Below are 63,488 nucleotides of genomic sequence, written 5' to 3'. Positions count from 1 at the left end.
CCACGTGCTGCGGCTGCTGCCAGGCGGCCGATCCTGTGCCCGCTGACGGCGTGAACGTCTTGGGTCCTGTCGCTGTTGGTTCTTTCCTGGGTAACGCCTGAGGACAGGATTTCTCTTCTTTCTGGTCTCAAGTAAGGAGTAAAGTTGGGAACCCCTACGTCCCCTATGTAACATTATATGTAATCTGGAATATATATATATAAAAACATCTGTATAGAAACCATATAGCTGATGAGAAACAAATGCTCACTGTTGCGCATTGCACTGTGAAATATCTCTGCAACGAGGCTTGGGTAGGGCTCCTCTTACTCGGGAATTCAGTTCAAAGCAGCTTATTAATCCCTCCAGGCCTCGCAGGCAGAAGAGAGAATTATTGACTCTGGGGCACCAGCAGAGTATCCAGAATCTATATTTTGTTTAAAGCAGAAGCAGTTATTCTTCAACAGCGCCTTGCTGTGTCGGAAGGATTGCGTGACCTCTGCTGCGTTGTTTTCGGCCGGAGTGGGAGCAGCAGCGATGACCGTGCAAGAGCAGGAGATGCCTGTGGGAGAGCTGCCAGGTGAGAGGCTGGTTTGGAATGGTTGCCGTTAGCATTTGTGCCATCCTTCCTGGGATCCCCACTCCTGTCCATCGGTTCTTGACCTATCTGCATCGCAGTGGCAGACCTTGGTGCTGCAGCAGAGCCGGCTCTTGGCTCTGTCAGGTTAATGTGACAGGACTGGAGGCGTCCTCAGCCTCTCCTTCCCTGCGGCCCCCACTCCTGTCCCACGGGTGCTGCTGGGGCGCGGGAGCCCAAGGAGGGAGCAACGCCACCAGCACCCGACCGAAACCTTCTACCCTGGCAAAACGGGACCTCGAAGCCCTTTTCAGTGACATCGTGACTGGTGTGGTGCATTCCCGGAAGGGGAGAGCTGATGGCAGCACGGCTGTGAGCATCCAGGGGATGATGTGTGGTGACATGGCTGCGAGGTGCTGAAGTCCTGATGGGTACCATAGTTTGCTCTGGCAGCACCGGTGCCTCGCCACAGAGGCAGAGGGAGGTGGAGACGTGCTGGAGCCCAGTGGCAGGGAGATTGCAGGAACAAGCAAATCCTGGAAAGAGAACTGGCATAAAGTAAAGCAAAATGGTAGCACTGATCCCGTAAGTCTTCCTTCCTCCTTCGCAAGGTCACTCCAAACATGTAGTGTGTGTGTAATTAAAAATAGACAAGACCTTTTAACTTTGTGTGTTCTTGTTCCTTTTTCCAGTGCATAGCAAAGCACCAGGGGAGCCTGTGACGAGCCAGCCAGTGCTGCTGCTACTGTCACTGCCACCAGCGGGGGCCAGATCGCCGGCCTTGTCGATGTCGGCCACAACAAGGCAACTTGTACGAGTTTGTGGGGCTGCTTCTTACCCCTCAAGTGCCTCAGCAAAGAAACACCCAGTTAACAGCCACTGGAGCCTGTCGCCTTTGCCTGTCCCTGCTAAGGTGCCCCGGCACCAGCTGCTGCGCTGGCAGTGTCCACTGCAGCTGGGGGGCTCGTGGCCCCGGGGTGGTTTGGGGCCCCAGGTGGTTTGGGGCTCGGGGGCCCCCCGCCGTGGGCAGGGCTCTGCAAGGGGGCACAGCTAAAAGCTGCACAGGGTAAATCTGCGTTTTATCTGTGGCATAAAGGGGATTCGGTTGTTGCTCCTCTGATCTTTAAGCAGTGGCTGTTAGAGTAATTGCTGATCCATTAAGCAGAGATAGATGTCTAATAGTAAGAATTTTTATTTCTTTTGATGTTTTATTTCTTTAGTAGCAGATTGGGTTTTCGCGTCCTTTTTTCTCTTTATTTGGGCGGGGGTCACATTACTTTCCTCCAGGCTTCTTTTATGTCTTTCATAATGTGTAAGGAGGAGAAAATCATCACCGCTAATCTGCATTAAGGACGTGAGTTAGATGCAAAGGCACGGAGCGCTTCAGCAGTGCTTTCTGAAAATACTTCTTTGGGTTTCATGCCGACACCGCTCTAAGAGCTGGGCTGCTCATTTGATGGAGGGAGGTTTATGAAGCTCCTGGGCTGATTCCGTGGGAGATGGGGTTTGCAGGTGTCTGATGGAGCCGAAGCCACTGAGGGGCCGAAGCGGCTGGGGCTGGACCCTGCTCGGGGCAGCAGCTCCTGCCTTGTACCTTTCCCTGTGCCAGGACCTCACCTAGAGAAGGCAAACCCAGGCTTTTCATCAGGTTTTCCCAGTTGATGCTTTCCTGGTTTCTCTCTGGAGAGACTGGGTCATGAAAACGTGGTGTTGGTGCTGATAACGTGAAACTGGGGGCCCAGCTTGGAGCGCCAGCCCTCTGCCCTGCACGGCCTCAGGGGCTTTGATTCTTCTGGCGTGGCTGTCGTGCAAATCCTCATCACAGAGATGGGAGGGCTGAAGGCCTCTTATTTCCCAGTTTGGCCTTTTTAAAGAGCTCACTTAAAGACTGCAGGGGTTTCATAAACAGGGACTTACCGGTGAGTTTAATGGAACAGGAAGCATTATATTGTTGTAATAATACATTGTTTAAAGTACTGTTACTGTTGGTATAAAGCAGATTTAAACAACGTGATTCCATGGCAAAGCTCCGAGGGCTTTGGCTCCGCTGGGGATGGTGCGTTGCGCTGGATGTATTTACGCCTGAACTGCAGCCAAAGGCCGGGCAGATGAATCGCACTGGGCTGCGATAGCGAAGCGTTGGATTTACTTCAGGCAATAGCAGGGAGAGAGCGAGCGAAATACCCGCATGGGAGTCAGCGCTGATCCCCTGGGTGCTCCCAGGGTGCTGCAGTTCCTACTCGATTCTCCTTAATTTCTGCTGGAGCAGCGTCCCACAGGCTTTGAAGTCTGTCCCCGCCACTGTTGGGGATGCTGCGAAGGGGGTTCACTCTGCCAGTTGATAGCTGCGGTTTGGCTGGCAGAGGAGATGGCACCTGGGCCCTACACGCTGGTTGCACCGGCACGTGCAGGATCCTGCAGCCAAATTCCTTTTTGATCTGAAAATCTGTTCTGGTACCTTGATGCATTTTTAAAGCAGAACTAATGCATTAAGTCTAAGGAATTGCCCTGTCTCCTGCACGGAGGCAAAAAAAGCATTTGTTTTATAATGGAATGGCAACTCCGAGCAGCTCCTCATGTTTTTAAAGTAGTTTCTAAGGGCAGGGTTGTGTGTGTCTGCAGCTGCTGCGGGATCGCGCAGCTGGAGCGGAGGCTGTACAGCGTACATCGCTGTGTGACCGGGCGGCAGGGAGCAAGGAGCCCTTTCAAGCCATGGCAGAGTCTCAGCTGAGGGCTTGTGCCCTCCAGGCAGCCTCACCTCCTGCTTTTAGTGAGACTGGTGGGTGTCCAGCACCCCTCAAAACCTGTCTTCCCTGTGCCGAAGGTGAACCGGGCAGAGGATTCCGGGTGATGGGCTGAAATGAGCCACCCGAGCACAGGGTGATCCACTGGGCCGGGGCTGGGTCTGACCGTGAGTTCACTGCTGCTGTGACCCGGGTAGGACATGCAGGACGAGGTGGGGAAGCCGGTCCTCGGTCGTGGTGTTTGTGTAAATCCTGCTCGCTCCTCCCAGGGGACCCTTGGTGGCCACTGGGCAGCACTCGGACCTGCTGGCCACCTGCTGCAGGTCAAGTGGCCCAAGGGCTGCCACCAGCCCTGTGGGAACGCGGATGCTGAGCTGAGGGTGTCCTAGTTAAAAACCCTCCCAGCGAGGGAGTCTGAGTCGTGATTCTCTCTATCCACCCGGTCGTCCTCCCTCACCACCCACCATGTGAAATGCCTTGTTTTTAAAAATAAAATGCACGAGTATTTTACAGCAGCTTCTCTCTCTCTCTGCTGCTTCTTGTCCCCTTCAGTACGTTAAACCTGGGTATAATGCCCAGTAACCCCAGTGAATTAAACCTGGGTATAATGCCCAGTAACCCGCAGCTCACGCCAGGTCGTGGTGTCGCAGCCGTTTCCTGATCCAGCAGCGGCTTTGAGAGTGTGAACCTAAATTGCCGTCTTCAGCTGGGACTTGTGATGTGAAAATTCAGTGCAGGTTTATTTGCCATTCTTGGGAGAGCAGTGGTGACGCGCTGGTCCTGCAGCTGAGCAGTTCGTAGCGCAGGGGTAGTGCCACCGCGCCTCGGCGAGGGCTGAGGTGGGGAACGGCACCAGGGTCCCGGGACCTGCTCCAACCAGGTAAAATGGAGTAAAGCGCTCTGCTCGCCTCTTGGCCAGAGACTTCAAAGCACTTTAGAAAGGAGAGAAAGAAAAAAAAAAAAAAGGCAAGCAACGCTTAAATATCGTTGTATTTGCTTGTAGGTTCCTGCTGGGAGCAAAGAGCATCAAAACCAGAAAGCAGGAGCTGGAGCTCTGGCCGGCTGAACCGGAGCCCGGCTGGTGCGGGGGAGAGTGAAGCCCCTGTCCCAGCCCCAGGAATCCCCTTCCCTCTTCTCCCATTCCATCCCGACTGCGAAACTGCAACGTGAAATAAGACAGTGAAAATAAACATTCCTGTTTTTTTTCATGCAAAAAGTTTTAATGGTAACACAGTAGCTTCCACAGGGTGGGTGCCGCGCAGGGCGGATAAACGGCCCGCGTTGGGCGCTGACAGCTTTCCCAAGCCCTGTGTCCCCCCGGGTGACCCCCCACCAGCTCCCTTGGGAGCACCCGTGGGATGCAGCTCCGTCCTGCCCCTCACTGACAGTCTGTAAGATGCCATAATCCATTCGGCTCCAATTAATTTAATTAATCTACAGGCTACAGATCTAAACATTAGTGCTATAAACTTAGATGAATAAACTTCTGAAAACTTAAAATATTTTTAAACCATTGTTTTTCAGTTACAGAAATACAAAATAAATATCTTGAGGATTAATACAAAATGGCAAATTAATATCTTTTTGTTTATTGACCTCTCTTCTCCCTAATAGTATGTTAAATTGAAAAACCTTTTTAAAAAAAATGAACTTCACATCGTGGAAAAAATATTAAGCATCACTGGATTTGTACAAGTGTCTCTGAACAATAAACTAAATGTAGGTATTTTATTTATTTCTCCTACCCATCACCAAATAAGAGAAGATTATATATCTTACTGTTTCTAAGCATATACATGTAAAAATAGTCATTTCTGTTTTCTCATTTATAGTAAAGTGGCTGTAGCATTTTATGATAATGTTTCCTGGGCTCAGTGCAGAAAGAAGACAACAAAATTCCCTGGTCTGTTGTGCAGGGGATCAAGGTAAACTACCTTTAGTTGATCCCTACTGCCTTTAAATTTTCTTTCGGTTGCAACTTTGGTATAAATAGATCTTTTTTCCACTTTTATTACCCGTATTGTCTTCACCTGCCTGACCGTGGCTCCATATCCTGTGTGCCAGCCCTCAGAGCGGTTCCTGATCCGGTCACAACTTCCCATTGGAAACAGGGACAAAGTGACCAGCACTGACCTCCCTGGTGAGTCCCCATCGCTTCACCTGGACGGTTTTGGGTTCTAAACACTGATTTTATGAATGTTTTTGAAATGTTACTTTTCCAATGGGGGAGATACTGAGACAAGGCAAAAAAACTGAAAAACTTAAAGTCTGTAGCTATTATTACACTAAAAGATGTAGTTGCACAAATGAACGGCAATAACTATTGGGCAAGGAATAAACCTCCTAAAATAATGATAAATGTACACATGAATTGACATGTTCCTGGGTTGCTCCGGTGTTTCCCACATTGCTTTGCAGCCAGCGTTAGCGTTGCCCTTTCCTGGAGCCAGGGAAGACGGGGCTCGGTGCTGAGGGCTGCCTCTTCCTGCAGAGATCTTTTTTCTCAAGCTGATTTCTTGGGTTTTCCGAATCTAGAGGAGATCTGTGGTGTTTTAACAGTTCTTGTTTTGCTTTGGTGGCTTAGGAAAAATTGAAGAGGATGAAGTCAGGAAATAAAATGCTTGGAAATAAGTGTTCGTTAAAACACCTGGTGACTAAGACTATAGTGTGGATTAGAAGCCTGGATGCACTACAACTTTAAAGGTGTTTTTCTAATGCTAGTTTTGGAAAATGGGCCTTTACCAAGGGCAGAGCAGGGTGGTTGGGAGAGTGGAAGAAGCAAATATCTGGTGTCCCGCACACTGTGGTCTTTCACTAGCTTATCAGGATTGGGATATTTTCTTTGTCTAAAGCCCCAGGTTCTTGGAATCATGTGGTCATGTTTAAAAAAAAAAAAAATCTCCTTGACTTTCATGTAAAAAGAGGTGCCCTCGTGGCTGTAGGAGAAACTCTTGAGAACGACTGTCAAAGACGCAGTGACTGGAAGCTGAAAGCAGTCGGAGCCGAGCCAGGTCTCTTGGGGGCTGAGCCTCCCCCAGCACCACTGCGCTCTGGGGATCCGGAGCTGCCCGTGCCCGAATCCCGCCTGGCCGGCCCTGCTGTGGCGATGCAGTTGTTGGTGGCACCCGACCACGCGTGATGATAAATGCTTTGTGTGGCCGCAGCATCCTCTGGTGTATGACTTATGTTTTCTGCCCAAGGGATCATTAGATCCCTCTATTGGAGGGTAGGGATGGACCCCGGGGGCCTTCTATGGACCCCAGCCTGGCTACGGCTCTCCGGCTCCGAGGAAAGCACCCTGCCAGCGAGGCCGGCTGCCATCTGAGCCAGCCTTGCAGAATTCCCTCCTGAGGCTGGACATCCTCACTTCAACCTTCCTTGTGGGAGGGTCCCCCGTGGGCCCGGCTCTGGGGTCGGGGGCTCTGAGACGAGCTGCTTCTGGCTGGGGCAGGGCAGCACCCTCCGCGTGAAGGACGTGGAGAGACTTAGTTAATGTTATGTTTTCTTACCTCTGCTGCCCCTGTCGTAATCTATCAGGAAGCATGACTGCAGTTCAGGCTCGGGGGGCAGGTTACTTACTGAAGCACTCCAAGGTTTCTGCCAGGCTGGGCAGGCAATTAGAGCTGAGCTGATGAATGATCTGATTTGGGCTCCAATTCATTAACTAATCATAAGAAATGAGCAGATAGAAAATAAGGCCAATTCAAGAACTTGTGAGAGGTTCATTAACGGTCCCTCTGTCCCCGTGTGCCGCTTTGTGCGCTGTTCCAGAGCTCCTCTCCTGCGCTCCGCTGACAGACGCGACGCTCGGGTGCTGGGAGCCCGCCTGCCCCTGAACCGGGTAGGCAGAGAACAATATATTTTCATTATAGAAATGCATTACGCTGCAGTACACCTGCAATTGTATTTTGCCTTTCCTAATGTTGTTTTCTTTGCACTCTGTGCTTCCCGTGCTGGTTTGTGGTAAAACAGGAGACTGCAGGCTTGGGCCAGGGCTCAGGCCAGGCTCTCCGTACCACTGAGAGTGCAGAACGGAGACATCCTTGGGGGAAAAGGGGTGGCCTTCCCCCGTGAACCCTCCTGGCCAACTCAGGAATGACAGAACAGGGTCCCAGTACTGATGTCTAACCTCTGTTCCCTGAGGAAATGGGGCTGAAGAGAGTCTGGAGGATGGGAAGAGAGGAGGAAAGTTAAATATATTTATAAAAAGAACAGAAACCCTTGAAGAGCTCGCCCACCTCCATGTAGAGCTACCACCCTCCTACCAACATGTGATGCCTCTGTTTTCATTGCTACCAATTAAAAGAAAAAAAAAAAAAGAAGTAAAAATGGGATGACAGCAGCCAGAGATGGACACGGTTTGGAGCAGATCTTCACGGAAGGTGCAGTGTCCTTCAGGTCAGCAGCCCAGAGCTCAAACAAAAAATGCTGTTTGCTCATGCTCCAAGAACCCGGTGGGTGGTTCTGCTTGCAGAGTCAAGGCATTGGAGTCACTGTTCCAGAACAGCGGTTTTTAGTCTGGGGCACTTAGAATCACTCCCCAGCAGACCCGGTCGATGTCTCCCCCAGAATGATTGGCTTCTCTGTGTAGACAAGGGCCACTTGTTGGGCACTGCCTTGCTCGGGGCTCGTGACAAAGCTCCCTGTTGGCTCCTACAGGAGCTTCTGCTTTAGCCTGGGCTTTTGGAAGAGAAAGGTCTGAGTTCCAGTGAGTTCTAGTCCCTCTTCCTTGGGATGCTCCTTGGTGAGATAGTGCAGTCCAGATGCTTCCTCCTAGGTGTAGCCAGGGGAGGAGCGGAGAAGATGAGGAGCACTGAGGGATTTTGCTCGGTGGGCTGCAGCGTGGAACCAGTGGGCAGGTATGGCTATGGGAACAAGATGCTTATTAGAGCTGTTGCTTTAAAATGTCTCCTGTTTTCAGTTCCCTCTCCCTACATATTTTGAATATATTTAGGGCACTTATCACCATAGCATCAAAACACTGAAATATCCTATGCAAGAAACTCTGAGAGATCTATCCCAAAATAGCTGCCTGCTCTTTTACCAAAGCACCAGTGTCACTGTTGGCGCTTCCTTTCCCCGCCACAGCCCGTGACTGTGCGTATGCAGGAGTCTCAGAGCCTTCCCTGTCCCCACCAGCCCAATGCTGTCACTTGTTGTAACACAGTGGGTTAAGGGCCAAGTCCGGGAGAGATTTGTGGTGCTTTTTTGCGTTTTGGTATGTTTGTCTTAAGTCTTCAGTGTCATTTAATGGGGCTGAACAGTTTTGCAGGCTTCCCTGTGTGCATGGGTGCTATGAAACCTTATTGCTGTTTATCTTGATATGAGGATAAAAGGGTGGATTTGTTCCATGAAAGGCAATATTCTGAACTGATCATATGAGAGGTATCTGGTGGTTGTGAGCCCAGATGTGCAGAAAAACTTTATGGCTTATTAATTCTTAAGGTGTGCTGAGCACCTCTGGCATCTCCTGATGCTCCTGGTGTCCCCTGAAGATTAGCGCATCTGATAAGTGAGGCCAGAGGAGGTGCCGTCTTTGCTCTTGTCTGGGCTTTGGTGGCAGGACCGAGGGGTGAGAAACAGAGCTGCGGTCGCTCCTCTCTGTTGCTCTCTGAGCTTTACATTTTGCAGCCCCAAGCTGAACTTTAATTTCTTCCTTGCTGCCTGGCCTCGCATGCCTGCCTCTCGTGGGAAAACCTGCCCCACTTGTAGATTAAATTTACAAGGTGACTTACTTCAGTGTACGTCTGCCTGAAGCCCCCGGTGAGTTATGGTTTGTTGTTTTCTTTTTGCTCCTCATCTTCAAATGCCTCTTTGCATGCAGATTGCGCTGAGCTCCCTCCTGAGTGTTGGCAGTTATTGCTGTGCTCCCTGGTCTGGAGCAACGCTCCTCCTGAGCCCTGATGAAACAGGCAACAGGGTCTGCAGGGCAGGGTTAATTGCTGATAACAAGGGAAGATCTTTGATTGGAGCTGCTGCAGAGTCCCTGGCCCATCATCTCATTCCTGCTCTCCAGGGACACCGAGCTGTGCTGGAGCCGGGGGTCACGGCTGCCTCTCGCTGGGGTGTGTAAGAGCTCGGGATTGGCATCAGCTGTGGTGAGTGCAGGGATCGGCCTGTCCCCTCCCTGGCACAGCCCACCCTGCTCCGGCCGCGTCCGTCCCCCTGCTCAGCAAACGGTGCGACCACAGCGGTCCCGTTAGACCTTGGCTCTGTTATATTGGCAGGAGATGAGGACAGGCGTGTCTGGGGCAGTAAAACACAGAAGTTCCTCTTCCTTCCTTCCCTACGCATCCCGACCCCACCAAGTATTCAACTGGGCTTCATGCTTCCTACTGCTCCTTCTTTGACGGCAATTACATCTCCATAATTAATTCTCGTGTAGCTCCAGCCACCCATGCCACCATCTTCTGTGCGTCTCACAGGAGGTCAGCTGTTGAAATGCATTAGATGCTTCGTCAGCGGATTGCAGATTAGGTCATACCAAGCCGTCTGTCCTTTCATTAACACACAGAGCGATCATCTGGAGCCAGGTGTGAGCAGGCAGCGCCTCTTTCCCCTCCAAACCAGCACGATAAACCACCCAAGCTGGTCCTGGACATACCTAATGCAATTCTATTTATTTCCGAATGTGCTTGGGAGAAGTGGAGGTCGTCTTGGTTATAGAGACATCTTATGAAGTTTTCTGGTTTAGTTTCAAAGGGATAAGAGGAGCCTTCAGCAAGCACCGGCATGTCTTCTGTGAGATGTTCAACTGCCTCTGAGGTGGCATTGCTGAGAGTCATGTTCACCCTCTTATTTGCAGCATGCACCCCTTTTATACCTGGGCAAAATGCACACTTTCAGTTTGCCGGGATTTTTCTGCAGGACCTTAGATAGTGACAGAGCGCACAAGGTGAAGAACTTATCTGTGCCATTGGTGGTTTCTGTGCTACTGAAAGTCCTGCAGGCAGATGCCAGCTTCCTGCTCCACAAACAGAGAAAGTCTGAAAGAGTAAAAGAACAGGGGCTGTAGACTAGTAAATGATTTTATGCATTCCATTTTCTTAGTTCCAGAAGAAAACGTCCTCTGAGGCTGTGCCAGTGCCTCGGAGAGTTTCTGTTGACCAGTGGAGATAATTTCATGGTTTTGCGTGTGATTAACCAAGGATGTGATTTTACAGCAGTTCTGGAAGAAGCACAGCTACCGCTGTTAGGAGATCTGGCGGTCAGTGGTTGTGGCTGGGATGGGAATTGCTGGTCTATAAACTGGCAATAAAAACAAAGTATGAAAACCAAAAGCTGTTGTGCCTGGGTCTGCTGGAGACTGGTCCCAGCTGGTAAGCTGGGCACAGCTCTGACCCTGCCAGCTTTCCCCCGGGATCACAGGAGGAAACGGGGTCTGCTGAAAATCAGCTGGTGCTGCCGCGGCGCAGGGGTGGTCTGCGGCACGGTGAACGCTGAATTCTGCTTTCTGTTACATAGACAATGTTTCATGCATCTTAATGTAGACTTAAACCCATGAATTCCGCTTAGGATATTTACAAAAGCAGTATCTGAAAGGGTGGGCGGTGGGAAGGAGCTGGAGTGAGCTCCTGGACTGCTAGGAGGTACCTGACAGGTAATTAGAGGAAACCAAGCAATGAGGAGAACCAAGATTCAATCCCGCTGTCTGCAGAGTCTAAGTGACTGCGGTAATGGCAGGTCCCTTTCCATTGGCCCTTTCCTCTCCAAATCACCTTTTAAACTGTAGTCTGTGTTAAAACTCCTGGACTAATACCAAACAGAAAAGCAAGCAGCCAACCAACCTAACAAAAAAATCTGAGTGAACCCCCCTCAAAAGGCAACAGGAACCGTCAGCGAGGAACTGACTGATTTTGATTTATGGTTTCTTTATCCTGCAGAAGCAGGAAAGTAATGAACCAGTGTTTTGATCTCTGTGGGCTTTCCTGCAGCAGTGAGGAGATCAAAACAAGCTTAACTATTTCTTATACCTCACGCTCTCTTCCCCCTCCCGCTCCTTTTCCAGTACCACACAGCCAGCCTTACGCGGCACCAGAGAACATCGGTTTTGTGGATGCCACAAACACCGTTCGTGTCTCTGGCAGCCGCCCTGGGGGCAGTGGGGCTCCTCCAGCCGCGCTTGGCACAGCAGGGCCGGGACAGGGCTCCGTGCAGGGATAGGTGCTGCCCTGTCCCGTCCCGCTCCCTTGGGAGCTCCCCCAGTTCTCTGCAAGCCTCAGACTTGCAGGTCCCGAGGGCGCCGGTGGCATGGAGATGTGGGGAATACCTGTCCCTCGCCGCGGGAGGGGAGCGGTGGAGGTGGCAGGCTGGCGGGGGTGCGGGGTGCTCGCCCCTCGCAGGAGGGAGGAGAGGAGCTCGCGTGAAGGGAAGCGAGCGGAGGAGTTACCCTGTCAGTTTGCGGAAATGCTGCTGTAGTTCTTCTTGACGGGGAAGGTGAGCTGCCCGGAGAGGTCCAGCGACAGCGCCTTGGGGTGCAGCGCCCGTCGCTGGTGCAGGGGGCTGGAGCTGGGCCTGGGCGAGTAGAGCAGGGCCAGCTCGGGGCCCGGCAGGATAGCTTCTGGCAGGAGAGCCTCCGCCGCGGCCGCCGGCTCCGTCCTGCTGCGCAGCAGGCTTGGGGAGGGCTGCAGGCTGTGCCGCTTGGGCGGCGGCGGGCTGTGGTTCTGGAACCTCACCGTCTTCACTTGCTGCAACGAGAAGGGGACCAGGATCACGGTGGGAAAAGCAGCCATCCCCCCTCCCTGCTGGATCTGCCCTGGAACACTGAGGGATGAGCTGAGGGGGCAACTGGCTCCCTCCCGGGGGCAGAGGATGCCTGCGGGGAAGCCCAGTGTGATGGGCAGCGGGTAGTGGGTGAGGAGAGCACCAGGGAACGGTACGGCGCAGTGCAGCACTGCCATCGGCTCTCATAGACCCCGGAGAGTCGGCCCAGAGCCATCACCGAGGGAGTGGGGAGAGCGAGGGGAAGAGTGGGTGGCAGCCCGACAGAGGAGGGAGGGTGGCCCGTCCTGCCGTGCCCCTCCCGGAGAGCCTGCCATTTCTCTCCACCTGATGATGTTCCTCCCGGGAGCTCTGAGGTCACCTGGGCTTGTGGAGCCATTTACTTTTTGGGTGCCACGGGAAGGGAAGGTCATCACTAGGGCAATTTGCAGAACCATTTTATCTTTATGAAATTTCCCTCTGGCTGCCAGAGGGGAAAGAAATTTCCATTCCAAATGGCTCAGCCAAAGCGCCGGGAGGGAGATGGGGGGAGCTCTGTAGAGACCAGCCTGATGTACAGTCTAACACCCAGGTCTGTGGCATTTGCTCCCAAACTCTCAGGGACCTCGGTGGGATTCTTGCCTGATTTAAGAACTCGGAAAAGTCTCAATATTTGATTGTGACTGAACATTGGTTTACACTGAAAGAATCCCTGCAGCATCTTGCCTTTCTGAAGGGCTTAATCTGAACAGCAGAGTCTGCAACACAAATATCTGATTTCTTAATGCAGCTACCAATCCCAGTAACTTCTATCAGAAGAAAACCTGGTGAGAATGGAGGGAGGCTCTCACAGGCTTTGGCCCCGGGCGATATTAGGTTGAGTGCCAGGCCCAGGAGGATGGGGACCCTCTGGAGCCCAGGTACCCCGGGCCGTACCTTCTCGGCGTTGTTGCGGGAGGTGTCTGGCTTCACCAGGATGGATGGCGGGGCTGATGCCGGTGGCTTTGGAGCTGCCTCGCTCTTTGCTGGAGGGTCTTTGGCATCCAGGATCACTGAGCTGCACACAGAGGGAGTTCTGCTTTCCCCTCCTCGGACCACAAGTGCCGGTGAAGCGTCGTGGGAGAAGTTTGGTCTCGTTGCTGCCTCGGCCATGCCGGCACCAGGAGGGATGCTGTGCGGCTGGGGGCTGGCGTGCTGATAAAGCTGAAACTGCGGAGGTCGTCCCGCGGCCGTGGGAGGACGCCTGAGGGAGCCTGCAACCTGCACGGGGGTCCCTGCCTGCCCCGGCCGCTGCAGGGATCCGTCTGGGGAGCAAGAACAGTCAGAAGGAGGTAAGTCAGCAGGAATCCAGTGTGGCCCTTGTGGGGCCCGGGCGCTCCCTGCCCTCCTCCCGCGCAGTTCCATTGCTGAACGCAGGAGCCGCCAGCAGGAGCCCCGTTCCTGAGCCCTCCCGCCGTCCCGTGCTCCCGTGCTGGCTGCGGGTCCTACTTGGCTGCTCCATCCCATAGCTGAACTTTTTGTTCTACAGTTTCTTGCTGTTCACGAGATTGAATTTTTTTATTTTTTTTTTTTAAACAGAGACACCACAGGGGAATGAGTCCTTTACAGTAAACAAACTCTTAAGATAAATCCCATTTTGAATCTAGAAACACTGACCATGGCCCTCGCAACTGCGCCTGGCCCCTTCCAGGGGCACTGCCTGCCTCCAGCAGCAGCTCCGCCAGCGAGCGCTGCAGAACGTGCCACTTGATTGCCCAAACACACTTGGAAACGTGTTCTAAAGCAGCACATATGGGCTGAAGATGAACCTTGCCAGCCTCGGTGGAAAGAACATAACCAACTGAGCTCTGCGTAAGCCTTCGCAAAGAGTTTTTCTTTGCTGAGTTAAAAAACCTAAAATTAACCAAAACAAGCATGGCTGGGGAAGCCAGTGGCGTGGGACCCCGGCTCCCTGCCTCGGGGGGGGTCCCCTGAGGCTCCCTGTCCCTCCTCTCCACCCTCGGGGAGGGTGTTTCCTACAGCCTCGGGCACATGCAAGTGAGAAGCACGAATTGGATCTTTGTGGAGGAGGAGGAGAAAAACAGAGCTGATATGGAGGAATTTTCCCTCTAGTGCAGTGCTACATCAAGGCTTTTGACTTCACAATTTCACTGGGTAACTCCTGCTGCTTTTTTTTCCATGAAGTATCCTTTCTCACCTTCAGGCTACTCATGATTTTATGCATCTCAGATATTTCCAAGCTGAATTTTTTTTTTTTCTCCTGAAGTAGAAGTTGTTCTGTTCTCTTGATCATCCTCCTGCATACTTGTCCTGATTTTACTATATGCTTTTTGAGTTACCAGAAATACGTGAAGTGTTCAGGGTATGAGTTTGCCAGAACTCCCCCAATGGCACAGATGAGTTTTACTCTCTTGTTCTGAGTTCCTTTCTTAATAATTCCTAATAATACTCTAAAGTAACCTTTTCAAAAATTGCTTCTGAGCATGCAGTTGGAGCTTTCAAAGAGCCGTCTGTGACAATTCCAAAACTTTTCTCCAGACCAACAAAAGCTAATTTAGGGACCAAGGTTTTGTGTGTGTAATTAGGGATTATTTCTCCCCATATCTGTTTTCGTGCCCTGTTGCTGGTTGTTGTGGATTTCAAAGGCGGGATTTGCTGATTTTCCAAAATCACAGAAGTCCCTTTTAGAGACTGATAATATTGTCTTGGTACAGTTCATGTTTACTTTGCTGGAGTTTGTATTTCATTTTCTTTCTTTGCTGCATAAGGATACTTTTATGTCTAACAGCCTCCCTTATGCCATTGTTTAAATGTTTTTGGTCACCCAATGCAAGTTGAGCCCCATTTGAGTGGTGGGTTGGGGTGAGCCAGCCGCCATCGCCCCCCTTCCCACCTTTGCAGGGGATTAACCCCCCAGGCACTTCACCCCCGTCCCTGCCAGCCTGGGGGGTTAATCCCCAGAGGTCGGGGAGGCTTTGCTGCACTCAGCCTAGGAAATCGCATTTTCCTTCGTGTGCAGCCCCTTGCCCAGCAGCAGGACGATGCTGCCTGTCCCCAGCACTGCAGCCCGGCTGTAACGAGACCCCTTGGAAAGGCCCTTCCCAAGAGCTGGTTTCACAAGAGGGATGCAGCTGGGTGACAGCGTGGTCACTCTGTGTCTGCAAACCCGGCGTGGCAGCCAGGGACGCCTGCCCCCCAGCTCATACTGTGGGGAGATGCCGAGTGCCGTGGGGAACGGCCCGTCTCTGCTCATGGGCTCAGCCCTGGCAAGGACCACTCGGGAGAGCTGCCACTTTTCCAGACACGTTCACTTCTTTTTTTTTATGGCTCCGGTGCTAATTGCAGGCAGCCAGCATGGTCTGGGAGGGGGGACGCGTCTGGCTTCTCCCTCCCAGAGACCCCCTGAAGCACTTACTCTTCCTCGTGCTGCCCCGTCCGCGCCGCAGCGATGCCTGTCCCGAGGCGGCCGCGCTCCTGCCGGGCGAGGGGATGGGCACGGGCAGCAGCGCCGGCTTCAGCGGTCTGCTTTGTCTGGGGCCGTTTTCTGAGATGCTCCCCTGGGAGGAGAGTGAGGAGGTCGATAGCGTCCATGAGGCGTACAGAGAAGGCATCTTCGAGTCAGAGAGATTGGATTTCCTGTTTGAAATGGAAGAGGAAATAAACTGGGACTAGGCTTGAGGTTTTGTAAGGAAAGCAGGGGTTTGCCCAACAGGGTGCTCAATGGTTTCAATGCGCCTGCACTGGTCCCAGGTCAGGGCTTTGGTGGGAAGTGCTAGGCATGACACAGTTAGTTCAGGTTTCTGATTCCATTTTAACAAGGGCTTTCATCTTTCTGTACCTGATTTGTATGAAATTATGCCCAAATAGGGTTAGGATTTGTTACAGGTAATGCCATGGCATTGCAGAAGGGACCCCTAGACACCAGCCCTCCCTCTGTGATTTCCCGCATGGCAGCTGCCGGAGGGACCTTCAGCTGGGGCTCTCGGGGCCGGCAGGGCTGTACGGAGCGGGCAGAGCCAGGGCTTGGGCTCCTGCTGGCTGGCTCTCGCTTCCCCTCCGCCTTTGGGCAGCTCTCGGGTGCTCAGCAGCTACTGCGGACTGTCCTCTCCCTCTGCCTTCCCTAGGGATGTCACCTTCAGCCTTTCACCCGAGGCCACTGAATTGCCCAAAAACTTGTCAGCCTTCCTCACCAGCACACTGGCCAAATACCGCTCCAAATTCCTTGATGAAGTCCTTTTGTTAACTCCTTAAAGGAAGGAAAAACCATCCCTCTGATTCTTTTTTATCTTTTTGGGGGGGGTGGAGGAATGAGTTATGGTTTAATAACCGAGCAGTGATTCATCAAATAACTCGGGTATCAATTTATTATGAAGAAATTTCCTAAGGAGGATAGAAAAGCAGCTCCAAACCCGGTGCTTATGGTTGAAGCGCTTTGTGAGGCTATGTAGGGTGTCTGGGCTGTGCTCTCCGTTATTTGTTTGCTGTTTATCGGTGAGGGGGGAGTCACGGTGTTATCGGAGGCTGATGGTGAAGAAATGAGCTGGAGGGATGAAGATGGATCGCCAGTGGTCCTGGATGTGGGGAGGGTGCAGGGGGGGCAACGCTGGGGTTAAACAGTGCTGGGAGCCCTGGCCTGACCCCAGTGATCCGGCAGGATAAGATACAAGCAGGGAAAGGGAAGCGAGGGAGGGACAAGGAGGCAGCAGGAGGAGCGTAAGGTGGATTTTTGCCATGTCGCCAGCAGGCTCTGAGGGAGGCAGGGGCTGAGAGGCCTCATCCCTCACTGCCGCCCTTGGCCCTGCCAGACACACGGGCGGCTGCGCTGCTGTCCCTGCGGGACACTGCTGCCCCTCCGGCAGAGCTCCCTGTGCCCCTCCATCCCGTCCCTGCTCCTGCAGTCGGGGCTGGACCGTCACAGCGAGTTTCCAGGCACGGAAACTGCTCCAAATAATGAAATCACAGTCCTGGGAGAGGCGTCCTGACTTATCCCTGCTTTCTATTTGCAGAAGCAGAGCACTACATTTCTCAGCTGCTCTTCATTTCTCTGCCCAACCTGAGCATATCTCAGGGGAACTAAGGGCACAGGCAATTTTTTTTCCTCTCCTAAATTGTATATTTTAATTATTGCTCTTTTTAATGCATGTTTGTTTAGCTAGATCAATGGCGTCCAGTGATTAAATGCCTGCTCTAAAGACAGTATTTTGACTCTAGAAGAGCCTTCAGCTTGTGGTTTCCCTTCTGGCAGGAAAAAAAAAGAAAGACCAGAGTCATCCAAAAGGAATAAAGGCGAGTCCGAGCACAGACACGCTGCCATTCATCCTGGCTCCCAGACTGAACTCATCAGAATGTGCTGGCTGTCTCACCTTTGGTCTTTGTCAAAGCTCCTGGACTGAATTAAATAGTCATGGGAGAAGCTGCTGATGTCTCTGTCGACATTCCAGGTTTAAACGAAGAGGGTGAAGGCTGATGTTGAGCTGTTCCCCTCCGAGGGGAACGCTGTCGGTCCCCTCCGCTCCCTGACCTCTCCCTGCCGCGGCACCTGGCTGTTGGAGGGAGATGCGGTTCCCAGGTGGAGTGTGCAGCCGAGTCGGCACACAGAGAAATAAAGGGAGTGAGAGCTGCCACGTGTCATCCCGCCCAGGCGAGGAATCCCTGGCCCTTGGAAGTGCTGCAGGAATCCCTTGGCAGTGATTCCTCCGCAGGAACGAGATGACCCCAAATCCTACGTGTTACCCACTCCCCTCTCCGCATGCTTTTGTTTCATGTAAGAAGAACCAGACCTGAAGAGGGGAGCGACGTAGTTGCTGGGGAAGATCCCCACTCTCCCCGTGACAAGGGACATGCCCCGCAGCCAGCCGTCGTGGTCTTTGCCAAAGACGCGGACTCCTTCTCCCTTCTGCAGCTCCAGCTCGTCTGGTCCATGAGCCACGTAGGAATGGAGAGCCACGCACCTGGGGAGACAGGGGTGAGGATGGCAGGAGCAGGACGGCTGGAGCCATCCTGAACCTCCTGGGTGTAACTGTGCTGGAGAGCTGACGCTGCTAGCTTTGGGTGAGCGGCGGCTGTTTGCCTGAAGCCTCGTCAACCACCACTCGCATCAAATATTTGGGTGCTGCCGTTATTGTGGAGAGAACTGTGCAGGGAAGAAACTGCCTGTAACTTCAGGCCAAAGAGGTTATGAATAAAAGAAGAGCCAACAGGAACGGAAAACAAAGCAGATCCCATCAATGGTTTCTGTCCCAGCAGTGTCAGCCAAGCCAGCCAAGGGCGACAAGCGATAGGCAGGAGAAAGCTGCTGTTCTCCACCTCGCAGCAAGGGCTCCATTGCAATAACTGATGAAGGGCTGATGCCTACCTGTCCTAAGGCAAAGCAGCACGAAAGAGTGCAGGTACGACGCTCTGTCCGAGCGATAGCATCAAGAATACGTTCTGCCTTTGAAGCAGGTGGTGAGCCAGAGGCCTTGCATCTGCTTGCCTTGAGCATCATCTGGAGGGGTTTGAGGCGAGAGGAGCACTGCTCCTACACCGATGCGCGTGTTAACCCCATCTTCCTCCCTCCCCTCCTCCTCCTCCTGCAACCAGACCCCTGCAGAGACCAATGCTGGACTTCAGTCGCTGCCGCTGGGGCCCTTCCTTTGAGAACAAAGTGGATGAAGGAGGAGATACAGGACTGTGCTCTGGGCTAGCGAGGAAACCGGACTAGAAAAATAAATTTGAGATCCCCTCTGGACCTCTCTGTCAGGATTCTGGGACTACGATGAGGTGATGAAGCTTTGTTCTCCACAGTGAACCACGTGTGGCCATGCAGCAAAACAGGAGCAAAAGAAAATGACGTATTTTTCAAAACTTTCCCCAATTTGGTCTTTAAAGAACGTTAATTTTTCCTCCTGTATAACACGTTTAATTTAATTACATTGTTGTTGGTTTTTTTTTAAGGGGAGTGTGATCCACTCCCAAGTATTAACGAGTTACAGACCAATACGGCAATTATCAGATATTATTTAAGAAACGGCAGACTAGTTGTCTAAATAGTCAAGGACTATCTCCTAACTTTTAAAAACGTTTCTGTCTCACTGTTGGTCAGAGCAATCACTTGAAAGTTTGACTTGAAATGCCTGTTGTCTTTATCAAGTGCCTTCTCCTTCTGTTACTTGCGCAGCCCAGGCGAGGCGCAGCGTAGGGGTGCGCTGCTTCTGCAGGGGTTTATTGCTTTGTGCAGGATTCATCCTGAAGGGCAGGACGTGCAGATCCTGGTTTGATATTGTAGGGTTGAAAGGGGAGCTGTGCAAAATAGGCAGCTTATCGAACACTTTATACAATCCTCATTCTGCAAATTATTTTAAGATGTTAGGAGTTCTCTTGTGCTTAGGATTGTGTGCGATGGGCTTGGGTGACCTGTGCTACTGCAGGAAAGTAGCAAACACCAGCGCGTGGTACAGATACTGCTGGTGTGTGCTAGCGTTCCCCAGGCCTGGCTCCGTACTGGGGAGGTGCTAATTACCACGTAGGCAGCTTGTTGCTGGTCTGTTGTTATTAGGTAGCTTACTACAGTGCCAGGCTGGTGAATCTTATCTAGAGGAAAACCAATTATCACAATACGTTATCTGCAAATTTTAACTCTGGGAAAGTTTTAAAAGATTGGATCATTCAAAACACCAGTAAGTTTCACTGTTTTAAAATAAATAACTTGAGGCGCTTAACGAGTAATTAGTTTCTTCATTTTAAATTTTTCTTTAAATATATACTGTTGACAAACAGGCAGAACTACGTATCTATAAATACTGAAGTAAGGTAGTAAGGCGCAAGGACGGTTCACCTGCTGGGAACAGAATAACTCAACCGTGCTACTGAGTCTCTGTGACCCCCTGCTTAGAGCAGCCGTGTCCACCCCTGCGTGGGTCTGGGCACGCGGGAGCCGTGCTCTGCTCCGCCTTCACCTCCCGCCGCGCGAGAACCCGGGGATGGATAAACCTAAGCTGAAGGTACAGGAAATTACAGAACCCCCAACGTATTTCAGTTTCCTTACGTACATGTAAGCTGAGACGTGGTGCTGCAGGTGGGGAAGAGTGACAATGGCTGCCGAGTGCCCCAGTGATCCTGGCACGGGGTAGTAAGATGCACTGACCTACAGGGAGAAAGAAAGCAAAAAAACCAATATATTAATCTGAATGTAGGCTTATTTTAGCCCCTGGAAGAGCAGCTTCAAACATTTGACAGGCTTCACCCACCCTTTAAACAAAAAAAAAACCCAAAACAAACAAACAAAAAAACCAAACCAAAGATATTTTGGGAGAAAGAGGTTTGGAGCATTTGCCAAAAAAAGGGCCAGACAGTAAGAGGAAGACTCGCTTCAACACCGAGACGCTTTCCAGGGCACGGCTTGGTTGGGCTGATGCCGCGTATCCCGTCCTGTAAATAAGGAACTTGTTGGGACAGCTGAGCTGCTGTGTGAGCAGGTCTCCGAACAACGATGGAACAGGATAAACGTAACCAAACAGCCATGACTTCCCAAGAGCCCTAAACCTGTAATTGTTGTTAATCTCATGTATCTGAGATCCACCGGAGTGGGGAAACACTCCTTCGCACCTCTCCTCGCGTTCAGTGTTTTCTCACCCCTTTTTGCTTGGCTCTGAGGGAGGTGAGTACCTTTGATTCATTCACCGTCTCCGGTGCCTGCTTTAGGAATGAGAAGCAGTTTGGGAAAACAGCATTTCAAGCCCAGACTTTGCTAACCAGGAGGAGTCCGTCGCGTCTGCCAGGTGAGGCCTGGTGTAATCATTGCTCTTTCCCTTGTTATTTACTTAGCTCCAGCTGGGAGTATTGGCATTGTCTAAACCCTAAATAATACAGTCCTTGCCCTAGTGATCTTTTAATAACTATTATTAAAGCTATTTACCACGTCTGTGGTGTCCCGAGGAGCTCTGCAGCCCCGTGCGTGCAGACGGTGCTGGGTAGGGGTCGCTGGCTGCCGCACCGGGAGCGGGGCAGAGGCACCTCGCTGGGGTTGGCGTTTGGTTTGGGGTGGCTCTTTCCCCACCATTGTTTTGCATCTACAGAGAGGCACCAGCCACCATAATGTCTCCTCTGCCCTCTCCTAGGGGTCTTTCATGTTCCGGGGAGGAGCCTCAGCCCCGTTTCTGCTGTCAGGGTAATCGCGTGCCTCCAACACGCCATGCCAGACCTACTGCTGCAGGAGGTGAGCGCCCGTCCCTGCTGCCGCCTGCCCAAGGCAAGGAGATGACTCCTCGAACCTCGTCCTTGTCCCGGTGAGGATGTGGGCAGCGTTGCTGGGTTGTTCTCATTCCCCTGTCCCTCCATGTCTTGCAGGTCAAGTGACATCCACCCACTTAGGGGGTTTCTGAGGCAGGGGTGCTCTGGCCGTTGCCCCCCGACCCCAGAACCTGCCTCTTTGTCCGTTTGATTTCTCCCCGTGAGCTTTGCTTTTCCCTTGTCCTTGTGCTGGCAGCACAGCGAACCCCAGGGCCGGGGGGTGATGGGGCACCCACCCCAGGCGGGGCCCACGGCTTCGGAGGAGAGGACAGCACCCTCGGGATGCTCTCTTCAGCAGGGCGAGGTCAGCCAAAGCACAAAAGCGTGTCCCGGGGTGAGGAGCTGTGAGCAAGCGGCTCATCCCCGGCTGACACCCGGCGCTGCACACGCTGAGAGGTGTGAGCCATGTCGTGCGGCTGCTGTCGGGAGGCGGAAACAAAGCTCCCAGCGAGGCAGTGCGGCGGCGGCGGCAGCATCCCTGGGGAACCTCAGCCAGCGGAAAGTCACTGGGCTGGGATGTGGCTGGCAGTCACGCTCTCCAGCAAAGACCAGAGGATCTTTAATGATGCGAGTCGTCAGGGCTTTAATCTCTTATTCGTTTCAAATCTAATTTCTAGTGATTATGTCTGTAACACGGTGCTGGGGCAGTGGCTTTGCAAGGACCTAGGGAAAAAAAAGAAGTGACTCACCAGCTCTGTTGCTCTCCAGTAAACCAAGTTAATTAAAAAACCCAGCGACTGTAGCTTCTGCCTCTGGACCTGGAGTGGCAGGTAAGCTTCAAATCATCTTTGTGTTCCTTATTTTCCAGTCCGGGTAGGGTCAGACCAGGCTCTCATATAAAGTTGATTTGAAATTATAATTCTGTTTTAGTAATTTTGGTAATCAAAATCTTTGGAATTTGGGGATTTGGAGTTTCTTTTTCCTGCATTGGAGCAAAACGACAACCTTTTGCTTGGTTTTCCTGATGGGCCTGTGTTGAAATGTCCGCTTCTGGAGGGAAAGCTGGATGTTTTTCATCTCTCTCTGTTCCCCTCTGCATGGATCCTTTCAGAGCCTGTATCAAAGCTGGTTTTGTATTTTCAACAGAGAGGAAAAAGGATTGAATGAAATATTTTCCACCCACATATAATTGATTTCAGCATTCACTTTTGTTGATCTCCTGCGAGTACCTTGGAATCCCTTATAAGTACAAAGAGTTTCATCTCCTGCCTCTCCTTAAATCCCTCTCTTACTCCATCTCCTCTCTAGCTTGTCACCGACGTGATTTCTGCAGCGCCTGCTGACACAGGCAGTTCCCAGTCAAGCGTGATCATGAGACGCCTCACGGGCAGGGAGATTTTCCCCGTCCCATCGCGGGGCGGTTGGTGCTACTGGAAGTTGGGTCCTGCAAGTTTCAGATCACTTATCACATAGAAAAGCCAGATGCACTTGACAGCTGATGTCAGGTTTCTCAGCTCACTTGAACAAGTGGCAAAGGGCAGCAGCGGCTCTTAGCCCGGTGTTTCCTGACTCACGTCCAGCCAGAACAGGGCAATAAGCCCAGCTGTGACTGGGAAGAGGTTCCCTCCGCTGCTGGTGCTTTCTGCTGGGGGCGGGGAGGGAGGGCACGGCTCAGCATCGCTGCAGCCGCTTGCACAACTGGCACATGCACAGACATGGTGTGCCACAAGCCCTGCAAACTGGTTCTGGCTCCCGGCTTGGCACCGCCAAGGGGGAGGAGGGCGGGTGGCAGTGCCGGCTGCTGCCGGTTATTCCCTTTTATGGGCCGAAATGAGCCCGACCTGATCCTTGGTGGTGGAAGTGCCAGGCAGGCACGGCAGGCTTTGGAAAGCCCTGCAAACAGCCAGCACGGCCGTTTCACCATTGTTTCTTAATCCGTACTTTGTTCTGCGTGTGCCCAAGGTGCCACCCCTCCAGCGCCCTCTCCCCCGCCAAGTGCCGGCATCGCTTGAGACGTGACTCCGCTGGGGAAGTGTCACACACAGGCAGGATGCTTCAGGGGTATACTGGTGCTTCTCTTCATCTCCCTCAAACGTCTGTAGTCTCATAGCTTAGGCCTGGTGCCATGGAACTACAAGCTACTGGAAAATTCCCACTTTTTTTTGACTCACACCCCAAGGAAAGCAATGAACACATCCATTCAAAACATGGATTTTTTTTTTTTTTTTTAAATTACTAGATCCGAATGTATATTCAATATCCGTCTGGACGCCTCTCCTCTCAGAGGAGAGGAATTTAAGGGCTGGGGTAGTAGCAGGGCCACTTGGTTTCCAGTTTGATGGCTAATGTTGCCTTGCTGCCCCATCCCTGAGTGACGGCTGATGCCAGGACCCCCCCTCCTGTGATCCTGACCCTTGCTACTGTCAAAGCCAGCTGCAGCACAGCTCCTTTCCTTCCAGCTGGTCTCATGGGGCCTTGCATCCGTATCTCCGGCAGGGAATGAAACCGGGTCATTGTCTGAAAGGAGAAAAGCAGCTCCGAGTGCTCCATGGAGGGTGAGCAAGTGCCTGCCCAGTGTGCGGAGGCGAGTGAGGGGCTGGGGTGCTGCTGCTGGGGCAGTTCAGGAACAGCTCCGGTGTTTGGGTGGGGATCCTGGGGGCCGTGGCTGCTCTTGGACTTCTCTGGGCTCTGCATGGAGCCCGGGATGGGGAGGCGGACTTTCCCTGGCTCCCAGGGAGGGCGGATGCTGCGGTCCGCATTCCTCCTGCTGGTGATTCACCGCTAACCCTGCCGCCTGCTCCCTCCCCTCACCAGCCCTCTGCTCGGAGGAGGGCATCGGCGGCGCTGGCCTGGGCAGGGGGCACCCTCCGCCCCCCTCTCCTTGCCCAGCCTCCCCCAGGTGCCTCATCCCTGCCTGCCAGCTAAGGTTATCCAACCCTGGGCTTTGCCCTGGGACAATTCCCGCTTAACCGGTTAAATCCTTGCCTACTTCGGTCTTGCCCACCAGGTCTCGGAACTCCTCCCGAGAGGCTGTGCTGTCTGGGGCTGGCTCCTGGGTGGTTCGAGCGCTGCCCTCGCTGCTCCTTACACAGCACGGCCGGGTGCGAGCGCAGGCTCTGGGCACCCAGGGGGACCCTGGGCTGGGTTTCGGCACGGCTGAGCTGAGCTGTAGACTCGGCTCCATCTGCTGCACCATACTGGGGACCACCCACAAAGATCCGGGCTACTCAACCTCTGCAGGCTTACTAGGGAGCACGAAAGCACACGGAAGCAATTAAGGATGTGATTCAACCCACTCTTTTCTTTACTATATTGCTAATAATGGAAGACCCCAGCTTGATACTTGTACTCCGGGGCTGAGTTTTCAGGGCTGGCAGTAGGCACGCAACTGTTTGTTACTTCCAAACTCCTGTTTTATCTGGAGTAGTTTGAACCCAAGAAACAGATCTTTTCCTTCCAAGTAATGTTGTGTATATAAAACTAATTGCGATGGAACAACCACGCTTTCAGAGATGCGCTGCTGTTTTTCCGAAGTCTCAGCACTTACCATCAAAGCTGAACTTCCACCAGAAGCTGCTGAGCAGCATCAGCTCTTGTCTCTCCCGTTACTCCTCAATCCCGTAACTTTGTTCTGACCGTGAGGGCTGCCTTATCAACAAATTCACCCCCGCAGCTTTCCCATCTGATTAATAGTAGGAAAAAGGCTAAGTGACCTCAGTGGGATATGGCCAACGCGGTCCAGCCTGGCAGCGCGTATCTGAGCTTGCAAAAGAATCTCAACTTTGCAGGTCGGTCAGCACAACCCAAACCCAGAGGTGGGAAAAGGAAAATCTGCAACCGGTGCGGCCCTGTGAACAACACAGATCCTCCTGCAAAGCTCCGGGAGCAACACTGTTGTTTAGAAGAAAGGAAATTCCAGCCCTTCCAAGGCAACACGTTAACACATCTACTCTGTTGCTTCTGTTGTTGACAATAGTTCACACTGAGACATTTTTGGTAAAATTATATCAGGTTTGTGAGACATGATACCATTTCAATTGAATTATAGTTCCATTGTAAGGCTTCATTTCCTCTCACATAAAACAGGATCTAACATCCAGGGCTCTTTCCAGGCTATTGCTAAGTACAAAATACCTGCTGGGTTTTATTGCACAGACGCTGCACTACCGGGGCTTGCTTATTGCTTTATAAAACGTTAGAGCAGCCTTGAATATGAAAGATGTCATACAAATCTAAACAAAACCTTTTTTCTTCCATTTCAGATGATCTCTGAAGGTTCCGTACTGAGATCTTTAGTCAGAGTGTGAAGAAGGAACGAGACTATTTTGCCTCCTAAAGCGAAGAGCAGATATAGACCGAAAGGTGAGTCTATGTTTATTATCTCAGCCCCAAATTCAGCTTCCCTCAGCAGCGTCCCGGGTTTCGACTGCAGACGGGCGAGGAGTGTGTAATTGCCCTCCCCTGCAGAACCCTCCTCTGGCCGTGGGTAGAGCGGGGCAGAGCACTGAGTGGCGGCAGGGCAAGGACCCCCATGGCTTTGCAGAAGGGCTGCCACCTGCTTAGCAGAAGCAGGGGCCTTCATTATTTCCGTGGGTGTTACAGCTGCTGAACTGGCATTTTGTGAGGAAGCCTGTCCTGTAGGCGGTTTGCCTTTGAACAAAACTCTGTGGATTAGGGTACGGTAACGGAGCTCCAGCTTTCATGCATGTGCCCTGGTGGGCAGAGCAAAGGTGGTGGTCAGAGGTACCCAAACAGGTGAGCTTCTGTGCTGAGATTTTGGGCTTAATCAAGTTTTTTGATTAAGCCCAATGTTTATTATTGAGAATAAGCAATGGAGATGCTGGGAACTCCTTGTATGCTTAAGACTTACTAGAAGAATTGAAATACCAATAAATAAAAAGAGCAGGTTTCTACTTTCCTCTTAAGCATGGGGTTAGACGAACGTGCCGTTAAAGCAATCGCAGGCAGGACAGACCTGCTCAGCACAATGCAGCTTCCTCACTGGGCTTTTATTTGCTCAGAATCCAGGGCCTGATTCCGCAGGTCCTACCACGCTGGTGCAACTTAATTCTGTGAGAGCTCAGAAAGGCTCATTGTCAAAGTAATGCAGGTGAGTGTGGCCAATGGCTGGTTTTAGCTTTAATTTTGCAAATGTTGAGAACTGCCTATTTTTGATCTACATCGTTACATAGCAGATCAGGTGTTTGCTTGCAGTGTGAATTCAGGCACACACGCACACACATACATGGCTGTGAGCGAGCTCCCTCGGGAGTTCACGTTCCTTACTGCTTTCTAAAATGAAAAATATTTTGTTTTGCAAGTTAAGGTCTCTGTTTTCTCCCACTGTACACCTGGAGCTCATTGCGGTAGGGCAGAAATCAGGATGGGAATGTGCTTTATCCATGTTTAGTTACTCTGATAACTTAATTTCTCTTTTTATGAATTCGCCTGGGTCCCTGAACTCTGAAGACAGACCGTTCCAATTCAAAAGGAGGGGAAAAAGAATCCCAGCAGACTGACACGCGTGACACCTTACTGACACTATTAGCACGGCTGCTTTGTCATTGCACGTTTGGGCTTTAGCTTCTCAAATTGCTGCCTGCGCATCCAGTGTTTCTACCCAGGATTTGCATTTTGGACTCATACTGCTCCTACAGCATCCATGCCGCCGCTTCCCTACCTGGAGAGGGGTGCCGTAAGGAAACTCCGCTTTCTCGCTGCTCTGGGTGGCCACGGTGGGGTTGCTGGAGCTGATGAGGACAGGGGAGCTGATCTCCAGCGCCTGCCGCTCGGCGGGCGCGTGGACCATCCTGTTGAGGGTGTTCAGGGCGGTGGTGATGGAGAACTGCCGCAGGCTCTTCCTCCTGGAGTCGGGCACCTTGGGGAACGCTGGTGAGTCCGCGCCCTTTGCTTTGGGAGACGCCGTTCGTAGGGACGTGCACTTAAACTGAGGGGACCAGTGGCTTTTGCTGGTCTGCAGGAGTTGCCTTGCAGTGGTGTTTGGCTGGAAGAGACAAAGGCAGATGTGATGGCATGGTTCAGAAGTTACTCCTGCCACGGCCCAGTTCTCCCTTTTTCCTCTCTTTTCCTCTCTGTCAACAGAGCTGCGTGCAGATTTCAGGTGACATTACAGGTGATCTTTAAAAACTTATGGCTCAGTCATTCCCCTGATGCATTTGCAGTGACAAATCCTGGATGCAAAATTACTGATGCATAGCTGGCAGCAAAATTAAAATTGGTTTGAAAAACTTACTGCTTAGAGAACAGGTTACTGGGGCTGAGTGCTCCCCCCAATACTTTACCACAAGCTTTGTTTCTCGTCAAAGCCTTTGGCTTGCAGAGGTGTACTGTGCCGAGGAGGGCTGGCTGACCCTCTAGCAGCATTATAATAAATTTAACTCTAAATTAGAAGGGACGTCAGGGCACATCTCCCTTTTCCGCTTCGTGCTGGCACGCTTGGGTGCGTCTCGCAGCAGGACGTCAAAGCTCTGCAGTCAGCTTTCAGGCATGAGCTTGGAGAAGCCCTTACCAATGGTGGCTTTCCCAGCAGAATTAGATCCACGCAATTACCTCTCTGTAGGCCAAAACATTCCTGGCTTGGTCCTGCTTCCATTGAAAAAGCCTGGCTCGTTACCCATTGGGTTTAATGAGGGAAGAGTCAGGCCCTGAGTTTGCATACGGGCGATGTTCAAACAGTATTTCTTGGAAACTGCTGATCACACAGTATTAATAGCAAAGGGCATGTGGTGACAATGTTTTTTACCACGATGACTGCCAGAGGAATTAATCATGATTTACTGCTGACATTAATGAATTGCAAAACTTTGAGATTCTCACCCACTCGTGTGAGGCAATGTGCCTGGCTCCTGGGCTGAGGAGGGATGACTCTGACGCAGGAGAGGTACAGGTGTCTCTCAAGCATTATCATTTTAAAGCAGGGATTATTTTCACATTTCCCTCCTCCCCACTCCTTAAAGCAAGGTTTAAAAACAATAGCGTGTGCATATGTACACATATAAGATGGCAATATTGTCATTTCTGTACATAATTAAACTTCAGCCTAAACAGGAAACATCTTTCTTCCCTCTCTAAACACTGGGGGATGCAATAAAATGGGGCGCAAACGTAAGCATCAAAGCCAAGAAAAGCCTTGCATCTCCCAAACAGACCTATCTTTGCCTTCTCCGTAATTAATTTCTAATTCCTTGGTGGCTTTATGTGGCCCTAACTAACTTATTTCTGTTAACGCCAGACTTAAATAAGTAATTACTGAAGCTAAAATGATTTAATTAAATGAAAAGACATTTTACAAAATATATTAGAGCTTCAAATAAGATGTTTTACTAGTGTCCTTTTATAAAATAGCCACAAAGAAGTGCTTGCTGTAATTATGATGATTACAAGTATTAATTTTATTTCTAGGAATTCTTGTTGGTGCCATTTACACCCTACATCTCAAGCTAAACTGCAGGAATACAATTAATGTCTAGACCAGTGCTGACAAAATAGGGCCAGGGAGGGGGCGGCTGGAAGGGCCGCGGAACCGGAGCGCCGGGAATGCTGCTGCGACGCGCTGGGCATGGTGGGGGGCCACCGAGACCAGCCACCCCCCTGCAGCCCCAGGACAGCAGCTGGGGGGGGGTCATGGGGCAGAACCCCCAGCAAACAGCCACACGGGAGCCGCTTACAACAGAACCTCTTCAAAACGCAATTTTGATATTTTGCCTGAATTTGGCATTTTTGCCCCTATGTTTTTTCCCTGTTGCGGAGGCTTCGTTCCGGCGAGGGAGAGGGAATGGCTCGCTGTCTGCAGGGCCCAGAGGCAGCGGTGAGCTGTGCTGTGCCGGGAGGAGGGCTCTGCCCCCGGGTGCTGGCACACGCCGCTGCCCGGCATGGCGTTGGGTGGGCACGGCCGAGGACGGGCTGTCACCCCCCTCCACACACACGGTGGGGAAGGTCCCTGCTTTGTCACCTAACGTGCTCCCAGCTCTCATCAGCGCTGCCAGGGACGGTGATGCTGTCACCCTGAAGGGCAGGTGCACGGTGTCCCCAGCCCTCGCTGGGGGCAGGTGGGTGGTTGGGGTGCGGGTGGGCTCGCTCTGCCATGGCGGAGAGTGGCCTCCGTAACTGCCATGGTGCTGCGCCCTGGCCAGGCCCCTGGGATAGCTTCTGCTCCGCAAAGCCAGCCTGTCTGGCCTTACTCAGCATGACGCTCAAACTTGTTTTTAATTTAAAGGTGCGAGCGTGGCTGAATTGGGACCGTGGACATGAGTCTGATGGTGAGGACATGAAAAGCCTTTGACTTGCTGGATGCTTTCCATCGCATGGAAATGCCTCTGTAATTGCCACACACACAACTAAAAATGAAAATGGCATTTTAGCTACGAACCAAGCGAAAAGCCCCTGTGCAAGAGTCGAGGTAATCCGTGTCACATTGCCGAGAAGCTCAGATCGCTATTTCAGGAGCTGAAATAACCTGGCGTTGCTGGAGCGCAGGTATTTGAAATACTCGGGGAAAAGAAGCTGGTTTGTATTGACTGATAGCTACGTCTCTTTGGAAAGACTTACATTTCTGAGCAACCCAGCAGAACTAAATCTTGTAAACTTTTTAAGATGTTTTGATTTCATCATTTTAAGGATATCTGCCACGTGTGTGTGGGGGAAGTAAGGAGAATTTTACAGAAATGTATGTTTTTCTGTGTTCTGAATTAATGTATAAAGTTTGGGGCTAAAATTTTAATGACTCCAAGACTGAAGGGGTCAGAGAAGGCTGGTTATTGCTGGCCAAAACATTGACACCCATGCAGAGCACGTGCATAAAGTTTTCATCTGAACTGGTGGAAATTTTGTATTAATTTTTCAGTAAGTGATTCTCAGCTTTCATTTGCGTGTCTGAACGGTAACTGCTGCCTACTGCCTCGAAGAATCATAGAATCATAGAATTTTTAGGGTTGGAAGGGACCTTAAAGATCATCTAGTTCCAACCCCCCTACCACGGGCAGGGACACCTCCCACTAGACCAGGTTGCTCAGAGCCCCATCCAGCCTGGCCTTAAAAACTTCCAGGGATGGGGCTTCCACCATCTCTCTGGGCAACCTGTTCCAGTGTCTCACCACCCTCATGGTGAAGAACTTCCTACCATCCAGTCTGAATTGACCCATCTCTAGTTTTAATCCATTCCCTCTAGTCCTACCATTACCCGACATCCTAAAAAGTCCCTCACCAGCTTTCTTGTAGGCCCCCTTAAGATACTGGTAGGCCACTATAAGGTCTCCTCGGAGCCGCCTTTTCTCCAGACTGAACAACCCCAACTCTCTCAGTCTGTCCTCATAGGAGAGGTGCTCCAGCCCTCTCATCATCCTCGTGGCCCTTCTCTGGACACGTTCCAGCATGTCCATATCTTAAGAACAGATTGCTGTATGGTACTGCATGTGAATCTCTGCCCAAATTTCCAGGTGGGCTTGTTGCCAAATTACTGTCACCTTCTCCCGAGGGAGGGCCAGGGCCCATGGCGAGGTGAAGGCAAAAGGTGGGGGTATCCGCCAGGCGGGAGAGGTGGTGGAGGACAGAAGCTGCCCGTGAAGCCAGCAGCAGCATGTGCGAGAGCGGGCAGCTGTGGGGATTGGCATGTGTTGCTTTTGTTGGTATTTTTGAAAAAACGAGATGAAGCTGCCTGCAGCAGAGCTTTGGTTGAAAGCCAGGCTGTGCTGGACAAAAGCAACTCCTGTGTCATCCACCCGCAGCTCCAGCATCCCTGCGCTGAGATTCCCCTGCCTGCTCGGGCTCCTGGAGGAATCCATCGTCTCTTGGCGGTGGTTTGCAGAGAGACGGCTCTCTCGAGTTGCCCGCCTCAGCTGGCTGGTCACCCCGTGCTTTACCCGGCTGGAGGAGGACACAGCACTGCCCCGAGGTTACTGCAGAGGGGAGTTACTGAGGTGACTGCTCCAATCTTTGTCATTTCATATGATAACTGCTGTCCCGAGGCTGGGGGGCAGGAGGATGCTCTCGCCTCTTTGCAGAAGCGTGTTTGTGTTAGATCCGCGCTAACTCCCTGTGTGTGAACTTTGCTGCGGGAGTGGGGATGCGCGCTGCCTCCTAACGCAAATAAACAGAATGAGTAAGCCCTGAAACAAAGGCAAATAGAGTGAAAGAGAAAAAACAAACGCAGATGGCAGAAAGCCGAGGAAGGCACCTCCTGCTAATGAGTGAATCCTCCTGACAAAGGGAGGGTTGCTGGCTGACCAGCCTCTCTGCATCTGCACTAGCAAGCGAAAAGCCCACATTTGATAGAGCTGCTGGTGATGTGTGACATTGCTCTGAACTGATTTTGCACTTTTAATTCTTCCCCTTAGTCAGAAACCACAGCCGGCTCTTGTCCATTCAATTTCTCTTGTCCCCTGCCAGCCACCCCACATCCAGCTCCGGCTCCCTGGGGACACCCAACCTGGGCCACAGCCTCCGTCTCCTGCCTCCTCTTCCCACCCGTGAGAGCGAGGAGACCATGGCATCTGTGCTGCCAGCTGGATGGAGAAAGAGGTGACTTCTCAGTGAGGACACTGGTGCCTCTGGGCAGCGCTTTCTGTTCTGCTCTGCCATGCCTCACCTCGTTTTGCCACTACAGGGACAGTTGACTTTGCTGGGAGGTGTGCACTTACTCAGAAGAGCGTGTCCTCTAACTGAGTAAACACAAGCTCTGTAGCCTTTGGGGAATAAAGGGAAATGCAGTGAAAGTTCAGGTATTGCTCTGCAAATGCATGCCTCCGGTAGGCTGCATAAATGGTGTACCCCAGACCTGAAAGCAATTTTCTTTACTATGTCAGTAGGTGTCGTTTAGACAGCACTCCAGGGATCTCCCTGGAGTGCCTGAGAGCAGACTACCACCATCAGCCGCTCCTCATCCATGACAGCAGCATGGGCCAGGAGCTGAGCCCAGGGACTGCAATCGCTGCTGATGGTGGGCACTTCCATCCCTCTCTGGATGTCCCTTGTCCTGCACGTACCCCTAGGTGCCCGTGGGGCGGTTGGGGGGGTGGGGGGGTTTAACCGCTGGCGGCAGTGTCTGAGGGGGCTTGGGAACCTTACAACTTTCCAAAAGGGAGCTTCTATGGAGCTGGGGAGTAGCAGAACACCATGCAGTCGAAAGAAGGAAACGGGCCAGCCCCTGGCCGCCCGGGCTGGTACCTTATGGAAGGTCAGACAGTCCTTGTTCTCGGTCTTGTCCCTGCTCCTCAGGTCAAGGCTGTAGAGTGCTCTGCCCAGGGGCGGGGGCAGGGGAAGGTGCTTGATGACTTGCACGGAGCTGGCTGGGAAGACGCCGCTGATCCCGTTGACCTCCCCCAGATACCAGTTCTCATCCAGCTGTCGGAGCAGCACGATGATGTCCCCCTTGTTGAACCTCAGCTCCCCGGGGTTGTGCCCTCGGTAGGTGTACAGGGCCTTGGCTCGTGGGACCTGTGGGATGAGAAACAGCCCTTGCAGTTTGTCCGTGACAGCGATGCACAACATAGACAGAATTCCCCAAAAGCATTCGTAATTACTGGGAAAAATTTAGAGGTCTACGGCTTAAGCAGGCATTTATTGGGATTAACTACCCACATCCTTTCTTGATGTCTTTTTCTAATGAAGACAACCTCCAAAATACTTATGCTAAATTTGTATCAAGATGAAAATCAGGCTGAACTTGTTTAAGAATATTAAGAAACAATTAATGCCTTAAACTAACCTTCCCATGGGATCTTATTGCCTGCTATAAGGTAATATAATGACTGATACAATATCTATTTTACAGGTATTTCTATTTCAGAATGACCGGGGTCGCAGCCACTGTCCAGCTGACCCTGCGGCTGTCACCTGCAGTGTCCGACTGTGCGTGTCTAGAACGCAACAGGAGCCAGGTGAGTGCAGGTTACTGCTCTCCTGTGGTTATCTCCTTGCTTTAACAGCGTGTGACCGTGACTTTATTTCAGTCTTTAATCTGGGTTACAGGAAGAGAGGCTTCTTAATGTTGTTGTTGTTGCAGTATAATATGAGAAAGAAGAGATATACCAAAACCAGAAGAGATGAGGGAACTTTGCCATCTTGACTCTCATCAAAATGAAACTACAAAGTTCACTTAAAATAACTGCTTTACTGACCCTTATCTATAGTAGAAAACTCAATTTAATACACAATGCAACAGATCATTGAGACGGCTGAATAAACCCAGGGCTGTGCCTGGCCTCAGTGCTGTGAACCCATGGGGTACAACTCGAGGGCAGCCTGAGGAGTGTTTTTCCTGGGAGGAGTGCAGATATGCCAATGTTTTCGGCCCTCTCTGTAGCTGTTCTAGATATGCATTTGGGGGTCCCGTACTTTGGAAATCAGCAATACTGAAAGACTCGATCTTTACATACTTGTGTTACAGACAAGATGGAGATACCTTCAGCATGTTAGTTGGACTAGCGTACTGCGTCCCACTCAAGCGCATCCTAGAACAAACAAGCAACCCGTGTGTGTTTGTTTATTGCCATCTGCAACATGACAAATGTATATGAGCTCCACCCATGGCTGAGTGCTTCAAACCCAGCATGTCTTCAGCTCTCACCGGCCGAGATGCGCGGACCCCCCCGGGGAGCCGGGTCCCATGCCACGAGAGCTCAGGTGTGAAGGGGAGTATGCTGGTAGGCCAGTGGGATTCAGGGCTGCTGGCTCTGCATCTCCGTGGACAAAATGTGGAGATTTTTTTTTTTTTTTGTCTGTCAGCTGCCAAGTGCTGCGGCCTTGTGAGTAGGACCTTGCGTTGCAGCTTTTCCAAGCCATAGGCACCAAACCCCTGCTGACCTCGCGGGAGACGGCACTGTTGTACCAGTGACCCATTCAGGCTTCTCCTGCCTCTTCCTGTGGAAGGAGATAAACCCTTTTCCCCGCATCCACCTGTGCCAGGGCTCAGGCAGGGTTTCTGCAGAGTTCACCCCCCACCAGCCACTTCGGGGAGGTCAGGAAGGTGGAAGAGAGAAACTCAGCATTAGTTTTCTGCAGTGTGGAAAAGATCAAATTTTCCATGGAAATTATTTAGGTTTTAGGAAGAGAACACCTTCCAGCACTCCCAGGCACTGATGCTTGGTAGGAAAAAGGAACCAAGAGAAAAGAAAAGTTTTATGTACTGCATTTGCTTCAAAGCATTTGAAACAGGAAACAATTAGTTTGATGTTTAGTTCTAATTAACTCATTTTGTCTGTCAATTTGTGCTAACAGTGAACACATGCGCTTGGCTTAGTGACACTGAAAGTATATTGCTGGAAAAAAGGAAAATGCTGAAAGTGAGAGTCAGGGCAGCTCTGCTCTCCAGCAGTCCCTGAGCTCGTACGGGGAACAGGGAGTGCGTCAGTGCCAGGACACAGAAACTCTCCCTGCGAACACATGCCTGGACCAACGCACGTTCCCATGCAGAAAACCAGAATGTGGGAATAGAGGATTACGGGAGGGCCAGTTCTTCAGAAATCCTCCGAGACAGACTCTCTGGTGTCAGACCAGGATAAGGAGCGCAGAAAGAGAGACCTTTTATTGCCTCAGGAGCAACCAGAAAACAAACAAGACTCATGCAAACTGCAAAAACAGAGCTTGTAAAGGAGGAGCACAAACGTACGGGGATGATGAGAGAATGGCTGCACAGGAAAATAAAGCAAAACATAAAAGGCATCAAGAACAAGTTATGGAAATATATTAAAAATAAGAGAAACTCTGAAATGAAATGCATGCCTATTACTAACTGGGAAAAGTGAATGAGCAGTGGGGTGGTGAGAGTCTGGAATATTCTTTCTTCGCAAGAAATAGGATGAGACAGGAGGACAGGCTGGAATAAGTAACTGAAAGCTAGGTAGGATAGGGCTGGCCGAAACTCACCCCTCTGTGCTTGGATGGATGGGCTGTTTCTTCCTCAAACCATGGTCAGAACCTTCATTTCTTCACCTCCTCTTTAACCCCTTCCTCCCGCTTCCATGCCCTGTCAAATCTCACAGCCCATTCTGTTTTCAGTTTTCCCCCCTAAGGCTGGTTCCCTTTCCCATTGCTATTTCCTGGCACTTGCGGTGACCATTGACATAATCTCCCCCTCACTTTATAGAGCAGGGCACTTGTAGTCACTTGTCAAAGTTTGTTGTGAAACTTCCGTGGATGTAAGTGAATAACAGTTAATGCTTATATGCTTTAGCGTCCAAAAAATATTCAGAATTTTGGTCTTTTGGGGCTTGCTAGTCATTTTGAACACTCACAAGGTAACCTTGGTGTATTCCTTCACAGATGTTTTGTCAAAGAGTCATTATAGTGTTGGTGGTGCTTTGAGCTGTACCGCTTCTTCCCCGCTGAAGCTGCCTGCACCCGGGGAAGGGCTCTGCGGCTCCCCTGGCTCCAAGGCCAGGTTGGACGGGGCTTGGAGCAACCTGGTGTGGTGGGAGGTGTCCCTGCCCAGGGCAGGGGGTGGCACTGGGTGGGCTTTAAGGTCCCTTCCCACCCAAACCAGTCTGTGATTCTATGTACTCGGGGTGGGGACCAGGGGAAGGCTGGAGCCTCCAGCCTGGGGTCAGCGCAGGGCACAGGACCTCACGCCTCCTGCCTGCCCCGGGGAGGGACGAGGGCAAGGAGAGCCGTCCTTGTTTGCCACAAGCCTCAATTAAAAACACGTCAGAATTAAGTGCTTCAAAGGGACAGGTGGCGTGGCGAAGGGACGTTGGACTGGATGTGCGTTTCTGGCTGTATAACAAGGAGAAACTGTAATCACGCTGGACTGTTTCAGCACTTGATGACTGATATTTTCAAAATCATACCGTCTTTGTAACTGCCAAAATATTTTTTCTAATATTCTAATACTCTGATAACAAACGGGAGAAGTATTAAAAAAACCCATAGCAATACAAAGTGTTTTGTTTTGGAACTAACTGAAATTAACTTGAAATTAACTTTTTCAAGATCTTCATCAAAAAAAAATCATTCAACTCAAGTAATTTTTTAAGGTCCAAGTCAGTTTTTTCCGAAGTCTGTCTTTGTTGCTTATTTTTAAAATTTTGTTTGTCTGTTCAGATACTGAGCCAAAAATATCACATTGATTTCCCAACTTTATTTAGGATATAAACCAAGCCTTTATCTACCCACACGGAGCAACTGGTGTGGTTTTTGCAGTACAGGGCGCTTTTCTGCTTTGCAGGCCTTTCACACAATAAATCTTCAAGCTGAAATTTTCAGAAAAATGTACATCAGGGTCACCATTTTTTAACGTGTTCATGAGACGCAGGAAAGACGAAGAAAAGCGCCTAAGCCACCCTGCAGCAAACCACCCCGCTGAGGCCGGGGAAGCAGCAGGAACCCTCTACGGGCAGCTGAGCTCGGTGCTTATCGCTCCTCCTGGTGCGAGAACACAGGCAGCTGTGGGCGTATCTCAAATCTGATTTTGTTCTCAGGCTTTGGCTGGTTTCTGTCCAGTCTTGGATGCATAAGATCCTCTGCAAGGCATCTGTTTCGCTTTATTTAAAGTAGGTTAATTGCAATGGCAGAAACTGGGGTGCTAATTAAACCCGGCGATAAAGACAAGGTGTGCCTGGAGGTAGCTCACTCCGGGCTGAGGGCAGAGGGAAAGGCTTTCCCGGGTGAGGACGCGGTCCCGGGCATGGGGTGTGGAGGGACTGGGTTTGTTTTGATGGATTTTTCTCCCGTTAGCATGTCCAGTTGCTTGTTGTTAATCCAAGGCAACGTTTTAATTTAGTGGGGTGGCAGTGGCAGCAAAATATTCAGGCAAATATTGCCAATATTGGCACGCTCCCTCGCTGCAGGGTTCAGCGTCTGTCTTTAAATTCAGTTGGGAAAACGCTACGAGAAGCTCTGTGAAAAACTCAACTAAAGGTCGTTGAAAATTTGTGTAAAACATTTGCTGCCCAGTAGCAGAGAGGCAGCAAGTACAAAGAAGAAATATCACTCTTGAACCATAGAATCACAGAATCCCAGGTTGGAAGGGACCTCAAGGATCATCTGATCCAACCTTTCTTGGCAAAAGCATGGTCTAGACAAGAAGGGAAAAGGCTTTTTTCCCATGATGCCATCAATACTGCAGCTACAGTAGTGTCGCTAAATTAAATAAATAGAGAGAGGAGTGTCTTTCACGTTCTCCTGCGTGAAAGCCTCTAAAATCAGTGGGAAGCTGAGTAGAAGAAGGGAATGCCATAGGACATCAAATTGCCCACTGCTACTTTTCAGGCTGTCAAGCAGACAGGGACCAACGGGATGTTTTGCCAAAGCCCTTGGGCCAAGGGCAGTCAGTGCTCATGCACCCAAACCTGTGTGGCTTTTGGTGCTGAGGGAACACTTTTTTTCTGCCTGCGGAGCCTTTGGCTGCTGCGGAGAGCCTGGCCTCTCCCAGAGAAGCCCTTCCTTCTCTGTTTTCTGGGTGGTTGTAACTTTTTCCAACGCTGCCTCATTTTTTCTGATTTTTTTCCCCCTCTGTTTTCATGTCTGTCGTGCCTGAGTGAGGCACGACCCTGCTATCACCATGTGCCCCAGGAGGTATTTCAGGCTCTCGGAGCGGTGAGAGACCCAAGGTGCCCCCCGGCTGCCTGCAGAGCTGTTGGGGGAGCCCTGGGGAGAAAATGCAGCAGGTGAACCCGGGGCTGCAGAGCCAGAAACCCCCTCTCGCGTCAGTGCCATACGCTGTGCGGGCTCTAGGTGAAATACTTTTCTCTTCTTGGCCACTCCACCAGCAGGGATGGTCGTGGCAGATGCACCTCAATGCTTGTCCCCATTCATACTGGATTTGAGGTCGATAAGGGAGAAAAGATTTATTTTTTTTAATACTATTTTTGACATTTGGCATCAGCTGTGCTAGGGCAGCCATCCAATACATCTGAGTCTCCCTCCATACAAAACAAAGAAGCAAATTAAAAATATGTACATGTGAGGAAGCAATTCAAAGCATCTCTTCATAGCTGGGAGAAATGCACACTATAATTATCTTAAATGAGCTAGTTATAACTTCCTCGTTATTGGCAGTGGATTAATGTAAGACCACACACTCAAAGCACTGGTATTAAAAAAAAAAAAAAAAAAAAGGAGAAGAAGAAAAAGAAGTGTGTGAGGCTGGCTGGGGTGCCGGTCACCAGGGAGAGACATTAAAAATTGCCAAGAAAGGAAGAAAGCCAAGCCAGGAGAGCAGCGAAGAGGAGAGATTTCTGATGGAGGCTGTGAACCCCGTCCCAGGCTCCCCGAAGAGCTGCATGGCCCCGTGCTGACACCACCTCTGCAGGAGCGGACTGAGCCGCTACCTGCGATACCCTGGGGTAGGCGTGAGGACGGGGCCATAAACGTCCCTGCATCTACCTGGGCTCCATTTATTCTTTTACCTGTTTCCAAGCAAGGCTCACCGCAAATAACTGCAGCGAGACCCAGCTCATGGCATCAGATGGGATCCTCTTGTTTCCCAGATGCTCTGACTTCACCAACATCCACAACTGCGTTAGATGAATACATGGGATGAGTGACAAATTAATCCTAATTATTGCTGTTGATGTCCAGGGGTGCTTCCTTCTGATTTACTGTGTGCCAAAGGAGGAGAGCAGGAGCTGTTTGGGCAGGAGTGAGCCCCAGGAGTGCTGTCTGCTGCAGACATCCCTGTTCTGGCACCTCTGCCTGGCACCAGTGTTGGACCCAGCACCCCAAAGCTCAACGGGCACTCTGCTGGCTCCAGCAGCAGAGCCAGACCCGTGGGGCTGAGGAGGCTGCTGGCAGATGAATCATGAATGGCCTCAGACGGGTCTGGACTTGCACCCGGGTGGTTTCCCAGCTCTGATTTTCATAAGTCCGCACAGGGAATGCCCTGGAGTCGCTCTCTGCTGCGCCTCGTCCCTCGAAGGCAGCCAGCCACTCCAAGCATGCGGTCTCCTCCCCACCACCCGAATCTCTCTGTGGTAAATACCATGGGCCTGATCCTCATCTGGGTTTCACGGGTGTTGCCCCACGTGCAAGGACGCAGTCGCTCCCCAGAACCCTGTGCAGGAGAACCGGCTCAGGTATGGGATGTCAGGGGAGCCCCGGCCCCCGCAGCTGGAGTGGTGGCAGTGCTGCTGGGCTGTCCCACCCTGGAAGGAGCCAGCAGAGCAGAAAAGGACCCAGGACACTGCAAATGAACTGTGAGAATCTAGGCCAGACCCAGCTGTGTCACCTGGAAAGTCTGAGGGGACGGAGATGGTGCGGAGGGGAGACGCAGCCCAGTGCTCTGCGTGAGCTCTGCCTTCCCCTCCCAACCCCAGCACCGCATTATTTGTGCAGAAGAGTTAAATATCCATGCTGTACAGAGGCAGCGATATTCCTGTAGATACATGATTTCTGTAACACATAACAGCCTCCTTGAGCGGAACAATTTATTTCTAGGATAGTGCCAGGAAGAAGAGAAATCCAATACTGGATGTCTTCCAGTTTGATTTTTCTCCCACTAGGTACTGTGGGTTCAGTTTGCAAGTGTTTTTTGATTATTTTTCATTTTAGAGCCATTTGGAGCAGGACTGGTGTTGGTGGGAGGGGACTGGCACCCGAGTGTGCTGCACGGGCCGGTGCAAGGGTGTCAGGGCCAGGATTCGCCAGGACTTGCTTTTCAGGGAAACACACTGAATTGGATCCTGCAAACCTTGAAACTCCCTTGTGCCGGCTCTACACCTGGGTAGTAGGAGTCCAAGCGCAGCCTAAATATCAAACTGTACCAAGGTGCTTGAAAAAACCTTCCACCCAGAAAGCTGCCACTGTGGAGCAAAGAAGGGTCAATGCCAAAGGATGGAGGAAGCTCTTCCTACCAACGCTGTCTCCTTTTCTTTAAAGAACTGCATGGCGCGAAGAGGTGGTATGCAATAGGTGAGGGCACATTTCATTGCCCAAGATCCACAAATGAGTGCTAGGGGTGTGCCAGGGTGGCTGAAGAAGCGTTAGAGCATCTTTGCTCTCAACTGGCCCAGGGTGAGAGCTCCATGGGCTCTCACCTCCATGGCTCCATGGGCTCAACTGGCTCCATCTCTGCACAAGGATGCTGCTGCTTCCGTGCAGTGACCCCCACAGTGCAGGGACAGGCTGTTCCGCAGCATACATGGAAATAGCAAGAATATTTGATGTGTGTAGGAGATGGAAAGCTTGTGTCCTGACCCCGCTGCTCAGGCTGGGAGGGTGAGGTGGCCAGTCGTCCCTACTCTCAGGGTCGGTAGGTGTTACTGAAGGCAGCTGCTGTGCCGGGCGCTGGGCAAGTGCAGCAGTGATTCCTGCCCTGGAGAGCTGGGTGATCCAGGGAGACCATGCAGGTGAAGGTGGGGTGATGGTGCAAATCCCTGCCTTACCAGTGGGGATAGCACTAGCGGGAGGGGGAGTGACCTGCCCGGAGGCAGACAGCGACTCCAGGACAGATCTGGGAGCACAATCCCGCCATGCTCCTGACGAGCAGTGATTTACGCACCGTGATGGAGAGCTGGTTATTATCTACAGACTGACGCCAAAGGACATGTGGCTTTTCATAAAGAGAGATAATCAATAACAACTGCCATCCATTCTGATTACTAACTTTCTGGAAGCCGCCTTCAGCATCCTGCCACCGACTGCCTGCATTTTGATGGGATGAATGAGCCCCACACCATCTCTTTTGTGTGCTCAGCTAGCGCAGTTTCAGGGCTCTTTAGGATCCAGTTGGATGAAAAGAGCTATTTGAATGTAAATTAATTGCCATTACAATTCTGTTTTTCTGCTTTTCGGCAGAGGAGATAACTTCAGCCTTGTCACAGAGAACAAAACCATCAAAAGTGAACTTGTCATTTCAATCTCTTCGTATAATTATATTCTGAGGATTCAGTCAGTTGGGTGGTTTCTGCATTATTTCTCCCCTGAGGAGGATTGCTCCCATCTTCCAAGCAGAAGCAGACTGTGTGCACCAGGGAGAGCAAAGTCAGTCCCCTCCTGCTCAGGTGGGTACTGGGGCTCACCAGATCTGCCTGTTTCCTCCTGGTGGGCCAGGACACAAGGCCAGAGCTGGTTGGGGCTGGGGCTGGTGGCCGCACGGCGCTGGGAGCCAGCAGGCCTTCACGGGGGGAACCGGGGATAGGAATTGTAGGGATTTAGCTGGGTATAGAAAACACCACTGTAAGTTACAGGTATAAGTGGGTGTGATTTACAGACTGAAGAGCTGAAAAGCAACCAGTGGAGTTTGCAGAAGCAGGTGTTGGAGCCTGTCGCTGAGACTGCTGGGGCTGGTTTCTGCGCTGCTACGTCTGCGCTGCTGCTGGGGAGACGGCAGGGGTGGATGGGAGCACTGACACCATCTGCTAAGGAACACCCCTTGGACAGGCTGCAGCACCAAGCCCTACGTCACTTCTGAACTTTGCCTATTGCAATTCTGGCTTTGTACTGCAGAAGTGAAATGGAAGATGGGGAAAATGATTAAAGAAAACACAGAGCAGCTTTTATCAGGGAGAGGCTGAGCAGATGCTGCACAAGCGATGGCTGAGCTGTGGGGGAGTGCCCAGCTGCCTGTTGGTAACATCCCCACGGCTCCAGAGGAGGACAGTGCTGGATCAGGCTTCACTTTGCCTGTGTGAAGCCACAAAAGAGATTTAGGTGGACAAAAGGAGTGCCGAGGTGCATGCAAGGCAGGAGTTCATAGAAGCATAGGGTTGGAAGGGACCTTAAAGCCCACCCAGTGCCACCCCCTGCCCTGGGCAGGGACACCTCCCACTAGACCAGGTTGCTCCAAGCCCCATCCAACCTGGCCTTGAACCCCTCCAGGGATGGGGCAGCCACAGCTTCTCTGGGCAACCTGGGCTAGGGGCTCACCACCCTCACAGCAAAGAATTTCTTCCTCATATCCACTCTAGATCTCTCCTCTTCCAGTTTGACGGCATTACCCCTCATCCCATCACTACATGCCCTTGTAAAAAGTCCCTCCCCATCTTTCCTGGAGCCCCTTGAGGGACTGGAAGGGGCTCCAAGGTCTCCCCAGAGCCTTCTCTTCTCCAGGCTGAACCACCCCAACTCTCTCAGCCTGTCCTCACAGCAGAGGGGCTCCAGCCCTCCCAGCACCTCCGGGGCCTCCTCTGGCCCCGCTCCAACAGGTCCATGTCCATCTTGTGCTGAGTTGGGCCTGAGCATGTCTTGGCTTTGTAGCTGCTTGCTCCTTGGTGCCGGCAGCGTGTCATGGCACAGGCAGCGCAGGGCCAGGCCTGCACAGCATTTCTGTGTGAGGAGAGGGGGGTGGCAGCGGCTGGCACGTGGCACAGTACAGTGATGCTGGGGACCAGTGCGTTGGAGCTGCAGCGTCGGCATGAAACCTTTTCATGCCTCTTCCACTCATGGTTACTATCAGATGTTTTTGTCTCTGCTGCAGTCAGCAATCTCGGGCAGTGGTTAAGTTGTGTGTCATGGTTTTAAGCCGCACGGAAAACAAACTGTGTCAGCCCTCGGCGTGCCCGGTCATGATGCTCTGCCTCAGCACCGCAGTTCTCAGAAGTGGCTGTTTACCGGGCAGGGAGGAAACCTGCATCCCGCGCCCTGCTCCTGCTGCTCCCAGGCCCTCTCCCTGCGCTGGGAACCGGAGCAGCGCCGACGCCACCCTCACCCAGCGCTGCCCGGGCACAGGGCGAAGGCTGCTCTGCAAACCAGGATGGTGGTGGCGGCCATGAGGGAATGAGGGATGGTGCTGGTGGCCGTGAGGGGACAAGGAACAGCACTGGTGGCTGTGGAGGGATGAGGGATGGCGCTGGCCATCCCCACGAGCAGCAGGCCTGCAGAAGGTGGTTGTCTGTGCTGTGTCCCTGCCACCGTTCAAAGCTGTCAGGGCTCTGCACCTTCTGATTGCTCAACAACCCAGGATTTAGTTTTCACGTTTTTTCAGGGAAGTGCTTAATTAGTGACCGTACATCTCTCCATTAGCCTACCACCTCCGCTTAGCAGCCATTTTGATGGTAAATTAATGACTGTCATGAAGTGATGGCTGCCAGCTGGGCCTTGCCTCAGATGTTGGCCAAGACCTGGGAGGTCACTGTCTGTCTGGCCTTGGGCGTCCTCATCTTGCCTTGGGGCTGGCGAAAGGAGCCGCTCTCCCCTTTCTGTATTTCCATTTCCTAGGGCAGACCGACCGACTGTAGCCCAGTTACACAAGACACAGGCCAACGCAGTTTCCCAAGAGGCGAGGATTGCTCTTTCCTCCCTGCAAAGCCAGTGAGAAATTCTGGGCCCATCAGTTGTTCAGGGCCCAAAGGAAACCTCTTTAAAGGGGGTGGATTGCCAAAGGACACATCTTTGTCTATTAAAAACTGCCTCCTCAGTTGTGTCCCCTGTCCAGGCATCAAGACAAAATAGAGGTTTCCCACATCATGGTAAACTCAAATATATGCTTACAAACTCATAAGGAAAAGTTTTTCTTAAAAAAAAAGAAGGTCATGGTTCTTTATTCATTTGCACAGTGCCTTGCACAGTGGAGTCCTCATGCTAAATGGAGTTTGAATGCCTGAAAATTGATAACAGCAGAACAAAGTCCAGCATTTAAGAGCAAGCACCAGAGTTTTCCTTGTAGAGAAGGGCAGAGGCGAAGTAAAGGAAGGTAAGATAAGGTTTAGGCAGCAGCAGTGAATGGGTCTTCTCTCTGCCAAGACCCAGCCTCCCATCTCGCAGGACGTTTTTCTCCTCCAGCCCTGGAACACCGGCAGAGCTGCACCTGAACGTGCCTCCTCCTCTCCCCTCCGGAGGGTAAAATTACAAACTCAGGCCAATGACCAGCTTCATGGACCCGGGGATGGTGGCCAGCCACCAGCAGGGAAACTCTGCAAGAAGAGGAGGGCTCTCAGACTTTCAGCCTCCTCGCTGACCACGATACTTAGGAGGTGAACACTCACGCTGAGAAACCCTGCTGTTCTATTCCTGACTCGCCATCTGAGCCTGACTCATTGCCTTGGTAACAAATTAAAACACTTTTATGTGTTTGCAGCTTGGTACCTTATTTTGTAAAACCAGGGAAACTGGCTCCTGATGTTGGCTGTGGAGGTCCTTTGGCTTTCCCCCGCCCCGCGGTACCACCAGGAATTGCCATGCCGGTTGCTGGTTGCCCTAGCGAGAAGCTTTGCTGACCATCAAAAGCGCAGAGGGGAGTCTGCTAGTAACTGAAACGGACTTGAACCATTGTAGGACGATCGCGCACACGCCCCAGCCCTCTGCAAAGCCGCCCGTCACGCCATCCCGGCCTGGCTTCAGTACAACAGTGCCGCCTCCCACCTACAGAGCAACTGGGTGTTTCTTCCTCCATCCCATCAAAACGGTATTTTCTCTTTAAGCTTTCCGTAGGGAAGCAGAACCTCATCCCCTGACTCTGAGGCTGTGGTTCTGTCTTATGCTTCTCTCCAACAGAAATGAAGGAATGGCTCGGTCTCCTGCTGTGTGTAACACCAGCTCTTCCTCATGGCTGCAGCTTCTGCAAAGCCTTCTGCTTCTGTGCTCTTGACTCTGTTCTTGTTGCGCACACAGCTTTTGGGGTGTGTATTGTCGGGCAATCTGTATCAAGGTGACTTCACTCTCTCTTTGCAGATAAAAGTGCTAAAACTCCATGCAAAGGAGAAAAAAGGCATCCGATGGTATCCTGTACAAGGTGCAAGCCAGCACTGCGGAACCAGTTCCTTGGGTCACACTCAGCATTTTTTAGAATGAGACAAACCCTGATGGGATGCGGCTGTGGAGGCAACTGAGGCAAGGCCTTTCTCCCAGGAGGTCATGAGACCACATGGAATTTTTAGCCAAACAAAGCGGCTCCATTGCTAGCTGAGGGACCCCGTGTCATGAGCAGCTGCCACCCACAGCAGCGGCACCTCCTAAGGCAGAGCCCATGTGCCAGAGTCCCCGGCTTTGCAATGCCTGTTCCGTGCTCGTCCAGCCCAAGGCTTGGACATGCCACACATCATGAAGTCATTACTGTGACCGCACGGGAACCACTGGGGGTTTTTTGGGGGGCGTGGAGGGTGGTTTGCACGGCGAGTGAGTCAGGAAACGTGTTTGCCTCTGCTGGGTGCAAACATGAAGGTTGCTTTGAGTAAGGTTTCAAAAAGATCCAGCGATCCAAGTCCTGTCTGTCAAATTCAGAAAGGAGTTGGAGATGTTTCTGGAGGAGAAGAAAATACCAAGACACAGGCACTATATATAGACGGCCGTGTGAAGGTGGCGACGTTGGAGTGCAGTGTATTTTTATCCCAATAGAGGTGTTATCTGTCTATCTCCCATGAAATGCTGGAGGGGGGTGTTACAGCACTCACTTCATGCAAAGAGAAAATAGCCGAAGTCACAGTTAAATTTGTGTGGTCTGTGTTTTCCAAAGGCAAGCTGTCATACTCGGAATTTTTCTCCTCTGGCTCACTGCCCTGTATTTGTTGCATGACAAAGTTCATCATCCAAGTAGCTGTTTAGTGGCCTGGGTGGATTTTTGCCGTGTGTAGGGTACAGTTTTGGTCTGCTGCTCATCAGAGAAGTACGGGAGCTTTGTGTGTACCTCAGCACACACGATCTTTCTGTTCTCTCACCAGCGGCAAAGCTGTGTTTAGCGTAACATTGGGGCTGAAGCCAGATAAGACGGATGCTTCAGCACAAGACGTAACCACATCTGGCACATGCCAGGGGCGGTTCCTAAGAGTTCAAAGGCTTCAACGTAGATTATTTACGCATTCACCTCCTAGCAAGTCCTTTTATTCTTAAATTCCAGACAGTCTATTATGTGGAGATCCTGAAAATCCAAAGACTTGTCCTCTCTGCATAGATGTTAAAGATCTTAAAACCTGGCCAGACGCCCTGGGAGCAGGTACGGGGCAGTGCCCGTGGCCTCTCTGCAGCCCTGCTCCCTGCAGAGACGCAGCCTGGGACGGACCCGCACAAACCCAGCCTGTCCCCACCCGTGCTAGCAGGTAGGACGTGGATCCAAAGGGGATTTAAATGCTAGCAAATAAGAAATAGTTTGGGATGGGCTGTAACTAGAATATTCCCTGTTTTTGAAGGAATGGCTCTGTGAGATTCCTGACTGAAAACTGAGCATTGTGTTGCTGCTAATTCAGCAGCTCTGCTGGGGCCTGCTCGCGCTTCCCTCTCGGAATGATGCGGGTTCTGGGCTTGCTTGGTGACAAGGGGATTTATTTTGCTTTTTTGTCCTCATGGAAGCTCAGGAGGATGAAGAGCAAAAAGCTGGCAAGGAAACATCTCTGCAGAGAAGAGAAACTTTGATCAAACTTGTAATTTTCTCAGCTCCATGGAGTAAAGGAAGTTTATTTATAGAATGGCTTCTTTGGTAAACACAAAACACGTACTGCATCCTGCTTTTGATGGCGTATCTGGCTGCAGTGCAGCACGGCGCACGTTAATTTTATTTGCTTTGTAGCATGAAGTAGTATATGGTACTAGCGGTAATTAGCAGACTATGCAGATTGGGGCAGTCTTTCTTTGGAGAGCACGCGACCTTCCACTGCAGTTGCAAATGAATACTGCATTTACGAGTACCCAGGAAAGCAACTGTGGGGGGATTAACTGTGGTGGAGCAGGATCTCACAATCGCTCTTCTCACTGTGATTCTTGACAAAAAGCATCTGCCCTGCAGTTCAAATCATCAGGAGGCCTCTGCTCACCCCAGTTACTTCAGAGGAATCCCCTGAAACTCAAGTGCTCCACAATGTAGGGAGATGACAAGTCACCCTTGTCACCGCCTGGTCTCTTTGCACCACGCAGTCACTGCCGGTGCGTCCCCGCTACCGCCGGGTGAAGCCAGCTCAGGGGAGGGTCCGCAGGCATTAACATCCTGCTGCAGCACCCAGAGTAACCTCTGGTCCCGTCCACATGTATTTAAAACCACCAAAACCAAAACGTGACTAATACGTTGCATTCTTCACCTTGCAGCCGAGGATTCCAAAGTGTTTTATAATTAATTAACTAATTAAGTCTAAGAGAATTTCAGCGTAACATGTTTTTATATCCCTTCATCAAGAGGCATAGGAAGTCAGAGGGCTGTCGCAGCGCTGCAGGAGCCGGGCCGCAGCCCTCTCGCTCACTACTTCTGCCGATTCCCAACAGTTTGGTCTTAAAACGCTTTTGGGAGCTGCAGACTGAAGGATGTTGCCTTTATATGATATCAACAACAAGTTCCTACCTGTCCTGAGAACTCATAAAATAAATGTGAAATGGGTGAGAGAGAAGAATAACAGTCAAAGGTATTTGTGCTTTTTTATCTGGGGCTGGGGGAGTCCAGTTGAAGAAACTACAAAACAAATTTTCAGCTGAAATGCCGGCCATAATGGCAGTGGCTGAAAACTGTCTCTCACTGATGGTTCGTACCTCGCATGAATGGCACCAGGAACCCCCTGCAGCCCCCCTGGAGAGCTGGTTCCCAGCGAGGGGTCTTGCCAGCCACAGCTCTGCTGCTCACAGGAGCATTGCCGATGGTGCGGGGCCACCGCTGCGCAGGCTGCCGAGCCGCACCAGTCACTGCGGAGGGGCCCGAGGATGGTGCTCACCCCAGCTCCGCTCCACTCTCCCACCCCGGCCCCGGTCACCCACGGGGTGCTGCGGACGGGAGACCACTCCCGGGTTGTGCGGTGTCACCTGCCCACCCCTGCGCCCCCAGCACTGCCGAACAGCACCACGCAGCGCCTTTGGGGACTGAGCTACGTTTCATCTAAGCCAAAGCATCGTTTCTTTATGCATTTTATGCATGCAGGAGAGGTGGATGGCCTCTTCCACTGCCCGCCTGGCCCAGGTGCTGCCGCTGTGCAGGGACAGGCACACCAGCCAGCCTGATGAGCTGCGGGCCAGGCAGGGCTCCCAGGATAGGGGTCTCAGGGCCACCCTGCCACACTTCGCAATGGGAAAACCTAAGAGAGGAGCTCCCGAGAGATGTCTGGTTTTGATGTGTGATCCACCCAAGATGACTTAGCGAGGCCACAGAGATTCCCCGGGATACACACAGCAGCCTGTACCCGCAGGACACAGGGGTCCTCTCCAGCTCCACAGCAATACCTGTGCATAGGTACCCCCAGCACCCAGGTGAGAAAACCTGTCCCGTGTCTGCCTGGAAATTTATAGCTCTGCAATTCTGAAAAATGCTCTGAGATTTACCAGCCATTTGAGCCAGGCTTTTGAATATTATGAAGAGGTTTGTAGAGACATCGTACAGAATAGTTCAGGTGGGAGAAATGTAAATCCAGGAGTATGATGCAGGAAAGGTGAAGCCACAAGTCAGTCTCTACCCCAAATTCAATCTGAGCCAAGCTCCTTTAACAGGTCTAATATCATGTCCTCATTATTTATGAAAAGCTTTTGTACTGTTAAAGGAAATGACAGAAACAACTTAGAATTTTAGATGAGCCAAGTCAATCATCCCTAGATAAAGTTAGTAAGTCAAGTTTAATATTTTTCACTAGTGAACCTCAAAGTATTCTGCCAGGGACATAAGCATCATTAGGCGCTCTCCTTTTTTCAATAGTTGGGGAAACTGAGGTGCAGCGACGGGAAATACCTTTCTCCACCTCTAACAGTTACAGCTTTGCAATTACTGATTTCATTGCTGTCAGTCAAAAATCAGTATATTGCCCGAAAGTTGAAGGGCCTGAAATGTGCCCCCAAAGCCAGGAAGCACCTGAAAACTCCTGAGGAAAACAGCTGCTATGGAGTTTTTCCAAGGAGAAGGGCAGGCTGGTTTTGTCTCAGCCTGAGAGCCAATGCAATTACTGTTGTGATGAACTCAAAATAGTCAAATATCACAAGGAAATAACAGCCGGATTTGCAAACAAAGCGATCTCTCATACTTCAAACATTTCTGCAATACTGCTAACAGGAAAGTTTCATAGCTCTTGGCACATGAGAAGAAAGCTTTCTATGCTCACAGACAGAGTAAAGGACATGGATGCTCCTTACCCCTTCCATGTGGATCCTGGGATTTGTCGCCAGCCGGTGCTGATGAAGTTGCAGTGCCCTGGGGACTCTCCTGAGGGAGGCAGGGGAGGACAGGACCCCTGACCTCTGGATCGAGCCAAACCTGGTAACGTTTTGTCCACACCGGACTCCATCCAGGAGGCGAATGAGGAGCAGGTTGGAGGGCAGCTGCTCGATGCTGCAGAGGACGAGGGTCCTGCACTCGGGGCACCGGAGCTCCTTCTGGGATTTCAGGATCCTCTGCAGACAGGGTTTGCAGAAAGTGTGCTGGCACGGTAGCACCTTCGCTGTGGCATCGAGCTTTTCAAAGCACACAGGACACTCCAACAGGTCAAGGAGAGCTAAGTCATCCATCTTCAGTGGAGAGCTCCGTCACGAGCGGAGCCGGAGCCATCCACATGCCACATCCACCGGAGCGGGCTGAGCCGCCTTCCTGCGCCTGCAAGAACCGCACCAAAATCCCGGGCTCAGACAGCTATCCTGCGCGGAGAGAGAGGGAGGAGGGAAAAAGAGCAGAACTTGACTGCTGGAGTATGTAATACATCCCACCTACATTGCAAAGCAGTGCCTCACCAGCCAATTTGCAAATGTATACTTTGCGCTCACATCCAAGTTTGAAGTGAGTCACTGTGACTCAGTACGCGCGAGGGGACGGCGTTGGGGCTGACGCCAGAGGCAGGAGCCCCAGGTCCTGCTGGCCGGGCAGCCCGATCCCGCACTCGGCCGGGCAGCGCTGGCTGCAGCAGCACAGGTGTGTGCAGCCTCGCTCACGCTGCACGCAAAGTTGTCTTCAATGCTCCCCACTCTGCGGATCATAACTGACACGACAGGAAAAAATTTACCAGCTCAGGAGATGAGAGTCCCTGATAAACATCAGACTGGACCTGTTTACGCGCGGCTCCGGCTGAAAGCAGCCGCTCACGGTACACATCCCTCGCACACCTACACGCCGCCTCCTTTTTCAGATCCGTCCCGATTAAGCTCGCTCTCTGCCCGTTTTGACAGCAGTTCTATATAAAGCCCTCCAAACACAAACACTCTCTGGAGGTACCTGGCAGAGACGCGAGGCGCTCCGCAGTGCCATCCTCGCCCGGTTTGGCTGCCTCAGCTCTCTGAAGCAACCCAAGACGATTATTCCTCCCACAGCCTGAAGTCACTCAACCTGTTCAGCTCCCCCGGCGCTGCACGCTGCCTGCATCTGAAGCGCACACCACCTCGGGATTCAAGTCCAGACTTGCGGCGGGTGCGTGGCCCCGCAGCGCAGACGGGAGGCCCTGCGCCCGCTGCGTGCTGGGGGCACCGATGGCAACCTTCGCACGGGGACCTGCCGCGGCGGCTGCTGGGATGGGCAGCATGTGCCAGACCTGACCTGGCCTCGGCTTTCTGCACGCAGTGCTCGAAACAGGGAGTGACCGCTCCAGCCGCTCATTCCTGCGGATGCTCACCTCGAAAGCAACTGCTCCGTGGGACAAGAGGGAAAAATCGAAAAGGGAGTGTTTGTTAGCAGGGCCGGGGCTGACTCCCCGTGCAACTTCCAGCGCCATCCCTACGGCTCCAGCAGCTCCCAGCTGTTCCCGCTCCTGTGCTGGTGGGGCGATGGGTTCTGTGCTGGGGTGAGATGCCACAACCGGGTGCTGAGAACGTCCAGCTCCCAGCACCGCTCCCCGCGGGAAGCGCATCCATGTGCTGCAGTGAGACCTAAAGCCAACAACAGCAGCGGGCGTTTGACCGAGCACCTTCTCACCCCAGCGAGGCACTGGCCATGGCAGGGGAGGGCCAGGGGGCATTTCATGGTATCTGTAATTTGCATTCACTTTATCAGCTGAATTCCTATCTGCATTCCTGTCCTGCTCACACATACTGATGGATTGCCTAAGGAGAGAGCAGTAGATGTAGCGAAGATCCAAGATAGTTTTCCTTACCACCCCTGCCATATCTCAGTCCTGTGTTTACAACCTAAAAGCACTACAGATTTTAGAGGAGAATGCTGCAAATCTGCAGGAATGGCTTCTACTTGATCCTCTCACAGATAATGCCATCAGACTGCACATATGTCCTGTCTATTTCTCAGCAGGACTAGTTCAGAAGTACAGAGTAGAAATAGTTAATGTGGTTTTTTTTTTCAAAAGTCCCCCCTCCCCATCCCCTGATTTTGTCAAAACAAAGTTTTTCCTTTTTTTTTTTTTTTTTTTTTTTAAATGGTGGCCATTTGACTAAATTAAAGTGTTGACAAACATCTTCAGGATAATGCAAGGAACCAGTGACCTCACTCTGTTTCATCTCAAGTTTCCTTTTACTTTGGTATTTCTTTGTAGTCTGTTGTATGTTGATTTGTGCCTGGCTGACTGAGTGCACAGTTTTTAATGAATGATGTTGCAAATAACATTATCTCATCTACTGGAATTTTTAAATGCAATGCATGACATAAACTACATTGAAAACAAAGGTTTTGAAGGTTGTTTTTCTTTTTAGCATATTCTTCCGTATTTGTGCTCTGTGATTAACACTCATGTTGTATTTTCATCTGGTTAGAAAGGAAACAGGATTATGAAATCCCTTGCAGTGGGCAGGAGGTGGAAATGAAGCTGACCTGCTGGTTTTGTGCACGCCAGTTAATGCTAATCTCCGATCAAATCTGTTTTGTGAGTACTTCAGTTTTTCCTAAACTTTAAGGGCCAGTCCGCTTTCATTGTACTATCCAAACAACAGACGGGACTGAAACTCAGCAGTCACTGCCCCAGCGCCCGGCTGCCCTGTGGGGCACCTCCAGAGGGCCCTGGCCGGGGCACCCAGCGGTGCTGGGCACACTTGGGGGGTCCAGGGGGGTCCAGGGCTTTGGAGAGGTCCAAGGCAGCAGTTAGTCTTTGGGCTCCCTGAGGGGCTGGGTCTCACCCTTCTTCGGTGATGAGTGGCCGTGGAAGCCGTGCAGTGCATCCCTTCGGAATGCCAATGTGTGAAAGCTCTGGGCAGCCTTTTCCCGTGACGCTGGGAGCGGCTCCAGCCCACCCCTGCCTGCCCGGGGCATACAGGCTGCGGGTCGCCAAGGCAGGGACGGGGGCTTTTTCCAACCAGGAGTTTCTAAATTGCCTGGTACAGCGAGGCTCTGATCTTGATTGCAGTCTCTGGGTTCTGCTGCAATATAAAAGCCAATGATGCTAACACTTAGCATTTATATAACACTTTAAATCTTCAAAGCACTTTCCAAATGCTAATTCATCTGTGGAACGCCCCTCGGGCTAAACATCACCCCCACTTTACATGTAGAAAACCAGGAGACAAGGCCACACAGCATATCAATGTCCAATTTGGGATCGGGATGTGAGGCTTTCCTGGTTCTCCACTTAACGCTCAGACCATCCCATTGAACTTTATTATCTGCCACAGCCTCTCCCTTGCAATGCATCTCGTAATTGGGGTTAAAAAATAAAGGCAGAGCTAGAGAGCTGCTAGTCCTTCCCTTTCATTTAAAAAGTCTCTGTTTGATGCCGATGTTGTAATTAACTCCAGGCTGGATGCAGCGGGGAGCCTGGTCTGGAGGACTCTGCTCCGTGGGCAGCTGCCAGCACTGGGCACGGCCAGCGTCGCCTGCTGCCGCCCCGGTCCCGCCGGGTGCAGGAGCCCTCTTCGCCTTACCCGTGGAGGATGCCTTATGCCAAAGGGATGAAACTGCTGAAATACGTATTGCGAGAGTCTTTTAATCAAAGTGGTTTATCATGAAGCTGGAAATCGGGAAACAACGTTGAGAGCAGAAATAGTTCTGCTCCGATGTGCCCATCCTCTCTTCGGGGCCGAGTGGCTGTGCACACATGTCTCTCCAGGGAGCTGCGACCCTCAGCTTCCCCCACCTCCAAAGCTGACTCAGAGAAGAGCTCAAATGAATCCCAAATCAAACAGTAAATACACTTTGTCCCCATCGTACCCCCGTGGACAGGTGGAGCGTGCCCAGCCCTGCAGGAACTCTGCCGGGGACTCCTTTGAGAGAAGGCTCGCTGCTGTCAGCCATGGCGCCTGATCGCGAACGAACGGTGTCACTCCCGAGAGCACCAAGGGCTTACAGCGGCGTTTCTTGCTGCTGACTCCGAGGCTCGGCACGGCGTGCCATGGTGAGAAGCGGGAGGTCCCTGGTGAGAGCCCCCGTCTCTCCCACCACCTGGCTCCAAACCTTCCTCCGCTTGGTTTCTCTGGGAGAAAATCGGACAGATTTCGGTGTTTACCTGCGTGTGTGCGGCTCCTCCTCCCGCTTTAACACCAGCTCCTGGCTGTGAGTTTCTAACACATAAATACACTGGTGAAAAAAGTACTCCCTTTTACCAGCATTGAGTTTCACCGATTTTAACATTGTTGGTTATTATTCTGGAGGTCTAACGTATAAACAAGCTTTGCATTTAATACCTTTAGATCACAAAGAACTCCATGAAGTTGGATATAACTACTGCTGTTTAAAGAGGGGGAAAAACAGAGGTGGGGTGACTCTTCAAGGTCATAAAAGCAGTCAGTGGCAGAGTGGGGAAGGGAGCCTGCATCAAATAACCTCCTCACGGAGCTCTGTGACCTTCAGTCTTCTGGCTGAAACTATGGAGATGTTAGAGCATCCATGTCTCCACTCTTTCTTGGGAGTCACTCCGAAGGGAGCATTGCCCTCCAGGACACCGTGTCCTCCAGGCTGGCTGCCCTCCTGCCATCTGTGCGTGGTGTCTCTCCGGCAGGACCCACATCCCGCGTGGGTCTGGCGATGGGCTCCTGAGAAGTCCCCTGTGGCACAGTGCTGGTGGGGCAGCTCTCCTTTCTGCGTCCCTCTGGGCTCTCTGCTCGAAATAACTGCGATGAATAGTGTCAGCAAGCGAGAGGAGCTTCTCCCCTCACCTGGTGTGCTCTGGACTGTCTTCCTCACCCCGTCCTTCATCCCACCATGCCAGCCCAGTGCCCGGGCAGCCGACCCCGCAGGCATCGGGGACCCCGTGCCCCCCACAAGTGCCACAGGGGCACCGGGCTGCGGTTAAAGGTGCTCTGTAGCGCTGCTGGGGACAGGGAGCATGTGCCTGGAGAGGGCAGGGGCTCGGCAGTGCTTCCCGGGGGGCTGCAAAACGCCTCTGCCGCCCTGCACCTTGCAGTGGATGCCACACGCCTCCGCCACCGGGGAAGAGGGACCTTTCAGGCTGTTTTTAGCTCCTGGAGGGCAGGGAGAGGGGGTGCCTCTTACAAGCTGCTACGAATTATAGATCTGAAGCTACAGCTTGTCCTCCTACCCACCTACAAGCACAACGCCCGGTGTTGCTGCTGAAGGGGGGTGAACGACAGGTCCTGCCTGTGCCTCTGGACCCCGAGGGCTGGGACAGGGAGTGGCGTGTCTGTGTGACCCCCTCCCCGGCTCGGGGTCGCTCTGCCGCTCAGCTCCCCTGCGGCCAGCGCGGCATCGGCCAGCACGGCATCGGCCACCGCGAGCGTCTGCGCATGGCTGCAGCGGTGGGTTTAGTACACATGCTCTAATCAAATTTAGAGAAGCTGCACATTTAGTAAATACATTGCGTTTGCTTGAAGACATAATTAGGCCAGCGTGACTCTGCAGGGATGTGCACAGCACGGGGGCCTGCAGCCTGCAGAGCAAAAGCCTCCCTAAAACCTTCCATCTCTCAAATCCACCTCTGGTCCCCCCTGCCCCGTCCCAGGCGGGCAGCCTTGCTCCTGCCAGCCCGCTTCCTGCCCCCGGGGGGGGCACACGGCAGGGACGAACCCACCGGCAGCTGGATACTATGTATTGCCTTCACGTTTTTCCCTTTCAGGAGGTACGTATCAGCTGGCCGATAAAAGCCAAACACTGAGAAACCATCTATACTTATGTAAGAAGCTTGGTTTAGAGAGATGTTTATTAGTCTTTTGTGTTTATTAATTAACACGAGGGCTTCAGACAATTCTGAAGGAGCTGGAGCAGAGTGGTGCCTACCCAGAAATAGAGAAGTATTTTTAAATGTAATTTATTCAGTGATTTTCCTTAAGACAGATTGTTATGTGTTTGTTGATGTGTCATTAGAAGTAGCCGGTGGTGGAGCTGGGCCAAGCAGCAGTGAGCAGACAGGCATCGTCCTCCTTGCACCCGGGGAGGTCACCCGGACCTCCTCCTCCTCCTCTTCCTCCTCCTGCCACCTGGTCTCTGCACAGGGCAGCAGCCGCAGCCCAAGAAGGGAATGGGTGTGATTAAGGTTGACATCAGGCTTGTGAGAGTTTGGACCAGACCCAGGAGAGGCTTTGGCAGCTCTGAGTTAGCAGCTGCAAGGTCTGAGCTGGGGCACCGGGTCCCGAGTGGGTGCAGCTGGCAGGCGATGGGGTGACACTGCCACCTCCCCCGAGGACAGATGCCCTGACTGCTGTCTGCATGGGTGACGGGGCTTCAGCAGGAGGAGACAAGAGCCATTCGTCAGGCTGCTGCATGGCCTGGCGTTGGCAGTTCCTCCTGGGCAGGGAAGGGCACTGGGCACCCCCAGTTTGGACCTTAAGCCGCTTTTCACAGCCTCCAGGCAGATGGTGGCCCCTCCAGCAGACTGTGCCCTGGGTGCCCCGGCACCAAAGCCGGGCTGGCCTGAAGAGGTGGCTGCTGCCAGCCTCTGCTCCATGGTCCTGCCATGGCTCTGCCTCTCTCTGCGGTCTGGTACATCCCTCCTTTCTGCCCTTTTTCCCTGCAGCGCAATGAAGAACCACAGAACACCAAGCACTAAATCCTGCTCCACTGGTGTTTGCCTGTTAAGGGCTGAATCCGCACGGATGCAATTTCCATTTTTTAAGACAAGAAGAAATAAGGGTTTCCAAGTAGCGATAGACCCGAGCACCACCTAACAGGCCTTTGAAAGCTGCTTTGAGCACTTCCCAGCTGTTCTTCACACAGCTCTGACCATAGAAAATGTCAGGCTTCAGTTACCTAATTAAACACAGATGCAAATAACAACCCCGCTTGCAAGGATACATCACCCTTTAGTGTTCCCAGGTGCTTCTAGCCAGGAGCGAGTGCCACAGCCCAGAGCAGGGCAAAGACAACGAGGTTATAAATACTGCTCTCAGAAGGCTGCAGCTCCAGGCGTGGAGGGGGCAGCTGTGGTGCAGCAGGGGGAGTGTGGAGGGGGTAAGTGTTTACCAGGCTGCTGCAAGTGTACCTCTGCTTTATGGAATCAAGGAACAATTGGTTCAGCTATTTACTGCTACTTTGTTTGATGACGCTGTGATTTGGGGGATGGCAGTTCCAAGTTTGCCTCTCTGCTGGCTCCTGCTTGCAGAGCAGGGCTCCTCCTGGAAGGGGGTCTGGAGAGCAGGACCCAGGCTGCTCGTGAGCCCAGCGAAGAAGAGCGTAGTGGAAAGGTATGGCAGGGTCAGAGTCATCGTGGTAGGGTTACTGCATGGTGGCAGACCAGTTTCCATGTCTGCAGGCACCTGGGAGCTGTATCTCAGCCATGGTACAGAGCAGTGTCCCTGATGCAGATGCTCTGATGCCAAGTGGTGTTTATCCAAGAGCTGGCCATTGCCCTTCCCCAGCCCTGGTGTGTTCCTGGAGGCACTCGCTGGGCAGTGCCGCCTCCCTGCCCTGCTGGTGCTCTTCTCCGCTCTCCCCAGCACACACGGGCGGGCTCTTCTGAACGCCGCTTTCAGGCTGCGCTACTGCTCTCGGGAGGAGCCGAGGAAGGTTTGTCTCGGTAGGTAAAACTCAGCCCTGGGAATTTCCCTCTTTGAAGCGCTTTTTCCTGGTTTTTGTTTCTTTGTGACTTCAAGATTTTTATGCTTACTTAGGACGCTTGCCTGCCCATGTAAGAGTCTCTGGGGCTAAGGTGGGTGCGCAGTAAGCTGGTTTCACCAGGGAGCCTGCTCGCTGCTCCTGGAGGTGCTGGGTGTCCTCCACCCCCTCTGACCTCAGCCTCCAGGAATGCGCGGCGGGCCCTGCCTTGCTCGAGAGGCGAGACAGCAGCGGGAGACCTTCTTAGCCTGGGTTAAGGAGTCCTAGGAACTCAGTGTGTATGTGTAGCTCTGTCTGTGCACCCTCGTAAGTGGTGAATCCAGCTCATCTGAGAGTAAAAGCATCCAGAACTTTAAATACTCTGTCGCTTTTGTGAGAACAGGAGGCTGAGCACAAAAGAAGGAACCTCTGTTTGCCCCTCCATGAAGGGAGACAATGCAATGTGACTTTGCACCTTATTTCCAATCTGATTAGACACTTGCAACTCTCCTCAGGAGAGAGATGTTAAACATGCTCCAAACAAGAGAGGATGTTTGCATCTTAACAGACATCAGAGAATCTAACCATGAGCTAAATCCACATGAATTCGGGCTTTCTCTAGCTGCTGTATGCATAGATGGACTGGCTTTTACCACACTATCAATGGCTTCATTTCTGCTGTGTCCCAGTCCCTGAGCCTGTATGGGACGTATTGACAATGGATTTCAGCCCTCTTAGTAACAAGAAGTTTGGATGCAGATGAGAGATGCACCCCCCATGGTGGGGGTACATCTGCTCCATATAAAAGGACTGATCTGGCCTTGTCCTTTTTGTCACCTTTCCTCAGAATTGCTGTACTTTGCTATTACTATAACTTTTTTCAATACAAATACATGTGTCATGTCAGTACTTAACAGAAAGAGGAGTGGTGAAATATGACTCTTTAAATCGACAGCCCGCTCCCATTTACAGGATCAGAAGCCTGGCTGGGGCAGGCTCGTGTTTCACCACTTCTTCAGCTAAAAATACAGAAGGGTGTTTGACAGCCCCAGGTGAAATGAGGGGAGCTGGACACAGTGAGGGTCCCCGGCTGGAGAGCCTGGAGACTGTGTGCCGGGCAATGCAGGATGTGCTCGTTCCATGTCCCAGTCTAATCCCACACACTGCACTGGGAGGCTTTCCCTGCAGATAAAGAAACAAGTGCTGCACTCAGGCATCAGCCTCGCCCATGCCTTCCTCAGGCTGGGGGGTGAAGTAGCCTGATCTCCGTCACTCCTTTCATCAAGCCAGTGCTGGGGCGCTATATGTGGTACGAGACTTCTGTAACCACCACAACTTCCCAGGCAGTCTCATATCAGCAGATGAAATGTCTTGTCCCATGTGCAGATCATGTCACCCCTCCCTGGTCCAGGTGCTGTCACCCGGTCACCCATCCCGTCACAGCTGGTCCTCCGCAGGGTGGACCCTCCAGCGAGGGAGAGCGGCCAGTGTATGAACTTCAGCCTGTGCTGGCAGCAAGCTTGTTTAGAAGGGAAGGCACTTTTTTCTTTATTTTATGAGATAGAAATATGAGGGGGTTTTGTTGTGTTGTTTTTGTTTTTTCTCTTTTTTTCTTTCCCCCCCAGGACAAAGAGAGGCAAGCTGGGCTTCTGGCAAGCCTGGCTGCATGACCAGGAGCTGTGGTAGCCATTCTGCTGGGTGGCAAATCCTCATGGCTGGCAAGTTAAAGTGAGCGAGTCCTACAGAGCAGATGCTGTTGTCAGAAGGCTGCACTCAGTCTGTCCAACAATATGGAACTTTGTAATGAAGGATGAAATCCAGGCACAAGCTGTGGGGCAGGTGGAGCAGTGGCTGAGCTGCCTGCAAACACCCTTCTGGGAATCCCAGGATCTGCACTTTCTGATTGTCACCCAGCGCGTTGGGGAACATCCCTGGTTTGGTGGCACCGTGCTGTGACCAGCCCTCCCACAGCCGGCAGTGGCACGCGGCTCCCGGTGAGGAGCAGCAGACCCTGCGCCACGGGAGGGGAGCGGGTCCCCCCAGGCAGGGGTGGCAGAAATTCCTCCAGCCACTGGTGGAGGAGGGCTGACCTCTTCCCAGGGCACAGGAGTGTGTCAGAAAGCCCTGATGGCGATTCTGCAGCTCAGAGATAAATACATAAGGTGGAAGGCAGCCTGAAAATGGGACTGAGGAGCAAACAGGTGAATAGTTGCTGAAGAGCCAAAAGCCAGCTCTGGGTTGGACAAACCCCTGTTCCTGTGCTGGGACTCTGACTATGACGCCTCTGACGTTGTTTTTTGCTTTCACAGTGCTGTGTCTCAAAGCCAGAGCCATTTGCTGCGGGGCTGGCTAAGCCCAGTGGGCCAAAGGCTGAGGAGGGATACGATTGCTCTCTGCAAATACAGCGGGACGTAAGAACTATCACCAGAGAAGAGGTATTAAACTAAAGGACAGTATTGGCACAAGTGCAAATGAGTGCCAATTGGTTGCAAATAGATTTAGGCTGGAAACTAGAATATTTCTAATCATGCAACAAGCTGGTGTCTGTAACAGCCTTTTGGATAAAGCAGCAGGGCCGAAACGTCAGGATGCTCCCGGCTGCCCAGTGAGCTCATGAAGGGCTGATGCAGTACCGTGGCGTGGCAGCAACGCGGTGCAGAGCCCCGTCCTTTGGGGATTCAGTAACTCACCCCAGAAGAGTCGGCCCGTGCAAGCCCTGCCCGTGCCAGGGGTGCTCCGACTGTGCTCCCCTGGCGAGGGACAGGCGGTCCCCTGCTGCAGGGAAACCCCGGAGAACAGCGGAAAGAGGAAAGATTCCTCCTTTTGCAGTCAGTTATGGTCAATGTGGCACGCCTGGTAGCTCCTCATATGCACCACCATGTTTACCATGGTAATGCCACCATCTTCCCCACCATTAAGTCTTGCAACTAGTGAGTGACTCCTTCCCTTCTCTCTCTTCATGCACCCAAGAGGTGTCTGAATGCTGGTGAGTTTTTTCTAGCACGTATCCAAAATGGAACCTTTTCCTTAGGTGAGCAGCAAGCAGCTCCGCTTGTCATTCCATGCAGCATCTCTTCTCTCCTGCTTTTACTTGCTGGCCTTTCCAGCGCACACAGAGCCTGCTCCAACTCCTTTAAATTATCAGCTAAAATGATCTTCTTGACCTGCTGATCCCAGCCTTTCTGCTGCTACTCCCACATTAAGCAAGTTTAATGCTTGTGTCCTCGCTTTCGAGCTTCTACCTTGCTCCTGTGCTTCCTTCATCACTGACCTGCCCTCTTCCCCGTGGCCTCCTGCCCTTCTTTGTGGCCACTAATGCTGGCTCAGGCACCTTTTTCATCTCTCCTGCAGCAGTGCCCCACAGATCTTACTGTGCAACGTGGTGAGTGCTCAGCACAACGGGGCAGTGGGGCAGGACTGAGGCGTTTGGGCACTGCTGCAGCCGAGACCCAAACGCTCTACCCCACTCCGGGCCGCTGCCTGCCCCGCGCGTTCGCGGGGAGGAGGGCTCCGGAGCTTGCTCTAAGGGAGCAAAACACAACAAAATATTTTTCAGCAAAGCTTGCAGGCGGAAACATGCCTTCAAAGCGTTACAGTCCAGTTCACTACGGCTTCTCTTTCTGCCCTGCTTTGTACATACCCTGCTTTGTTGCAATAGCTCTAACCCAGTGCGTTACGCTCCTCAGGGCAAGGACTGTCTCTCTTTGTTCTGCAGAGCCTCCAGCACGCGTCCAACCATCACTGCAGGCTTCTGGTCTTGGGGAGGGGGTGAGGAGAGGCCTGTGCTTGAAAGGCAGATGTCATTAAAATACGGTGGAATAGAGTCTGAAGCAAAACATAGTGCGGTGATGGATCTAGACCATGAAACTCAATGATTTCACTGCTGTACGCAAAATGCTGATGGTTGTATTTGTAGTGAGCCGTATGCTGGCTGTGGGAAAGAAGCCCAGGCTGACGGGGGAGCGGTGGGATGCGGCAGGGCTGCAGCAGGCGGTGCCGCCTCTCCATCCCTCGCCCGGCTCACTGCGGGGTGCAGCTGCTGCCAGCTCTGGGGCACAAAACACCTCCTGGAAAGTCCCTGTTCAGGTTATTTCATAGGGAAAGGTTGGCCCGAGTTGTTCAGAACAGCCAAGAAATGCAGAAAGGCTGTTCAGAAATCTCTTCTTTTTAAGATTTACCTGTGCAGGGACACCAGAAGAAGTGTGTACGTATCTGAGCGAGGGATCCCCCCGCAGCACAGCAGCCTCTGCGAGCTGACCCGTCTCTCCCTGGGGAGCGGTGGCTGTAGGACTCTGCCTCTGCAGAAGGCTGAGCTTCACCCTGGCTGCACCCAGGGGCTATTGGCACAAACAGCAAATCCAGCTGATAGTGCTGCAGAGGATGGGGTTGTTCTAAGGTGAAAATTACAGGGCTGGGGTAGACTTGTGCTGTGACAGCACCTGTAAGTAACTGTAAGGATGGGAGTCGCTTTGCTGGTCTCGCGCGCGCAGGTGGTGGCAGTGGTGGTGCGCTCTCTTCTCATTGCTGCTTTGAACTGCGCTTCCTGGGCGATTGTTCCCTTAATCAAAAGAAAATGAACTCCAATTAAGGTATCTCACAAAGTATGATTTGTGTCAAATTAAGACTGCTGGTGTAGCTTTGAAAAAAGCAGTAATACTGAGGCCTGATTCACACAGGACTTACAAGAGAAAGGGGTGGATCAAGCTTCTCAAGTAAATGCAGTAAGAGCTGAGTTTGATTCATGCAAATCAAAGTTTTCGTATAATGTGAGATCCTCCTGTTTGAGATAGGATGGGAGACTGACATGACCATTATAATAGTGTTTTGGAAATGAAAAGGGCGTATCTGCGGCTGAATGCTTCCCGGGCGCGTTCATGCATGTTCTCTTGGCAGGACAGACATCTTTTACCTGTACCCACGACGAGGCTTCCAGCAGCCCAAGGAACCTGCAAGAACAACGTCTGTCACGACAGAAACCGCTTACAGCACAGGAAGGCTGTTCGGTTGGTTGGAAGGTCTGTGTTATGCATTATTTGTATACGGCCTTCTAAACTGTTGGCCTAGTGGTTCATGAAGAAACTTTTAATAAACAAAATAAATCAATCTATTGAGAATATTAAGCTTTAAAAGCACTGGTTTTGAATTAAAAGAAGATAGCCTTGGCAGGACGTAGGCAAAAAGCTTAGTTTAAGTCCCACTCACTGAAACTGCATTTAATAGTGGAAATTTACTGAAATCTTGAAACTTGAAAGAAGAGAGTTTTTAACTCCTGTTGTGTGTACTTGGTACAAGGAGGTACCAGGAGATGTTTAAGACCCAGACAGCAGTTACCTGGTGATGCGTTTTCTGCTAAACACACTCCTCGTTTTCCCCTCACCAGGAAAGCCAAGCCCCGGGTGCAGCTGGGGTCGGGCAGAGCGAGCAAACCCCTGCTCAATGGGGACAGAGCACTGGGAGCGAGGTGTCAGTTCTGGGGTAACTGGAGGGGATCTCTAATGCCAGGCTGTCCTGGGGAGGTACCCTGGGTCCTTGCTCGCTGCCGTCGGGCTGGAGGGCTGTGTGAGTGTCCAGGAACGCAAGTCCCTCAGTTGTTGCTGAGCGAGGCTGGCAGTGCCCTGCGCCTTGCGGAGCTGCTGCTGTGCAGAGCAGAGCCCTGCCTGACGCCGCTCTCTCTTGGATGACACCAAGCTGTGTGGAGCGGTCAACATGCTGGAGGGACGGGATGCCACCCAGAGGGACCTGGACAGTCTTGAGAGGTGGCCCGGTGCAAATGTCATGGGGTTCAACAAGGGCAAGTACAATGTGCTGCACATGGGTTGGGGCAACCCCAAGCACAAATCCAGGCTGGGCGGAGAATGGCTGGAGAGCAGCCCTAAGGAGAAGGACTTGGGGGTGTTGGTGGATGAGAAGCTCAACATGAGCCAGCAACGTGCGCTGGCAGCCCAGAAACCCCCCACAGCCTGGGCTGCATCCCCAGCAGCGTGGGCAGCAGGGCGAGGGGGGATTCTGCCCCTCTGCTCCGCTCTGGGGAGACCCCCCTGCAGTGCTGCCTCCAGCTCTGGGGCACCAACAGCAGAAGGACACGGAGCTGTTGGAGCGGGGCCAGAGGAGGCCCCGGAGATGCTGGGAGGGCTGGAGCCCCTCTGCTGTGAGGACAGGCTGAGAGAGCTGGGGGGGTTCAGCCTGGAGAAGAGAAGGCTCCGGGGAGACCTTGGAGCCCCTTCCAGTCCCTCAAGGGGCTCCAGGAGAGCTGGGGAGGGACTCTGGATCAGGGAGGGGAGCCATAGGATGAGGGGGAACGGTTTTAAACTGAAAGAGGGGAGATTTAGATTGGATATCAGGAGGAAATTCTTTGGTGTGAGGGCAGAGAGCCCCTGGCCCAGGTTGCCCAGAGAAGCTGTGGCTGCCCCATCCCTGGAGGGCTTCAAGGCCAGGTTGGACGGGGCTTGGAGCAACCTGGTGTGGTGGGAGGTGTCCCTGCCCAGGGCAGGGGGGTGGCACTGGATGGGCTTTAAGGTCCCTTCCAACTCTAACCATTCTATGATTCCCTTCTTTTCCAGGGTAACCAGGGTCTGGGGTCCTATCTCCTTCTGCTCTGCACCTCTGCAAACCCCTGCTTTGCCCACTGGAAAAGCAAATACTGAACTGGAATAGC

General features: G+C 52.0%; 1 protein-coding gene and 1 long non-coding RNA gene across 2 annotated transcripts; one reads left to right on the top strand and one right to left on the bottom strand.

Moving 5' to 3' along the window:
* Nucleotides 1–11,693: 11,693 nt before the first annotated feature.
* SH3RF2 (SH3 domain containing ring finger 2) lies at nucleotides 11,694–49,494 on the bottom strand. Its single transcript, XM_054217397.1, has 8 exons — nucleotides 49,123–49,494; nucleotides 32,392–32,661; nucleotides 26,891–27,214; nucleotides 20,031–20,125; nucleotides 17,781–17,951; nucleotides 15,416–15,636; nucleotides 12,937–13,304; nucleotides 11,694–11,987 (listed from the first exon to the last, which is right to left on the bottom strand). Exons 1-8 carry the CDS (start codon nucleotides 49,492–49,494, stop codon nucleotides 11,694–11,696), a joined length of 2,115 nt encoding a protein of 704 aa, XP_054073372.1.
* Nucleotides 20,499–22,025, top strand: LOC128916123 (uncharacterized). The gene is made up of 3 exons (XR_008468850.1): nucleotides 20,499–20,759; nucleotides 21,099–21,266; nucleotides 21,888–22,025. It is a non-coding gene; the product is annotated as an uncharacterized LOC128916123 (long non-coding RNA).
* Nucleotides 49,495–63,488: the final 13,994 nt, after the last annotated feature.

Source organism: Rissa tridactyla, chromosome 11 (assembly GCF_028500815.1).
Source record: "Rissa tridactyla isolate bRisTri1 chromosome 11, bRisTri1.patW.cur.20221130, whole genome shotgun sequence".
Lineage (NCBI taxonomy): Eukaryota > Metazoa > Chordata > Aves > Charadriiformes > Laridae > Rissa > Rissa tridactyla.
Note: the sequence above shows the minus strand (reverse complement) of the source record. Positions and strands in the feature narration are given on the sequence as shown.

Excerpts from the sequence above, each read along its gene's own strand:
- SH3RF2 (XM_054217397.1), bottom strand. The coding sequence starts at position 49,494 with ATGGATGACTTAGCTCTCCTTGACCTGTTGGAGTGTCCTGTGTGCTTT. Across the intron at positions 27,215-32,391 it reads ACTGTCTGACCTTCCATAAG|CCAAACACCACTGCAAGGCA; the intron begins GTACCAGCCCGG and ends TGTCTCTTCCAG. Across the intron at positions 13,305-15,415 it reads ACGGGGCAGCACGAGGAAGA|ACGGATCCCTGCAGCGGCCG; the intron begins GTAAGTGCTTCA and ends CTTGCTCCCCAG.